Here is a 71,716-nt window from a genome sequence, read left to right on the forward strand (position 1 = left end):
GGGAAGGAAAAGGGCAAAAGGAGCACAGTGTGGATTTTTTGGGAAGGAAAAGTAGAAAATGAGCACAGTGTGGATTCCATGCCTTGGGGAGCTGGGAGCAGACCCCCAATGGCTCTGAGCTGGGGTGCACCTCGATCTGCAGGCTCTCCCCTCCTGTTCCAGCCCTGCTTTGGCCCAGGTTGGATGGAGCACCTCAATCTGCAGGCTCTCCCCTCCTGTTCAGCCCTGCTTTGGCCCAGGTTGGATGGAGCACCTCGATCTGCAGGCTCTCCCCTCCTGTTCCAGCCCTGCTTTGGCCCAGGCTGGATGGAGCACCTCAATCTGCAGGCTCTCCCCTCCTGTTCCAGCCCTGCTTTGGCCCAGGTTGGATGGAGCAGCTCAGCCTCCCCGCCCCACGAGCAGCAGCATCCCCGAGGTGCTGGCGGGTGGGTGGCTCACCAGCAGCTCCGCTCCACTTATCAAGGCTTGAAAAGCCCTTCCATGGCTGATCCCAGTCCCTCCTCCTGCGATTCCCCTCCCAGGGTGGTCTGGGGGCAGGTTGGAGCAGGGATGCTCGCCGGCTGCTGCCGGGGCTGGCTGCTGAAAGGGGATTTGCATTCCAGGGGATTCCAGGGGCTGTGTCCAGCCACTCTCTTCCCTCGGGGCTCTCAAATATGTTTTAAGGCCCGTTCCCAGGGAGCCCTGGCAGCTGTTTGATGTGGTGGCAGCGCTTTTAGAGAATGGCTGGGCCGGTGACAGAAGTGAAACTCGAATATTCTCCAGTAGGCTCTGCGGTTCCTTCATTAAAAACAGACAGATAAACAAACAAATTACAGCCCATTATGAGCATGTCCTTCAGTTCCTCTTCAAACAGCTTTTTGCTGTTTTAAAAAGCCTTAAATAAGGACACAGCCTCCCCAGTCTTGGCCATAAACCGTTGGCTTTCAGCTTTCCCTGTGCCTCTGGATCCGTTGTCTTTGCTGTCTTCGAAGTGTCTGATGTGAGCTTTTAATTCGTTTGGCTTTTCCTGGTGAGAGGCTTCAGAACAAGATTCCTCATGTGCAGTCTTTGATGTTACACCACAAAGAATCTCCCCCTTTTTCCAAATGCTCTGCTGAACCCCCAGTAAAAACAAAACAACAAGAAAAGAGAAGAGTTTCACGTAGCCAGGCTGGGAGGAAGTGGGGTGACCCATGGAAATGGTTTTTGTGTCCCTCACAAAGGCTCCAGGGCTATGGTGATGGGCTCAGCCAAAAGATCTGGGCTCATTTGGGCAGGGCTGGGCTGAGCTGTCTCTGCAGGCCTGGAAACATCACGTGAAGCACGCTGGGAAAATCCAGCCAGAATTTTCCTCCTCCAGAAGTGGGTAGAGACCTGTTTTACCTCCTCTGACACTTGGTGGCTTCTGCTTTATCGGTGCTGAGCTCCCTGGGACTCTCCTGCCCTCTCACACCTTTGCATTTGGGCACCTGGGGTTGTTTCTGCTCCTGAAGCTGAGGGAGAAGCACTGGGAGAAGCATCACAGGCAGGGACACAGCTCTGCCTTGGGCTGCCTGAGGGGATCTGGGGCTGTTTTGTTTGGGCCCCTGCCGAGCACTAAACCCTGAGCAGGTGCCTTGGGTGCAGCCTGTGAGCCCTCGGCTTGGTTAAGGGGCTTTGTTCCAAGTGTGCTCTGCAGAGGAGAAACCCAAGCACTGACCCTTTTCAGGAGCATCTGATGCATGCACCGTGATTGGGAAGAGTAGGGGAAGTTAAAAATAACCTGTGGAGGAGGCATTCTAATGAGCAATTATCATTCCTCTCCATTGACTTTTTGCAGCAAGACTCTCCATGTGTTTAGTCTTCTCCAAAGAACATGCCAGATGTTAGACTGAGTGACTTGTTAAGTCCCTGAATTCTATTCTCACTGGTGTTCTGAAGCATTGTCAGGTTCTTTTTCTTTTTTTCCCTTTTCTTTTTTTTTTTTTTTTTTTTGGTAACTATTAAAATAATTGGGCCCTGAACATTCTGACCTGATAACGCAAAAGAATCTTGGCTGGCTTTCCTAAGGGTCAGGATTTGTGAATAGAAAACTTGGGGAGGGTTTGCCAGAACAAAGAAATGTTTCTGCATGCAAAGATCTTCAATAAGTTAATCTGAGGTGGAATCATCTGGCTTCAGAAATCATGCCTCCTGGCAAAATCTGACTTTTGCATTTCAACATCCTGAACTTTAGTCTCCAAGGAAGCTTTTGTGCTTGTGGGGCTCTGCTTTTCTCCCTCTTTAGAAATGACTGACGACGGGGCCGATTCCAAAATTTTCATATGGGGGGGGAAAACGATGAGGAGAAGCAAAAGCCCCTTTACAAAGCCACCAGAACCCTTTGCCATTCCCGTTCCCTCGCAGGAATCTTAATTGGATTAAAATCCAAATCTGTATATTGTGATTTTGCATGCCATGGATCCCACCCTCTTGTTTTTAGGCGCATTGGCCGAACTCAATGAAGTGCACGGTCAATGTTTGAGCTCTGCCTTTGGTGTCCCTCGGTTGGAGCTCATTAAGCATTCGGGGAATAATAATTCTGGGACTTGAACTTTGATCTGAGGAATCTGGGAAAGAAAGGGCCGGAAATTGCAGCAGCCTGATTAGCTACCCCAAGTTGATCAACTTTTCTGCCAGATGCAGGCAGAGCTCCCAGAGGCTCCCAGACAATGGTGGGGGTGAGGCAGAGCTGCCGCGGCCGTGTTGTGTCTGCGCTCCCATCACATCCCATTACTGTCTCCCATGCAGATGGCACTTTGAACCACCCCACAGCCAGCCACAGCCTTTGTCCAAAATATCTACTTGGCAAAAAAATAATTATAATAATTTGTTTAATTTTTTAGTTTTTTTTTAACCTTAAGTGTTTGCGGATTTTCACACATTTGGTTTCGTTAGGGCTGGAAGCATCAAATTATCTTGAGAAAACATTTCCATCAGAGCTTTGCCTGAGCTTTTCTTGAGCCTGGCTCTGAATTTGTGGCAGTTTCAGTGGGACACTATGAATTAAAGTGTCCCACTGAAATTGCCACAATTAAATTCTGCAAAGGTGGAATCAGCATCGTTGCCAATCATTTCTAAAGAGGGAGAAAAGCAGAGCCCCACAAGCTCAAAAGCTTCCTTGGAGACTAAAGTTCAGGATGCTGAAATGCAAAAGGAGGCAAAACTGGGCTAGGCTGTGGAGATTCACATGGGCAGTACTTTATTCCCCAGGAGGAAATTTAGATTGGGATGTAAAACCGAAAATGCTCAGATATAGAACAAGGCAGGGGCTGTCATGTATTTCCATTTCCCCCAAAAGTATCAGGAGAATCTCAGCTGGAATTCAAGCACATGTTGTGACAACCCAGACTCGATGAGGAACCAGATTTAGAGCTCTGCTGTGTCTGACTGGGGATTTTGTGACCTTGGCGACTGAGAAGTCCCAGCTGTAGCTGAGACAGGAGTGGAGCTGCTTCTCCCAGAGCAGAGCTGCAGACTTGGAAATCTCCCTTCTTGGAAAGGAGACACCCCTGCCACCACCAGAACACCTCGATAAAACTGAAATACTGACCCCTCCCAGGCTGGAAAACCTTCCTGATTGTTTGCTTGTTGTTGCTTTTCCTCAAAACTTTTCAGTTTCTGTCAAGAGACGCATCAAATGTCTACCTCAATATCCAAGGGAAATAAATATCCACAAGCTCAGTGCCATGTTTCTGGAGGCTTGGCCAGCTGGCAAAGCAGGAATGGGATGTGGAGCTTTTCCAGAAGGGCTTCTGATGAAGACAATTTTTTTTTTTTTCTTATTCCTGCTAGAAATCAAATACTAAATATTGTAGTTGAAAACCCAAATGGTTTAGGTTCCAGCAATAAGACATCCTGGTGCCTTGTGCCTGCAGTGCTGTGTGATCCCTCCTTGGTCCCTCTCCTGTCCCTGGCTCGGGGGTGATGCAGTTCTCCTTCACATGGAAATGTGCTCAGGATGTTTTCCAGGAGGAAAATCACTGTCAGAGCGAATAATATTGTTTGAAAGAAAGTTTCCTTCTCAAATGAAAAAACGTAATATGGTTTTGGCAGGCTCCCATCTGCCTCCCATTGCAGACACTCCATGTTATGGTTGTGTGTAGCATCAGGAACTGCCTTTAATGTGATTTTGGAAATTCTGTGTTGAGTGGCTGGGTCTCAGTTTTCATGGTGGAGAGGTGTCTCCTTGTCAGAGCGCCAAACATTCTGTCAGATTCCGTCTTTTCTGTCCCTATATAAAGCTGAGCTTTGGTTCCAGGCTCGGTGACGGAGGAAGCTGACACTATTCCAATATGTTGTTCATATCCTGAAGTCTTTTAATTTCCCCTGGCTGCTGTTGCAACAGCACCATTTCACTGAATAAATTAATCACAACCCAAGATTTGTTGAACACGAAGCCTCAAAAGCCAGGTTCCACTTGTGACTTGGACAAAGCTGTTCCACTGGGTTGCTGGGGCATTATTTTTTTCCCCCTCCGTGGGTGAAATGGTTACAAGAACCTCTGCTATTGTTGCTAGAAAAAAAAGTGGCTTCCTGTGATAGAAAGTAATTTTTTCAAATAGGAAACATATGGCTGGTCCCTAACAACAAAGTAATATTCAGGTGCTGGTGGCATATGCCTCCAGTCCTGCTGCAGGAAGCTATCTGGGAAATCTGGTGGCAGAGCCTTATCCACACTGATTTTCAGGAAGTGGGGTGTGGGGATGGAATCTGAACCTGCTATCAGAAATAAATGCATTTGCATTTCTAATTTTGTGGGGATTTCTTTGCTGCAGCTGCTTTAGGAGTCTCTGCAGTGCGCCCCTTGTTAGCTGTGATACACAAACCCTGGCTGAGGTCTGTGGCGCTCTTTAGTACCCATCTGAGGAATAAAAAACCCAATAATTCCATAGTGAGAGCCCTCTCAGGGCTTGGTGTCTCACATGAGGAGTGGCAGGAGTCAGGAGGTTTAGGTTGGATATCGGGGAAAATAATTTATTGTGAAGGTGGTGAGGCCCTGGCACTGGCTGCCCAGAGAAATTGGGCTGCCCCATCCCTGGAAGTGTTCCCTGCCTCTTCCATGGATTTTTGGGAGCCCCAAGAGCTGCTGGGGTCATTATTATATATATATATATATGTATATATATAACATATAACATATAATATATAATATATAACATATAACATATAATATATAATATATTATATATTATATATTATATATTATATATTATATATTTTATATATTATATATTATATAATATATGTTATATATTATATTATATGTTATATATTATATGTTATATGTTAAATGTTATATGTTATATATTATATATTATATATTATATAATCCTGAGTTACTTTGCTTTTGTTGTGGCTCTCAACCTTAATACAGCCAGGGCTTGGACTGAACCACAGCTGGGGATATTTTTACCTTCCAGTGCTGGAATTTTTGCCTCTAATAATTAATAATAATTTAAAAAATATTTTTTTGCCTCTAAATATTATAATTAATAATATTTCCCTTTGTTTCCTTTGCTAGCTAAACTTCTTTTTCTCCTGAGTTCTGGCTGAAAATTTGAATTTTTACTTAAAAATTAAAGTGTTGTTCATCATAGCTCAGATATTCAAGTCACTTCTCAGCTTGAGCTTGGGTTGGGCAGCCCAAAGTGAGGTTGGCCAGCAGGAGCTGATGGGGCTTTGCCATCCCAGATGGGCCAGACCAGGCAGGGCTGTGTGGGATCAGCCCCTCTGGGGTGGGAATCACGCACCTTGGGTGCCAAACTCCCCGTGGTTTCCTGTCCCTGCACAGAATCCTGTGTCTGGGGTTTTCCAGAGTGCTGCACGCCCCCCTCTGCACCGTGCTTGCCTTCGTTACTGCTCAGTCACCCAATTAATGCTCTCACACCTGCAGCTTCTTCATCTACAATGCTTTAACCCTTTGGAGAAATGTCAGGGTGGGGAGTGAAAAAATCTCTGGATTTGGGGGGACTTCTGTGCCACCTTTGAGTTTGTTTTATCCCCATATTTCAGGAGCTGACAGCAGGAGTGATTTTCGTTTGGCAGCGAGCTCTGAGGAGGCAAACTCGGCACTAACTCGCAGCATTAGGAAATAAATGGACAAGCCAGGATGCCAAGGTTTCCTGGTGGAGATCCTGAACCCTGGAGGAATCTTCTCCAGAGCTGCAGCAAGGCTGCAAAGAGTCACAAGAGCTGGGCAGGATTGATGGAGTGCCTGCAACTCTGAGTCCCTGCAATAAAAGTGACAAATGGGGGAGAAGAGTGGGGCTGCTGGAAACTGAGCATGACTGAAGGAAAAAAAAAAAAATGCACAGGGTAATTTATTGGCAATGAAGAACCATCAGCAGGAGAGAGGGAACTTAATTCAGCCTGGTTAATTAGGTATGGGACTGAAACCTTGGTCTTGCACAGCTCCAGCCACGGAGTCGCTGGGGCTCTCGGAGGACTCTGACGGCAAAACCTTGGAATGAATTTTAATTGTTGCTTCCAGTCTCTGCCAGAACAATAACCAGGAAAACCCCTCCAGACAGGCCTGGGGTGGGAGTGCCACCATTGTCAGCAGCTGCCAGAGGCTTCACCTGGGGGTTCTGAGTGTCCAGAGCTGTTTTAGCACCGGGGTTTTAAAGATTTTTGTGCTGTTAAAAGGGCAGTGTGGGGTGGCACAGCCTTTGGTCATCTCCAACCTCAGCTCTTCTGTGCCCACCCAGACCCTCAGCAGCCCCCCAAAATTTTGGAGGTAGTTTTAACACCCACCCTGCTGCTAACAAAGAAATCTGGGGTTGTTGCCCAGGTAATTTTCCTTTCTCCCAAACCTTAGGAAGCCCTAAATCCATATGGGTACAGTGGGATGGAGAGGGAGAAAAAGCAGCACCATCCAGAAAAAAAAAATAAAATAAATAAAGATTCTGGGGGATAAAGCACAAAGAAGATGTTTTTATGGGGCTGGGTGAGGCTGCTGTGCTCAGAAGGGAGCCCAGCAGGCTGATAAAAGGAGAATTTCATGTGATGTCATTCCCAACACTCCACTGAGGCTGCAGGCAAAGCCAGTGTGGTCAGCTTGAGCACAGAGGAGGAGGAGGAGGAGGAGGAGGAGGAGGAGGGCACCCCAGAACGGGAATGTTTGCACAAATAAAAGAACAACAACAACAAAACCCCGCTCGGGCTCGGCGCGGCCCGGGGACAGCCGGGAGCTCGTCCTACAGCAATGATTTGTTGGACAAGTCCAGCCGGGGCCGGGAGCAGGGGGAGGAGGCTGCGAGGAGCCCTGGAATGGCTTCGGCAGTGACTGATGGGCTCCGCTGAAAATTTCATCCCACTTCCACCTTCTGGGAAGGGGGGGCTGAGCCGAGCCGAGCCGAGCCGAGCAGGGGAAGGGGGAGAAGTGAGAAAAGGCAAATGGAGAAAGGCTGGGCTGTCTGCTCTCCAGCGTCGGGATATTTTATTTTTCACTGCTAAATGCAAAATTGATTTTTTTCTATTTTCTTTTTTTTTTTTTTGGTACATTAAAAAGAAAAAAAAAAAAAAAAAAGGCAAGCAAGCAGCCTCTACCTCTCTCTTCTAATTCCCAGACAAAGGAATCTGAAGCAGACACCCCAGACAATGGATGGTCCTGTCTCCCTTAAGCATTTGCCTTTCTCAGCAGTTAAGGTTTAAAAAAAAAAAAAAAAAAAAAAAAGAAAAAGAAAAACCAACCAGAAACCCCCTAATTGAAGGAATGAATTAAAAAGATGACCCCGGAAAACGTGGCAGCCTTTTTATTTGATGAGGAATCAAGTTCACAGCGTGTCAGCAGAGGTGCTGCGGTCCGGGCTTTTATTTGTTTCCTGGCAATAAGAACATTCCTTTTCAGCCTGATACCATCCTCTCATCTTCTCCCTCCCTCTTTCTATCCCTCTCTTCCTCGTCTCGCATCCTTTTTCCTTCCTCCCTTTTTTCTCCATCACCCCCTGGCCCTTTTTTCTCCTCGCTTGCCAGTTCAGGCATTCTCACATACATTACCCCTTCCTTTCATCTCGGGAATGACCTGAAATGACCTTTTGCCTGGCACTAGACGTGACTTAACTGATAATAGCACAGACTTGGGGGCCTCAAGCGGTGGCTTGTCTCGGCACGTAGAGGGAGGGGAGAGAAAGAAAGAAGAGGAAGAAGAAGAAAAAAAAAAAAAAGAAAAAAAAATTAAAAATTTTTTCTTAATTTTTTTTTTTTTTTTTTTTTTTTTTTTTTTTTACGAAGGGAAAACACGGCTTTCTCCTTGCAGCAGCATTTCCTGCGAGGTGGCAGCAATTAATGACACTTTCGTGCTGCTTGCTGCCCGTGAGATAAAAAAAAAAAATCCTTCAAAAAATCTTCCCTGGGAGTGTCGAGCCCGAAGCTGTCGAGGAGCAAAAGGAGAGGGGAGAGAAATCTGTCTGCAAGCGGTTAAAAACTCCAGAGCAGCATTTTGATGCCACTGGCTACTGGCGCTCTGCATTGCGTCTTCCCCTTCTTTGTGCTCCAAATACTTGTTGGAACAGCACAAATGTCCTTCTGTCTCCAATAATCGCCACTTTTAGGTGACTAATCTGGGCAAAAGGTTATTATTTGGCTTCTTAATGTCCCTTGAAGCAGAGATAAGATTGCAGCCGGCCCCGCTGGGGCTGGGGTTTTTTAATTTTCACTATTTATTTGGATACTCGGTGAGGCTGGGTGAGTTTCCACAGCAACCACCGGGAGTCTTGAACATGAAAGGGCTCTTATTGTGCCATGTGGTGCCTCAGAGATACAGAGAAAGGAGGAGGCGGGGAGGAGAATTCCTCTTCGGAGAAACAATAGCCAGACATTATGTGAACTTTTGGGGCTTTATTATAAAGTTTGGAGCAAGGGTTGGCGGGGGGTTGGGGAAGGAGCTACAGTCTGCAGTGGGGAAAAAAAAAATTAATAAAAAATGTGCTGACTTACACAGACGTTTGGGGAGAGAGGTGTACGTGTGTTTATAGGAATATTAATTAATTAAGTAGGAAATGAGAGCTTAAGATTTAATATTTGTATTTAGGTCTTTTTTTCTGGCAGATCGTTCAGCCCAGGCAGGTCAGAGCTCAGGGGCAGAACCCAAAGTGAGGGGTTTTTTTTTTTTAATTTTATTATATTTTTTTGAACTTTGTTCTGCCCTTTCTGTCGAGAGAAGGGGAAAGGGGTGGGCACTGGGATGTGGAGGAAGGTACCAGAGTGCAGCCTGGCTCTCATTGTCCCACGGAGCCACCGCAGCTGCAGACAATGGGCAAACCTGGACATAATGGGGTTACCAAAGGGTGCAGAGCCTGAATGGCTGCGTGTGGGAGCAGCTTTGGCGCAGGGCAGCTCATTAATTCCCATTTTCTGTCACCTTGGCTGGCTCCAGTGCCACCCCCGTGTCCCTGTGCTGTGTCCCCCCGTCCCAGAGGGGTTTGTTCGCTGCTGTGCTGAGCTTTGGGCTTGGCTTTGCCCTCCCTGTGAGGCCAGCTCAGGCTGTGCTCCGTGGCACACTCGGATCCCCACCCACCTGTGAAAAACCGGGTGCAAAAATATCCCAAAACATCCCCAAACATCCAGGCATTCATCTAAAGTCCAGGGTTTTGTGGGGGGGTCACCATCCTGGTTTCTCCTCCCCAGCTGCTTTGGCTCTGCTGAACTCATGAGTTCTGGCACTTGTTGTAACTCGGGGAGACCCATTTTCCTTCCCAAACACCCATTTCCAAGTCGATTTGGGATTTTCTCTCCCAACTGCAGAGTCTGGGGTGAAGGCAGAGAGGTGGGAACGTGTGAGGGGGAGCAGGGCTGGACCTGCTGCAGAGGAGAGCTCTGCTGGTTCAGCTCCAGGGCTCGGCCTGAGGTGGCAGGGAGGTGTTATCCAAAATATTCTCATTTTCCAGGATGTGTTGGTGCTGGAAAATGCCCCAGACCCCCTAGACAGTCCCCAAAACTCCCTAAACAGCCCCCAATTTCCCCTGTGAAACTCGTGCTTGGATTTCCTTTATTTGGGGTGATCCTGCAGCTTGTCCTGCAATTCCCACCCTTCAGTCATCACAACTGAGCAAAGTTCTTGGAGTTCCCCTAAAATTACAGGGAAATGCCAACTTTTGATGAAGGAAAAGGGGTTTCACTGGGGTTTAGCAGTGCTCCAGCAGCTTTGAAACAACCCTGAGTCATTTCTCCAGTGCTTCCCATTCCTCTCTGCCCTGTGAGGTTCAAATCTTGGTGTGGCAATTGTCACTAAATTAACATCAGGCATAAAGAAATAAAAATGTGGCTGAGTTAATATGATAATATTATTAATTGATATTATTATGGTATGGGAGTAACCATCTCTGGGTGGAGGCTCTGGAGTGTTTAATGTCATCAGCTGCTTCCAGGTTTGTGGAACATTGAATATTTGCTGGCCTGGAATATAATATAATATAATATAATATAATATAATATAATATAATATAATATAATATAATATAATATAATATAATATAATATAATATAATATAATATAATATAATATAATATAATATAATATAATATAATATAATATAATATAATATAATATAATATAATAATATAATACAAATAACCTTATATTATACCATTATATTACATTATATTATATGTTATTATATAATATATAATATACAATATATAATATATAATATACAATATATAATATATAATGTATAATATATTATATCTACTATATATTATATATTATATATTTACTATATATTATATATTATATATTAATTATATTAATTTATTGTACTAAAATTCCTTTTCCCCCACCTTCGTGTGCAGTTTAGGAACTTGAAATTTTGGATGATCTTATGTAACTACTCCAGGATTCCTTTCCCTCTCCAGCACAAATTCAAACCCTTTCCTTAAACCTCCCAGTCTGGTTTTAATTCTGGGTTTGCAGAGTGTCTCTCACAGCAGGACTGCAGGCACCATGTAAGAGGAATAATAACAGCATTTAGGGGATGGCAGAAATGGTTTTGAGCAATAAATTGGCCTTTTTTAGTTAAAAGATGTGGATGTGGCACCTTGAGAACAGTTTGGTGATGGGTTAAGGGTTGGACTGGGTGATCCTGAAAATGGATCATTTTCAATCTAAATGATTTTATGATTTATTATAGAAACATTCCTGTATAAATATCCCAGTCACATGTGAACTCCTCATACCTGTGGCTTTATCAATGGAGAAATCAAGAAAGAAATGAAAGGACAGGAAGGGACAGGAGCAAAATCCCAGCAAACTGACACAAAACCTGCAGCCACTTCTGTCCTGACATGGAACCACTCCATGCTCTGAGATGTGGGAGCTCCTTCCACATCAGCCACCAGTTGTTTCCTCTTTAATCAGCTGCTGAGCTCCTCCAAGTTAAAAACACCAACAAGACAGGGTTTAGATAAGCTTGGGTTATTAGGAAATCTCCTCAGAAACTGTGGAGTAAATCAAGCATGTGCAAGTGGCTATTAAAAGCATTTCTATTGCTCAGCCATTTGAAAATGGAGAAAGATGAGAAGGAAATGATGTCCAGGGCGAGCTGGAGGGGGTTTGTGCATCTCAGGGGACACGAGCTGGAGACTGGAGCGTTGCTGGAGAGTTCTGCCCCATGAGGAGCTGGGACTGTGGGAGAGCTGGCCCTGCCTCCCTCACCTCCACAGGTTTTGGGAGAGAAAGGAGAGGAAAAGCTTTGAGTGCTCTGCCTCTCCCCTTCCTGCCTGTGCTGCTGCATGGGTGGGACGTGGAGCCTGGGGTGAGCCTGTCCGGGCTGCTGCTGGAGGCTGGGATTCCTGAGGGGTTTCCATCATTTCCCCTCCATAACCCTGAGCACAGAGTGCAAACCCCCTTTGTGAGTGGGATTTGGGGTGCTACAAGGTCAGAGGTTGGGATTCCTCAGGAATGTTCCAGTGGAGCAGGGGATTTGGGGTGTTACAAAGTGAGAGGTGGGGATTCCTGATGGGTGTTCCCATCATTTCCATGAATTCCCATCCATAACCCCAAGCCCAGAACTGCAAACCCCCTTTTGTGAGTGGGAACTGAGGGATTTGGGCTGTGAGAGGTGGGGATTCCTGATGGATGTTCCCATCATTTCCATGAATTCCCATCCATAACCCTGAGCCCAGAACTGCAAACTCCCCTTTGTGAGTGGGAGCAGGGGATTTGGGGTGTTACAAGGTGAGATGTTGGGATTCCTGATGGATGTTCCCATCATTCCCATCCATAACCCTGAGCACAGAATGCAAACCCCCTTTTGTGAGTGGGACCAGGGGATTTGGGGTGTTACAAGGTGAGATGTTGGGATTCCTAAGGGATGTTCCCATCATTTCCATGAATTCCCATCCATAACCCTGAGCCCAGAACTGCAAACTCCCCTTTGTGAGTGGGAGCAGGAGGATTTGGGGTGTTACAAGGTGAGATGTTGGGATTCCTAAGGGATGTTCCCATCATTTCCATGAATTCCCATCCACAACCCCGAGCCCAGAACTGCAAACTCCCCTTTGTGAGTGGGAGCAGGGGGATTTGGGGCAAAGTGAGAGGCTGGGATTCCTGAGCTGTGTTTATTGCTGTTTCCAAACCTGTAAGTGATGAATACCCGTCTGTGAAGATGCTGCATTCAAAATATGTGTTCACTTTTTATCATGAATTTCTGCTGAAATTCATAACAGAAATCTGTTTTAAATCCCACTTTGCAATGTCTTTTGGCTTTCTTTGGAGCATTTTCTCTGTCTGAGATACCCAAAGTGCTTTGGTGGCTCAGCAGAGAGGTAAATGCAGCATCTCCCTGTGCCCCTGCTCCAAGCACTTTCTCTTGCATTGCCCCATGGCTGTTTGATGCAAAGTAAAAAGTTTAATTATTGAAATAAACCTGGTGTTTATTGTTGTTTCCAAACCTGTAAGTGATGAATACCCGTCTGTGAAGATGCTGCATTCAAAATATGTGTTCACTTTTTATCATGAATTTCTGCTGAAATTCATAACAGAAATCTGTTTTAAATCCCACTTTGCAATGTGTTTTGGCTTTCTTTGGAGCATTTTCTCTGTCTGAGACACCTGGTGGCTCAGCAGAGAGGTAAATGCAGCATTTCCCTGTGCATGGAGCAGGAATGGAGCATCCACTGCTCCTGTTTGGTCCAAACTGCAGCTGAAATTGCTGGGCTTTTTCTCCCGCTGCATAGGTTATATTCATTAATGATTTTAATTTAATTGCATTAATTTCTTTCATGCTAGCAGGAGGATAAACCCCCAGCAGAAGTGTGTGAAGCAATCTGGAGTGGATTTTTTGTTATTTGTTTCTCTAAACCTCGTTTGTATGCAATTGTTTGTTTAAACGTCAAAAAAAACCAAAAGCTACAAACACTTTACCACGAGGTGTAACCCTCAATACCAGGAGTTTTAGTCTTTTACAATTAGGGGTTTATGGCAGGAACACATCTGAGAGTGGTTTCCAAGTAAACACCAGACAAGGTCCTGCCTGATGGAGATGTTGTGGGTATTTATTGCATTTACCTCTGCAACAAATGAAAAGCTTTCACTCCTCTGGCAGGCACCAGGGCAGGTCTGTGGTGATCTGGAGCTGTGGGGATTCACCCAGACACCTTAAAAAAAACTTTAAAATCACTAGAAGAGCTCATAAAAAAAAAAAAATTAAAAGTTTAAAAATTATAATAAAAATTAATACTATAATAATAGGATGAATATATAATTATGTTTAATATTATTATAGTATTATATATACAAATAGAATAGAAAATTAATAATTAAAAATTAAAAAATATTGTGCGTGGTGCACAGTAAAGGGGGTGACGCAGCCACAGGGACAGCAGCATTTGCAGGACAAGGGACGTTTAAATTCATGGGACATAAGACAAATATCCCCTGACACCCACTCTGACCCTGCAAACTGCTTAAATGGGATAAGCCAAGTTACCAACAGGCAAAGAAAGGATAAGGGAGATATTGAGAAGAAAGGAGAGTCCTTGGAATAAATCAGTGACCAGGCAGTGGCTTGAAAAGGCAGGGGGTGTGTATTTGATGAAATTACAAACAAATCTTGATTTCCTTCCCCCTTTTTTTTTTTTCCCCTTTCTTCTCTTCCCTTCTCCTTTAAAGTATCATGTCTGATTGAAGCTGAGCCGTTTTCAGGTTAGGAATGCAGCACAAGTGATGCAGCTCAGCTCCTTCAGAAGAATTGCACTTCAGCATCTCTCCAGGAGTGTTTATCACACGTACCTGTGCACACAAAACATTCAGCCTTGAGACAGCTCTCTCCTGAGAGAGGAGAAAAATTAAATTCCCTGAGCTCAATGCCGCTGCTTGTGCAGTTTGTCTTTTTCTCCTCCTTCCATCAACTTTATTTTTCCCTGGGATATAAAACCAGAGGTTGTCACAGGTAAATGCCTGCTGCCATTTATTACCCTGCAACAAGACACTGGAAAAAAAAAAAAAAATCATCATTAATTTAATTTGTTAGACTGAGTTGAGCCCCCTGGAATTCTGTGGCTGCATTTTTGCTGCGTTATTTGCTGCCTCAGCTTTATCACAGCCACCTTTGATCACTTTTAATCAGGGGTGTGAAAGTGCCTGGCCCAAAGCTGTGTGGAACATCAGGGGGACGCTGGGACAGCCTTGGGAGCTGCTGTGCTTCCTCCTCCATCCTTGCACCATCTTCAAAGTTCAGCTGTGCTGTAATTTAGCATTGAGCATGTCTGGGTTACCTGCTGCACCCTGGAAAACGTGCCAGCTGCTCTTATTAATGTTCCATCGAATTAATGCAGTAGATTATTCCGAATTTAATAGGTCCCAAAGTTGGGAAACACCAATAGTTTGGCACATTTTTGTGCACATCACACACTTCCACCCCATTTTTTGTACATTTTTGTGCACATCACACACTTCCACTCCATTTTTGTGCACATCACACACTTCCACTCCATTTTCTGTACATTTTTGTGCACATCACACATTTCCACTCCATTTTTGTGCACATCACACACTTCCACCCCATTTTTGTACATTTTTGTGCACATCACACACTTCCACTCCATTTTTTGTACATTTTTGTGCACATCACACATTTCCACTCCATTTTTGTGCACATCACACACTTCCACTCCATTTTTGTACATTTTTGTGCACATCACACACTCCCACTCCTTTTCTTCCCTCTCCTTCTGCCTGCTGGGGGTTGGAGCTCTTTAGCAGGATTTGCAATCTTAATTTCCTTAATTGAATCCCCAACAGAAACAGCCCCAAAGTCCCTTTGAGTCCGACTTTGCCTCTGGTACCAGCTCTGGAGGTCCCTCCTTGGCATCCTTGGCTCTCTCCTCTGGTCCATCTGATCTGGAAGCTTCTCTCTTGGGGACACACCATGATCTAAACTCTGCCTGAGTTCTCTGGTTTTTCACGTTCTCTGACACGATCTAAACTCTGCCTGAGTTCTTTGTCCTGTCCACAGCAGTGAAGCCTCCTGGGTCACTTTTGCTCTCAGTGCAAGGTTGGAATGAGCTTTGCTGGAGCAGCTCCACCCATCCCAAGAGGCTCCAGAAGCCACCCCAGTTACATCCCAGCCCCAAACACCCAGAGCCTGTCCCAGGGCTGTTCAGTGTCCATGGAAAAGCCAGGATGTTTCTCCAGACACTCACACGCTTTTTGCAGCTCCAGCAGGAGCCCAGCTCCCGCTGAAAACCAAGAGTTGAGGTTTCTGAGTCACTGAAAGCCTTTTAGAAAAGCTCTTCAGCGGCCAGAAGCGAACATGACAGTTCAGAGGAGCACGAAGCCAGCCCCACCCTCCAGAGCCTTGCTTTAATTTGTCCTTTCCCACCAAGAGCTGCGGGATGGATGCTGAGAGCGGTGGGGACGCAGTCAGAACTCCTCGGGAAACGCAGTTTTTTCCCTCTGTAGTGCTTCCAGCGGCCACAAGGCAGCACGGGCAGGTAGGGCCGAGCTGGCACACGCGGCAGTGCCCGCTGTTTGCACATGCTGGAAAAATCGGGATGCGGCTCCAATGCCCCCGGGCAAGGGAGATGCTGGAAATAGCATGGCCACGGTTCAAGCTCTCGCAGCGCGACGGGAACCGATCCAGGCTCCGCTGGTGTCAGGAAGGAGAGCAGGAACGCGTTTTGTGCCTCCTGAGGGGGAAAAGAGGGAGGCAAAGCTGTCCCAGCTGGAGCTGCTGGCTCCGGGAGAGGCGGAGGTTTGGCACCGGTTAAAAGTGGCAGAGCTGAAGGAACAATGGATGCTCCTCCTGGATGGTGCCCGGGCCCTGCTGGGCTCTGTCCTCACCCTGGTGTGGGATTTGCAAGGGAAGAGATGAGAATCATGGCTCCATGCTTCAGAAGGCCGATATATTATATTATATTATATTATATTATATTATATTATATTATATTATATTATATTATATTATATTATATTATATTATATTATATTATATTATATTATATTATATTATATTAATTATATTATATTATATTATATTATACCATATTATTTACATTGTAATACATTGTATCACATCGCATTATATAATATCATATTATATTATTATAGTTACATTGTATCGCATTGTATCACATTGTATATTATATTATATTATATTACATTACATTACATTTCATTACATTACATTATATTATATTATATTATATTATATTATATTATATTATATTATATTATATTATATTACATTACATTGTATTGTATTTTATCATATAATATTATATCATATAATATCATATATGCTACACTAAAACTATACTAAAGAATAGAGAGAAAGGACAGATCAGAAAGCTAGAAAGGAATAGAATGATAAAAAAACCCCATGACTGCTCAGAGCCCCAACACAGCTGGACCAGGACTGGTCATCAAGTCAAAACAGTCCACATGAGATTTAATATATATATACATATATACACATATATATATATACACAGATATATATATATATATATATAAATATATATATATGTTTATTTAAAAAAATATATAATATATAGAAATTAATTATATAATAAACTATACTAAAGAGTAGAGAGAAAGGATGCATCAGAAAGCTAGAAAGGAATAGAATGATAATAAAACCCCGTGACTGCTCAGAGCCTCAACACAGCCGGACCAGGATTGGTCATCAAGTAAAAACAACCACATGAGACCAATCAAAGATGCACCTGTTGCTGAACCTTCTCCAGAACACATTGCACAGCCATCAGACTGTTATTGTTTGCATTTCTTGTCTGAGGCTTCTCAGCTTCTCAGGAGAAAAAAATCCTGGCAAAGGGATTTTCATAAAACATGGCATTATAAAACATATATTATAATATAATATAATATAATATAATATAATATAATATAATATAATATAATATAATATCACATTATATCACATTATATCACATTATATCACATTATATCACATCACATTATATCACATTATATTATATAATTATATTATATTACATTACATTACATTACATTACATTATATATTATATTATATTACATTGCATTACATTACATTGCATTATATTACATTATATCACATGATAATATATCACATTATATTATACCATTTTATCACATTATATCATATCATACCATATCTGCTATACTAAACTATACTAAAGAACAGAGAGGATACATGAGAGAGCCAGAAAGGGACAGAATGATGGTGATGAAAACCTGTGATGGGAGGGGGAATTCAGTACCCAGAGGGTGGCTGGCCCTGGCACAGGGTGCCCGGAGAGCTGGAGCTGCCCCTGCATCCTGGAAGGGCCCAAGGCCAGGCTGGATGGACACGTGGAAGGCCCTGGGACCGTGGGATGTCCCTGCCATGGGATGAGCTTTAGGGTCCCTCCCAACCCAAACCATTTTAGGACTCTGAACAGCTGAGGGGACACGAGGATGTCCAAAATCAGCACTCTGTGCTGCCAGTTCAGAGCTCAGGGTAAATCCTTTCAGCCCCTGCCCCCTGTTCTCCATGAACATCGATAAACACCTGATTTTAGTCCTTGACATCCCAAAAAACCCTCCTGAGATGGTCCAGGAGGAGATAAAATCCCAGTTTATCTGCCTGTTAGGAAAGTCCCCTGTTAGGGACTTCATGCATCTGAGGGGAACCAGGGACTTTCCTGAGCACAGGAAAGCTTTGGGATGTGAAGTGGAAACAGCAAAGAGAAAAAAGCTTTTTGGTCACAGCATTTGGGCTTAATTAGCCTGCCCTGGCTGCTTCTCCAAACCAGCCAAAAACTTTCTCTGGGGGTTTCCAAAACCTCTGCAAGCTCTGTGTGCACTGGAAATTCAGCACAGCTTGGTTTTGTCATGTAGGATTTGGACTTTTTCTCCTATGATCCTGAAGGAAACAAGGGAAACCAGAGCTGTGTGGGCAAGGAAACAATTTTTTAAAGAAATGACATCACTTGGCTGCCCTTAGGAGCAAAGTGGTTCTGAACTGGATTTGTGTGAATATATTCCCACTGTGCACCGTCACAATCTGCAGCCTAAATTGGGTCTGTGTTCTCAAGGTCTGGGCCATTTGGACTCCAGAAATGTAATTTCTGTCGTGGCTTGTCCTGCTCCCATCAGGACCTGTAGCCCTGGCTTTGCTCAGGCACTGAGGTCATGATGAGTTTTAACCTATTTTGAATGTGGAGGCCTCACAGTGTAATGTCCCATGCGGTTGTGACTGGGATTAGTGCTCCTTACCCTGACAATATTATGGCCTGTGTTATTTCATTTTAATTCTTGCACTTGGCTCTTTCCTGGAGGCTGTGACAGGGCCAGCAGAGACTCCAGGACAAAAATCTCTACTCCTCTTGAGGAGGAGGATTGAGACATGAGAGCAAAGTGGAAAAAACCCTGGAAATACAATGAAAAGCTTTAAAAACAACCCATGCAATTTTGCAAAATTGCTTCTCTTCAGCAATTCCCTGTGAATTTGGGGAAGGGGGGTTTGCTGCTGTGCAGGGCTCAGGCACAGCAATGGTGTAAATTGCAAATTGAAGTGCCAAAACCAGTCTGGCCTGTGCAGGTCACTGGAGTAGACACAGCTCTTGCCTGCAAGCATTTGTAATCTAAAACCCCAGCTCTATTCCCACTGGAGGTAATGACAAAACTCCATGTGATTGCAAACGGAACAGGATTAGACCCTAACTAAATAAAAGGAGCTTTTTTTTTTTTTTTCAGTCACCAGATACTCCTTCCCTACGTCAAATTCAAACAGCTTTTGTTCAGGAGTCCAAGAACCCAGTTCAGTCTGGAAAAAAATAAAAAACCGAAACAGCACAAATTCTTTCCTCACTTTCCAGCAGGTTTGGAAAGACAAGATTTGAAAGAGAATTCCCATCTGTTATTGGAGCATTTAATCATTCTCTAAAAGGCAGCACAGTGTTATTTTCTCTGGGGAGCGAGCAGCATTAGCTGAGGCATAAAGCAAACTCCGCCAAGTGTAGAAAAAACTCACCCTGATGTCCTGTTTGACAAACTGACCTGCGGGTCACAACCTGAGTTTATTGATCCGTGGGGCCTTGTCTGGGTGCCGGGCATGTTTTCTGGACTTTGGTTTCAGCTGCATTCCTCACTTCTCAAAGAGGGGGTGTGGATTTCTGCTAGGAGTAACCACTGGGAAGGAAGTAATGTTCATTAAGTGTGCAGGCAGTGCAGGACCAAGCATGCTCAGTGCAAAAAGCTTCGCTGCCCTGCCTGTCAAGCCCGGGGTTTGAACTCGGTCCAGAACGCCGGATTTACTTTTCAGGAAGAAACCCTACCTGCCTGGGCTGCTGGCTTTTTTTTTTTTTCCCTTCCCTCCTCCTCAGAGGAGTGCAAACAATGCTCTTTTGATGCTTTCCTGCGAGTGGGAATCTCGCCCTGGAGAAGGAGACAAAACTTTGCTACCTGTGAAACGAAGACTGCTTAGGTCAGTACGAGGGGGCGCAGAGGAACTTTGCCAGCAGCTTTTGTGACTTTTGAACTCCCCTGTTTCTGCTCTCCTCTATCCCTTCCCATCTCCAGCAGTGCTGAACTTTTTTGGGGCAAAAAAAAAAAAAGAAAAAAAGAAAAAAAGTTCAGCAGTTTTCTGCTTGTTCATTCTCTCTGCTGAAGGTAAACTTGGTTTAAGTGAAAACATCCCGAATTTGCTGGGAGCTGAGCTAAACTTTTGCAAAATCGAACTTGCTGATAGAACAGAGATTTTGTTTTCTTAACTTTTTCTTCTCTTTCTTCTTTTTCCTCTAAATGCAACCCTGGGCTTCCAGCGTGTGCTTTAAAAGCTGTTCCCCCCTTTCTCTCCCCGCCCTCTGCCTTAGAGCTGAAAATGAGACTTGTTCTTGAATAATAAACTCTGTGTTATCAAGCAAATCTTGTGGCTTGTTCATGTGATTGCTCCCAGTCCCAGCACCGATGGCTTTTGCCTTTTAATACATTTTCCAGTTCTTTCTGGAAAAGGAATTGCAAAACTTTTAGCAGAGAGGTGAGAGAAAGCAATTTTAGTTGATAACTGAATTTTACTCGGTGGCTGAATTTTTAAGTTTTTCAATTTTTAAGTGCTCTCTACTTTTTGCTTTTAAAAGCATATTTAGAACTCCTGTCTCTCAGGGACTCAAAATATTCCCGACCTTAGAGCTGGGAAAAGAGAATTTTTCTTCTTTTTGTGAGACTTTGTGCTGCCTAATGGAGATTTTTCTGAACATAGGCCAAATGGCCAAGAAACAAAATGACCACTGAATAAGAAGTGAAATGGACTTAAATAATTAGAAACTGCCTGTAGTTAATGATTGTTTGAAGTGGGTCAGAAACATTTGGCAGCTCCTGGTGTTAAATTTTGTTCTGGGATGTACTTGGGAATAGTTTTGTGGTTTATCAAAAGTTGGGATTGAAGTTTGTGTGTTTGAGGAGTGGGTACAGACTTGCATATTTGTTTCAGAAACTGAAGAAATTACTTAGACACATGCAAACATGAGATCCTCGTGTTTAAAAGCTGTATATTTATTATTTGGTTGTTCTAAGCTGGGAGTTATTCCATGCAGGGGATCTCAGTAGGAAAAAAAAGGGTAGCAGGTATCATGAATAAGTCCTAGCTGGAGCATTACGAGTAGAAAATAGCTTTGCAAACTCCAAGGATTTTGCAAAAACACCTCTGTGCAGAGGGGGAGAGGAGGATTGGGTTTTGCTGGCTCTCCTGGGGGATTCCCACTGGGATTACCTGCCTGGAGCCCGGGCAGGCACAGGGGGGGCAGCCAGGCCAGGCAGAAGGAATCTGCAAAAACCCAAAGCTGGAGCTCTCTGATCTTTCCCCACGCGCAGCCCCTGAGATCCGAGGAAGTTTTTGGTGAGGGGAGGCTGGGGAAATGCGGCTGCCTTTAGATTTGGGGGCCTGCTGGGGATGGGGGTGCTGCGGATGGACGCGGTGCGGCCACGGGGCTCTCTCCCCCCGGCCATCGCAGCCTCCATTTCCTGGGAAATGGGGAGGGTCCTTTGTCAGGCACTTTGCATATTTATGGGGGAGAAAAAAAAAATGCCTTGTGCCTTGAGAGGTGAATGAAGCCAGGCTGCAAAGCTGCACATCCTCGTCCGAGTTCTGAACACAGAGTTTTGGTGCCTGAGATTGATCCCAGATCCATTGTCCTCATCCAGGCACCAACAACGTGGCCTCCCCATTGTTCCTTTGCAGGTACCCAAATTGCACAAACCCAGCTTTGTACAAACCCACTTCATGTGTAAAATTAAAATTTAGGACAGGGAATACTTTGTGTTTATTTAATTTCCCTCCTTAGGTTTGAAATTTTGCAATTTATAGGTTTGCAAAAGTTGCAAGTGCAAAACAACTCTTGGCCCAAGGAGCCAAGATATTTCACCTGTGACATGGAGTACTCAGGTCCCCATTGTTCCTTTGCAGGTACCCAAATTGCACAGATTCAGCTTTGTACAAACCCACTTCATGTGCAAAATTAAAATTTAGGACAGGAAATATTTTGTGTTCATTTAATTTCCCTCATTAGGGTTGAAATTTTGCAATTTGTAGGTTTGCAAAAGTTGGAAGTAGAAAAAAGTTCTTGGTCCACAGAGGCCAGACTTTCACCTGTGGGATACTCAGGTCCCCATGGTTCCTTTGCAGGTACCCAAATTGCACAACTCCAGATTTGTACAAACCCACTTCATGTGTAAAATTATAATTCAGGACAGGAAATGTTTTGTGATTATTTAATTTCCCTCCCCAGGGTTAAAATTCTGGAATTGGTGCAAAAGTTGGAAGTGAAAACAACTTTTGGTCCACAGACACCAGACTTTCAGCTGTGATGTGGAATATTCAGGTCCCCATTGTTCCTTTGCAGGTACCCAAATTGCACTAATCCAGCTTTGTACAAACCCATTTCATGTGGAAATTATAATTCAGGACAGGAAATATTTCGTGATTATTTAATTTCCCTCCCCAGGGTTGAGATTTTGCAATTTATAGGTTTGCAAAAGTTGCACGTGCAAAACAACTCTTGGCCCACGGAGCCAAGACTTTCACCTGTGATGTGAAGTGCTCAGATCCATTAAATGAGGATCAGGCAGGTTTTGGCCGAGAATCCATTCAGTCTCCTGTCCTCCTTTGTCTTCATCCTTAAACAGAGATCTATTTCTTCCTCCTCCTCCCCAGGTACTCCCAAGGCAAGTCTGCTCCTGTTTGTGGGTTGCATTTAAATCCTTCTTTATTTCTAAACCAAGGGAGGGGAATTCCACAGTTCCTGGAAGGGCTCAGGTCTTTCTAAGGTTTCATTTACCATTTCTAAGCTTTCATTTACTTCCAGAGTGGAGCAAACCATTGCAGATGTGCTTAACCTCATTTTCTGTCCTCATTTTTGTGCTGAATTCTGGGGTTTTTAACTATTTAAATAGGGGGAAAAAGAACCTTAACGTGTCCCTCCAAAGTTCATGGATGATTTTGCTCTTTGGAATGGAGATGTCTCCATCTGAATCCAGCCACAATCAAGAGGCAGAGGTGAAATTTGGAGGAGATTAATGTGCTGGATCCCATCTGCTTTAGTGTGGGGCTGCTCTTGGAATTCTGGAGCCCTTCAGGCACCTCCCAGTGTTCACCCATCATTTTTTTTTAATTATTTTTATTGAAGATGGGGATTTCTCAGAGCATTTTGAGGATCAGGATATCAAAATCCATCTGAAACACCCCTGGGAAAGAGGGGCAGCTGGGATGAGGGACACAGCCCCACCTGGGGGTGTCTCTGATGGGTCATTCCTGCATCCTAAATGGGATTTAGGAACAATCCCATTCCTAAATGTGGTCTGTGCAGGCAGAGGACCCTGTGGTTGTTGGGATGTTCTCCCAAGAGCAGGACTCTCCATTTGGAAGAGCTCAGGGAGGTGGAAAAGCAGGGATGATTTATTTTTGAGGAAGCTGCACTAGATGGGGACGTGGAATCTGTTTGGAGGAGGCATTAAAAACTGAATTTTTTCATGTCTGGTGCAGAAGTGTAAGGGGAAAACTGCAAATGGTGCCTCAGGCAGCGTTTGAGGTGTCTCAGGCTGCAATTGCATTGCCATCACCCTCTTGTCCTTGGGAAGAACCCAGGAGCAGCAGGGCAGGGCAGGAGGCTCCTGTGCCTGCTGTTTGCCCAGGATCAGGGCCCCGAAACAGCCCTGGGAACGTCCAGAATGTTCCTCTTTCCCCACCTTCCCTGTCCCCAGGACGAGCACGTGGAAATTGCTGCAGGGAATGAGCCATGGAGGAGCTGGAAAAGTTCAAAATAAAATCTCTGTACAAGTTCAAAATAAAACCTTTTCCCTCAAGCTGCTGAATTTACCCCAATTTCTCCTAAAAGGTGTTTGAGACATGGGGCGGTGACTGTGAGCAAAAAAACCAATTCCTGGTGTTAATGGTGAATTCCTCCCTTTATTTTTGCAGGTAGCAGTGGAAATGAAAGCAATTCTATTTGGCCACACAGGCTCCACAAAGGTAAGCACAAACAGAATTTCTTTTGCCACTTCTTTTGGTGGAAGTGTGAGTCTAACACAAGATCAGAGCACAAGACACGTGTTGATGTTGTGTGGGGTTTTTTTTTAAAAAAAAGCAAAAAAACAAGGAGGTCAGGGGAAAGTGATTTATTTGACATTTTCCTGCTGGCTTTGCAGAAAATCAGGGTTCATTTGGATTTAGATCCAGCTGCATTTGGGCCAAAGTTGTCTCTGGAGAAGTCTAGGAGGGACAGGAGAGGAGGAAAGCTTTTAGCTCTGTCTGTGGAGAAACCTCCTGGGCAGCAATTTCAGCAACTCCTGCGGGACTCAGAAGTTTAACTCCTATTTTTAGAAGCATTGTGGGAGCTGAAATCAGCCTTTAAAGCTTTTAGGAACCTGGAAAGGCAGGTGGGAACCCCGTGGGATGTGGGAAGTGTCTGAACAGGTTGTGAGCCTCACTCGGAGAGTTAATATTTAACTCACCAGAGGGACATTAGCAAAACCCACTTGACTCCTGCATCAATCTTCCCATATCCAAATCCTTATAAATCTTCTCTCTCCTGATTTCAGAGGAGCTGGCATGCAGAGATTCTGAAGCCTGAGTTTGAGCCTCTCAAAGATTTGGGGTGTTTTATCCACTGCTTTCAAATCACAAATTAAAATAATGAGTGCAACACATATTTCAGTGTCTGTTGGTGCTTTGTGGAGTTCACCAAAGTTCAGGGGAGGTTTTTTTTTTTATTGTTTGAGGAGGGTTGGGGAGTGCTGCAAAATTTAAGCTGAAGTTCAGTGCAGATTCTGCTCTCTGCAAAAAAAAAAAAAAAAAAAGTTTTTAGAGTTACAACCTGGGCCAGAGTTCAGCATCTGAATCCCCTTTCCCCAGGCAGAGGTGCAAAGCAATGGAACTTTGTGCATCGAGATGCAAATTCTCCATAGAAATGGGGCTTTTCTGAGCTGCTCTCGGGGTTCAGGTGGCTGAAAAAACGAGCTTTGTGTTCCCCAGGCAGCAGGGACCAGGGTTTCTGCAAAGTGCCTTTGTCTGGGGATGTGTAAAGCCCTCAATGTGTCATTCTTTCTGCTTCAGCTGTTAGAGACTCCCATCTTCTCTATTGATTTTACCCAGAGTTCTGCCTGCCCTTGAAGGTGTGACCTGTACCTCGGGCTAATTTATTTCTGTCATGGCTGCAGCGTGGTTTAGAGGGCAGCAGGGGTAGGAGGGAGAACAATGAATTCAGCATGGAATATAAATCCCAAGGCTGCAGCCCTCAGACATTCCAGCACACAGCCCATTCTCCTGCCTGGCATTCTGCACGGTCTTGGATTAAAAAGGGGGAAAAGAAAAAAAAAAAAAAAAAAGGAAAAAAAAAACCCCCACAAAAATAAAAGGCAGGCATTTGTATAACTAATCAGGTGAGCCATTGTGGGTAATCCCTTTGGTCACACACGCTGGCATGGATATTAAAATTTGCTGGGCTTCTAAACCACTTACAATGACATCTTAGTTTGTGAACCTGAATGGAAAAGCCTCACCTTGATGGCCTGGGAGTGTTTCTGGAGCTGAGCACTGGAAATTTGTGTGTGGATGGGCAAAAGTTTTGGTTTTGTGCTGGAAACTCATTTTGGTGGGCAGGCTGATGGATTATTTTTTTTTAATTTAATTTTATTTTGTGTTGTATCACAATTACTCTCCTGCTCAGCTTCTATAGATTTACAAATAAGTTTAAATGAGGTTTAAACACTGCAAGTCCTGAGCTGAAGCTGCTGGCCCCTGTCACAGTGGAGTTTTCTCTCCTGCCCTGCAGCCTCCTGCCCCACGCAGCTCATCAATAACTGGATTTAGGGAATCCTAAATCCTAAATCCACTTCCCTGGGAAAAACTTGTTGCTCCTGAGTTGCCCTGGAGGAAAGCTGAGCATCCTGTGCTGGAGGAGCGCTCTGGAAACCTTGGCCTGTGTCCTTGGGGTGCAGGCAGCGCTGGGGTGGGTGGCTGCAGGGATTTCCAGGCTCCCTCCTCCCACCCGGGTGAGGTTTTGGGTGAAGTTTTGGAGTTTTGGTCATCCTGTGGTGGGGGTGACGGTTTGGGGGTGATTTCCTGCAGTTCAGGGTCCTGCAGCACGGGAAGGGCTCTATGAACCAGGAGTTTGCATCATTCCAATTTAGTGCCTTCCCTGGGAACGGGGGCTCATCCTCAGAAGGGCTGGGCTGGGAGCAGCTGCCCTGGGGTTTCTGCTGTGGCTCCGGGCACTGGGGCCAGCGGGGAAGGTCAGGGTTCAGAGCACTGCAGGGCACTCTGGAGCTGGGTTTATTTCATTTCCAGGCGATTTTCTGGGAGCTGCTCCCACAGAAAGCACTGGGATAGCTGAATTCAGTGAAAATTCAACCACCCTGGCCCGTGGAGCCACATTTGTGGAGCCTGTGTGCCAAACCGAATTTAAAGTTTGCTGTTAAATCTGGTTATTTCCTGTGGGATTTGGGTTCCACTGCGTCCCTGTGCCACAGCCATAAGTGTTTGGTTTTCTTAGCCCAAAGATTTTGTGCAGAAATATTTTGGTAGCACCTGTAGAGGGGAGAAAGCAAAACAGGAGGTGCCAAATCAAGAGCAGAAACGTGAATAAAAAGAAGATTTAGGATTTATGGATTAAATATATAGTGTATATATTATAAGTATATATAATATAATATAATAAAAATAAAATATATAATAAACATATATAATAAATATATATAATATATAATATAATAAAATATAATATTTTATTATATAATAAAACATAATATAATAAAAATATAATATAATGATTAAATTATATAATAAATATGATAATATTTATTATATTATTATATTTATATAATAATATAATATATTATAAATATAAATATAATATGATAAATAAATAAAAAATATAATAAAATATATAAAAATAAATATAATAATATAATATAATTAAAAAATTAAATTATATCTTTTTGCACCTCCACTCTCCTCATGTGAAAATAGATATGATCTCTGCCAATATATTGATTATTCCCAGGGAACAAAGCAGCCAGGGCTGGGCATTCCAGCTGCAGCCTCGTGCTATTCTTGGCACCTTTTTGTTTATGGGTCTCACCCTTTTTCCTTGCAATGAAGTCAGCCAAGATCCAGCCCTTGCAGAGCATTGCCACTCCTAAAACACAGGGAGGGAGGGAGGAATGAGAGCAGCTCCAGCACAGAAAATACCCTGGGTGCTCCTCTGCATGATTCTTTTGGACTTCAAAAGAAAAGCTGAAAGAAAGAGGGAGAAATATGAATCCTGAAGTGACCCATGGCACCAGCCCAGGGCTTGGGGTTCAGCCCCTCTCTGCAACATTCACACTCCAGTTCTGGCCAGAACCCACCCCAGGGGTGGTTTTGGGAGCATTTCACTGCAGAAAAGTTGTCCCAAATGTCATTTTTGTGATTTTTCCTCAAGGAAATTTTTTAGTTGAAGTGGAAAACAAAGGGCAGCTCACAGGCTGGAGGGAACCTGAAGTTCTCAGTGTTTCTCTGCCTCTACCAAAATGCTTTTGTGCTTCTGAATGATGTTTGATTATGAATTGATGTTTTCAGCTTGGTGATTTTGTGATTCCCTCCCTGAAATCCAGGTTTTGGCAGAGGTTTCAGCTCTTGCTGCAGAGGCTGGGGTGGGACAGGGTGAAAATTTCTGCTCTGGCCTTTTTGGTTCCTATTGAGGCTCAGTTTCATCCCCACATTATCCTGGCCTGTTTCATTGGTATTTTCTCCCTGCATGCACTGGGCAACTTTGGAAATTAAAGAAAGGGAAAACAGAATAAATAAAATGCTCAACACCCTCAATGGAGCTGCTGTGCAGTGGGAATTCTCCTCCTTTAGACCCTCAGAGCTGTCAGCACTGAATCTAGTTCATGTGTCCTTCCTGTTCTGGAGGTTTTGGGGTTTTTTCCTCTTTTTTCTGGGTGTCCTGGAAAGGTGTTGGGGTGCTCAGGTTAACCCCAGAGGCAGCTGTGAGGGGAGAAATGAGTCCCAGGGCTGATAGCACGAACAGAGAGCACCAGAACACCAAAACCCCCTGGATAAGATGCCCAAGGTGTAGAGGGGGATTTTTAGGACTGAAAAGCATCCCATTAATGCAGCTGAAAATTATTAATTAACATCTTATCAACTAAAAACATCACTCTCTTTTTTTTTTTTTTAATTTTGGTAGCAAAACAAAGGAAAAAAATACCCAAAGCTGGGTCTGGGAGGGATGGTTGCAAAATAATTTAAGAGCTGAGGTGGCCTCTCATGTGCTGCCCAGATGTGCAGTCCCAAATGTCTGTTCTGGGAGGCTGATTATGCAATACATGCATTTAGAGCTGGCAGCAAAGGGAGAATTGATTTCTTTCTGGAGTGGTGTGGCTGTTGCTGTGCTGGAGATAATTAAACATTAGAGCAGGAGCAAAACTGAGCTGGGAAAGGAGCATTATTGCACCTCTAGGTGGGATTGTCTGCACCGGGGTGGGCAGAAGTTAATTTTTATTAAAGTGGGGATGCACAGATAAAGTGCATTGAAGGGCACTGAGCCCCTTTGTGGTCACTCTTGGTCTTGGTGGAAGATATTTTGTGTAAATTTGATTTGGCTCCAAACTAAATGCAGTGAAACCAAATTCAAGCCACTCTGGTTGTGAAGTCTAAACAGAAGTTTTAACAGTTCTCAACTAACTCACCTCAAAAATGAATTAATTCAACTTGATTATCTTGAGTGCTCTGCTGCAGATGCTCAAAGTCCACTTTTGGTTTTATCATTCTCTCCTTGCAGTACTTGGGGTTTTTTTGCCTTGCAGACTCCAAGATAATGTGCTAATTTCAGCTTTCACAAGGAAAAAAAAAGGTGTTGCAGAGAACATCTTTGAGAATATGAACCCCAAAGGTGTCAATATCTGAATTCAGATAATTTTAGTCTAATTTTAATCTCACTTTTGAAAGTTCAGATTTGTAAATGCTGGGGTTTATTCTGCGCCCTGGAGGGAGTGATGGAATTTTAGCTGGTGTCATAACTGGGACTCTGATTTCTGTCAAGTGGTTTAGCTCTGATTATCCCCTGTAAGGAGGGAAAACAGCTTGGCTGAGGGATATCCATGGTTGGGATGAAATAAATTCCATGGAATGAGAGGAGGGCTTGGGAGGGACCTCAAACCTTATCCAGTCCCATGGGCAGGGACCCCTCCCACTGACCCAGGGTGCTCCAGCCTGGCCTTGGGCACTCCAGGGATCCAGGGGCAGCCACAGCTGCTCTGGGAATCCCATTTCATCATATTTCATCAATATTTCATCCCAAAATCCCATCTAAAACATGGAATGCTTTGGGTTTGAGGGACCTCAAAGCCCAACCAGTCCCACCATGGCTCCCACACTTCCCAATATCCCAGGGTGCTCCAGCCTGGCCTTGGGCACCACCAGGGATCCAGGGGCAGCCACGGCTGCTCTGGGAATCCCATCCCAGCCCCTCTCTCAATATTTCCTCCCAAAATCCCATTTAAACCAGCACATGGAATCCTGGAATGCTTTGGGTTTGAGGGACCTCAAAGCCCAACCACACCTCCCACTGTCCCAGGGTGTTCCAGCCTGGCCTTGGGCACTCCAGGGATCCAGGGGCAGCCACAGCTGCTCTGGGAATTCCATCCCAGGGCCTCCTCACTCTCCCAGCCAGGAATTCCTTCCCAAATTCCCACCTAACCCTAACCCTAACCCTAATCCTAACCCTAACCCTCTCCCAGTATTTCTCCCCAAAATCCCATCTAAACCAGCGCATGGAATCCTGGAATGGTTTGAGGGACCTCAAAGCCCAACCAGTCCCACCATGGCTCCCACTCCTCCCAATGTCCCAGGGTGTTCCAGCCTGGCCTTGGGCTCTTCCAGGGATCCAGGGGCAGCCACAGCTGCTCTGGGAGTTCCATGCCAGGGCCTCCCCACTCTCCCAGCCAGGAGTTCCTTCCCAAACTCCCACCTAAATCAGAATTCCATGCCAGGGCCTCCCCACTCTCCCAGCCAGGAATTCCTTCCCAAATTCCCATCTAATCATAACCCTAACCCTCTCCCAATATTTCTCCCCAAAATCCCATCTAAACCAGCACATGGAATCCTGGAATGGTTTGAGGGACCTCAAGGCCCAACCAATATCCCAGGGTGTTCCAGCCTGGCCTTGGGCACTGCCAGGGGTCCAGGGGCAGCCACAGCTGCTCTGGGAATCCCATCCCAGGCCCCCCTCACCCTCCCAGCCAGGAATTCCTTCCCAAACTCCCACCTAACCCTTCTCTCTGTCAGTTTGAAGGCCTCCCCGGTGTCCTGTCCCTCCATGCCTTGTCCCCAGTCCCTGTGCAGCTCCCAGGCTCCCTGCAGGGTGACCAGAGCTCCTCAGCTGAAATTAAACCCCAGAAATGCGCAAACCCCTGTGGTGGACCCCTCAAATTCTGCTGTGCCTCTGTTTAGGAGCGGAGGCACTTCCCAAACCTGTGATGGTTTGAGAAATGTGAATTTTATAGAGATTTGGGACCAAGAAAAGCAGGAGCCTGCTGGGTTTTATTTCCCCTTTTGAGGGGCGAGTAATATAAGAGCTCTGTGTGTGTCTCAGTTTCCTCACCTGTCAGTGGGGGAATTACTTCACAGGGGCCTGGAAATATCATTATAATGATCATTGGGATGTGCTCGCCTATGCTGGGAAGGAGAGTGGGAGCGTTCACATGTACCAGAGAAAAGGGAAAAAGTAGGTTAGGCCTGTCTGAGCTTGTCATGCTTCTCCTGTGTCAGCAAACTCGGGGAGACAGGAGAAAGGAGAGGAAGAGAGATCAAAAGAATACATTAAATTAAAAGGTAAACAGGGGAAGTTAAACTTGAAGCAGCCAGGAGGGAGCTGCACGGGGCTTGGCTGCGTTCATTCAGGATTTTCTATCCTGGGCCAAGATCTTGGTCATCAACAAAAATCCCAAGGAAATCCCTGTGTGGGCAAGATCTGGGGGTGGTCTGTGTGAGAGGGGGGAGGCCTGTGGAGGAAATTTGGAGGAGATTTGGAGGGGTTTTCCCCTGGTGATGGAGAAAGCAGGGCCCTGGTGGAGCTGAGATGCTCAGGGTGGCGCTCTGGGTGTGATGGCAGCCAAGGAAAGATTGAGTTATTGCTCACTGGCAGGGCTGAGAGGCAATAACTCTGGAAATGTGGTTTTTGTGTCCTCCCAACTCTCGGCAAACTGGGTTTTAGGGGCTTCCTAAAGCACCTGGAGCAGCTAAGCTGAACTTTAATGTTGAATTTGAGCTGGTCTAAGTGTCCAAGGCCGTGTTGGACAGGGCTTGGCCAACCTGGCCTGGTGGAAGATGTCCCTGCCCAAGGCTTGAGATGAGCTTTAAGGTCCTTTCCAACCCAAACCATCCCAAGATCCTGTGAGCAGACAGAGCTCTGAGCTGTGCTTATGTTCTGTTCCCTTTAATCTGTTCTGTCTGTGGGTGAAATAGGCCAAGGAAGCTTTAAATGCAGATCTGTACAGTGAATTTTCCATATAAAGTAGGTGGAGGAGAACAAAAAGCACATGGGGGAAAATTCCTGACAGTCAATATACGGAGGGTTGGTTGTATTTTTACAGAATGATAGGTCAAACACCAGGCTGCCAAAAGCAATCATACCACTTGTAATCTTCTTTAACTGTATCCAGTCAGAAAAAAAGATGAAAATTTGTTTTTCTGCCTTTGAAGAATGGCAATATCTTTTCCGATTCCCACCCTGACCTGTTTTACTCTGAGAGATTCTGGATCCACTCACTCAGCTAAATCATCATAGGCAGAGTGTGATGGAAACAGAAAACTTGTCCTAAAACTCTGCCTTTTGCACCTCCAGCAGCTGGGGAGGGTTTTTTTTAAAGAAAAAAGCTTGATTTGCATGCTGAGGCTTATCTGTGGCAAAGCTGGGCACTTGGAGGCCAGCTTTGTGTGGAATAATCTTATTTTTGCACATGGTGAGGTTGTTTGGCTGCGTGTCACGTCCAGCCTTCCTTTTGGGGAACCACCACTCACCACGAGTTTCCTCCAAGGGGCTGCAGAGGAGTTTTTAAACGGATTCAAGATAAATAGGAGTGGTGGGATGGGGCAGAAACCTCTTGGGAAACCAAGAAAAAAAGAAGATTCCCCAGGCAGCTGAACTGTGCTGAGGTACAGAGCCCAAAATCAGGTGAAACAGCCACGGAGAATGTGGAGAGCAGGATTTGAGGCACTCACACCTGAAAAACATTTTGGTTTGTGTGTGCAAAATCCCTGAGGCAGGAACATCTCTCTGGTGTGCCACTGGCAAGGGAATGGGGCATGGAAAGGTAGGGAGCTGTCTGCATTTGTGTTTTGATTAAAATCAAATGTGGAGTAGCAAAACTGTCCTGGTATTTTAGGAGATTTGTGCTGTGGTGGGGCTGAGGGTCTGGGAAAGTCTGTGGGGATGTTGTGATGAAGTAATGGCAGCTTCTTCATCGTTCAGATCTTGCAAAAAGAGGTTATTTTATTAAAAAATCCAGCTTTTTGGGAGGTGTGGAGCAGTCATCCATGTGCCTGAGGATTTTGTGTGGGATTTTTGTGTGTTAGGCTCACATTATCTGCCAGGGCAGGTGGGGTCAGGACAAGGGGGAACGGCTTCAGTGTCCAATGCTGGGCCCTGCCGGGGATCCAGGGGCAGCCACAGCTGCTCTGGGAATTCCATCCCAGCCCCTCCTCACCCTCCCAGCCAGGAACTCCTTCCCAAACTCCCACCTAACCCTAACCCTAACCCTAACCCTAATCCTAACCCTAACCCTAACCCTCTCCCAAGATTTCATCCCAAAATCCCATCTAAACCAGCGCATGGAATCCTGGAATGGTTTGAGGGACCTCAAAGCCCAACCAGTCCCACCATGGCTCCCACACTTCCCAATGTCCCAGGGTGTTCCAGCCTGGCCTTGGGCTCTTCCAGGGATCCAGGGGCAGCCACAGCTGCTCTGGGAATTCCATCCCAGGGTCTCTTCACCCTCCAGGAATTCCTTCCCAAAAGGAATTGGCAGAGAATAGGCTGAGATTGGATATTCAGGAAGGAATCCTGGGTGGTGAGGCCATGGCACAGGATGCCCAGAGGAGTTTTGGGCACCCAAAATATCCCAGGCCAGGCTGGACAGGGCTTGGAGCACTTTGGGATAGTGGAAGGTGTCCCTGGAAGATTCCATGACCTGATGAAGGCGACCATCCTCGCCAGCAGCAGTGAGGCAGAAGCTGCAGACTGAATTTGTGGTTAAATATTTCCCCCAGGGCTGTCAGCAAGCACTGGAGCAAGATTTAACCCAAATGAAAATCCTGTGGTGCTGCTGTAGTGGAGTTTTGGATGGAAAACCCACTTGCATATTTTTAATTGCTGCCCTCGTGGAGGATAAATTGCAATATTCTGGTGCATTTGCAGAATAGAGTAACCCAGAACCAACTCAGGGTTCCTCAGCAGGACAAGCAAATTTTGGGTGATGTTTGTAACTCTTGCTTTGAGATTTAATGCAAATCTGAGCCATAGCAGAGAAGAATATTTAGCTTTTAATTCAGAACGGCGCGTGGCAAATGAGTGGTATCTACCACAGCAAAAACTGTGGGGTTTTGAGGCACTGTCCAAACCTCTTCACCTTTTGATGCCATTCCTCAGAGCCAGCTCAGCTGGCTGATTTAGTGATGCCATAAAACAGGAGCCATCTCTGGTATTTACAGACTTGTTCTCGTGGTTCCCTGATGGTGCTTAAATCTCCTTACCCCTCGTGCCACCCTCTGAGAGTGTCAGACCATCACAGCCTGCTTCTTGTTGCTCTTTAAATCCAATTTTTTTTTTTCTTTTTTGCTTTTTTTGCAAACCCAACAGCAGCCACTTCCCCTTTTCCCAGTAGTCCCCAAGCAGGGAGGAAGGCTGGCCACTGGCCAATTCATTTAAACCTCTGGAATAATAGTTTGCTCTCTAATGAATAGTCTGGCTTTAAATCTCTCCACTCAAGGGTGGTGGCACTCCTGAAGTTGACAGGTACTTATGAGACACTGAGGAAAGGTCATTTGTTGGGTGTTACTTTCATTGATCTGTCCAGAAAACCTCCTGGTCATTCCTCTGTGCTCCTTGAAGGCAATAAAAAGAGGCAAAAAGCAAGGCAGAAAATCCATTCATTTTTCTCATATTTGCTTCAGAAGCCACAAACAACCCATTTCAAGTCAGCAGTTTCCTATTTAAGTGTCACAGAATTCAGCCTCACCGTTGGCATCACCTTATTCTGATCGGGGAAACTGAGGCACAGAACAGGGGGATTATTCTTCCCTGGCCACCAGGTGTTAATCCTGGGCTGGAATCTGGGAGCTCCTTGCTCTGGCTGGCAGAGAGCTGGAGGAACACCACTGCTGGGAGATTTATTGCTCATTTCATCCTTCTTCCCCCGCACCCATAAATCAAATGCTACCATTTTCTTCCTGAAGTTGGAGCTTAATGAACCTAAAAGCAATCTGAGGAAGTAGCACCAAAACCTGGCTGTGCTGAAGCCCTGGTCCATTTACAAATGAGAACCCAGAGCATTGGTGAAGTTTTTTTTACTGTAACTTGAGTTTACTTTCCATAGGAGTTGCCAGACCCATATTTCAAGGCCTGGCTTCTTGATGCCCAGGAGAATAAAGTGACTTTGACATCTCCTAAACCAGGCTGGGAGGGAATGACTCCTACCTGGATTAATGATTGTGATGCCTTGAGTTTTAGTTTTTATATTTTTTCAGGTTCTGTGCTGCTTTAGTGTGTGGGTCTGGGTTCACATCAGGGGATGCTGAGCTCTGGGCACAGAGCAGGGAGACAAAACAATTCCTGCTCCAGCTGGGCACCAAGGACAAATGATCCAAATCTCAGCCCAGGAGCACAAACCCCGTGGGCTGGAGAGAGAAAAACAAGGATGGGACTGCATGGGCTGGAGCTGGAATGGGACAATGAACTGCAAGATGCAAATGGAGCAGAACTGATCCCAGGGAGAGACCCCGGGAGCGCTCGTGCATTTTGGGACCATTTTGGGTTCATCTTTGGGTTCATTTTGGGACCATTTTGGGTTCATCTTGGATTCATTTTGGGACCATTTGGGTTCATCTTGGGTTCATTTTGGGACCATCTTGGGTTCATCTTGGGTTCATTTTGGGACCATTTTGGTTCATCTTGGGACCATTTTGTGACCATTTTGGGTTCATCTTGGGTGCATTTTGGGGCCATTTTGGTTCATCTTGCGTGCAGCCCTGGCTGAGCTCTTGTGCTGCCCAAGGTGCATCCATGGAGGCCCTTTAATAAATCCCTGCTTTATTCTTTAACTCTGTCCAGCCTCTGTTCTAGGGCAGCCTTCACAAGGCATCAATTGGACTCCACAGGCTTTTCCAACCTTAATGATTCTCTTAATGATTATCTGCTTGCAGTGGACAAGAATGGGTTTAAATCTCACCCTTTTTGCCCTAATTCTGATTTTTTCTGTATAAAATTTTAGTGTTTGGAGGAGATAAACATGATCAGTGTTTGTGCAGGGCTCTCAGCATCCATTTCTTGTGGATGTGGAGCTCCAGCTCACAAATCACTGGAATTCTTCTTGAAAAGCTGAATTTGTGTGAGAAGAGGGTGGTGAGCTGTTAAAAATTAGGCCTTTCAGAATGAAAAATTAATAAAAAATCCTTTATCAAGACAAGTCCCCACAGCAGAGAGATCTGTGGATCTTGGGAGAGGACCTTGGCACAGAAGATCTGGAAATTGGGGTAGGAAAAGGGGAAAAAAGGGTTTTTGGCATTGTAGGGTGAAAGCTGAAGTCAGAGAGAGGAGGAAGGTGTGTGAGGAGCTGCAGGTGAATCTGGGAAGGCTGAATGCCAAGGATAAGGCAGGAGAAAGCTCCTGGAGCTGTGGCAGAGCAGAGCCTGGCAGGAACAGGACATTTCCCACTGCAGGGCAGCCCAAGGTGGGACCTCCAGCCCAGGGCGCTTGTTCTGTGCCTGAATTCCTGCCCCCAGGACATGGTGAAGGGAGGAATGAAGTCAAGCATGGGCCACCACCATCCCTTGGCTGATATTTAATATTTTAAACCTTTAAAAGTGAAGGGAAGTGTGCAGGAGCAGCTCTTAAAGAGGAAGGAGCAGTCCCCAGTGATGCACTCTGTGCATCCTCCATGACTTCTGTTCAGTGATCCCAGCAAAAATGAGCTGAGGCTGAAAAAAAAAAAAATCTGGATTGATGCTTTCCAGTTGATTCTCCAGCCCTAATTGCTCCTTCTCTCCACTTTTTGCTTGGTTTTGTGGCAGTCAAGGACAGCAGAGCGTGATCAGAAGCAAAATAATGCCTGGTTTGGGTTTTGCTGGGTTTGCTTCCTAGAGGACCAAACCTTCTGTGTTATCCCTGTCTGACAGAGGGGAGTGGAGGACTGGGGAAAGGAGGTCACCCAACAAAATGAAGGTGTAGCCAAAAAATGACAGCAAAATCTGCTCCTGATGGAGGGGAATTGGTCAGACTGGAGCGTTGTGTTTTCTCCAGGGTACAGGATGGAAAATCTGCTTCAGAAATGGGCCACTCTGTGCATCAGACAAGGTTATTTGGTAAAGAAACAAAGTGTTGCTCCAAACGTGACTGGATTCACTGGAATTCCTTCCATGGGAGCAAATCTTTGTTTAACAGGGCTGGAAAGAGGCAGGAGAACACCCCAGGAGCTGTTTCCCACCTCAGGCTCTGCAATAAATACTCCTCACTTGGACCATGGTCAGCTGTTGGATTCCCTTGTGGAAAATGGTCCCTGTTGGTGGCGAAGAGGTGCAAGACTCCCATTTTTTTGGAAAACACCCCAGGAGCTGTTTCCCACCTCAAGCTCTGCAATAATTATTCCTCACTCAGAGCATGGTGAGCAGTTGGATTCCCTTGTGGAAAATGGTCCCTGTTGGTGATGAAGAGGTGCAAGACTCCCATTTTTTAACTCTCTGATCTCTACACGTCCCTGAATTCTTTCACGAGTCAATTCACTTCTGTTTGGAGAAAGAAAAAGCAAGGAAAAAATGGAGGCAAATTGCAGCAACAAAAGTGAAAGAGAGAGGAAGCAGAAGGTATTTACTTCTCACCTGCTACAAATTACCCTGCAGCAGAAAGCAGGGAGGAGGAGGAGGAGGAGTGGGATGGTGCAGAACAAAAGGCTTTTCTGCCTCAAAATGCACCAAGGTGGGAGCTCTGCGTTTCTCAGGAGTTTGGTTTCAGCAGCCAGACACATCCTTGGGAAGGGCTGGCCCAGGGCTCTGGGGGCTCTTTTTGCTCCCTAATGACACTCAGGCTTTGTCCCCTGGCCGGGCAGAGTTTGGCTTGCAGGCTAAAGTTACAGTTGGAGCAGAACTCGTTCCATATTGGCCTGTTTGATCCTGGGAGAAGGGGAAAAATCTGCTCAATGCGGTTCTCATTAGCCAAAAAAGCTGTAACATGCTGGAGTCATTAGTAGTTTGTTGATTGAGTTAACCGTGCAAGGCGGGCTGCAATTGATCATCTGCATTCTCATTAAATATGCTGCAGTCTCAGGGAGGTTGTTATGGAACTGCTTGGAAGGCAGGCAGGAAGAATCTTGGTTTCAGCCCAGAGCACCAGTTTTAAAATCTCTTTTGACTTCAGGCTTGAAGTGCATAATTAATGTCAGAGATGGGACTGAGGTGTGACATAAAAATAATCTTTCACTGGAGTGTAACTGGGCAGGGTCGTGTTTCAGCTTGAAACGGGGAGGGAGATGGAGGCTGAAACTTGAATCCAAATTTAAACTTTCTTAGTGCTGCAAAGGGAAGTGGTGAGGGGTCTGTGGCTGCAGGATTTCCACTTGGCCCTGTCTAGTAGGTATTTGAAGGAAGGAAGCGTTGCTGTGCTTCATTTAAAGATAATGAGGTCTAATAAACCCTAACCAAAAGTCAAATTCACTTCATCTTTGCCTTGCTCATAAGCGAGTCAATAAGTGAAAAAGATCTGTATAGAGAGAGGTGATAGAATTTCACTTTCAAGAAATGGGTGAACAAGAGTTGCTGAAGAGTGTTACCTTGAAAATATCTCATGATCACTTTAAACCTTGTCTATGTCTTTCAGCTTTTGAAATGCTGAAGATCACATCTTGAGGGAATTTGTTGGAGCCTTTGAAGTATTTTTATGTTAGGCCCCTATGGCAGAAGATTGTACAGATCAAGAAAGTACCGAGTAGATTTATTCACAGAAAATGCATTTAAATTACCCAGCTATAGGGGCTCGCATTCTTCATTTATAGCCTGGTGTCTGGGCTCTGAAATCCTCCCAAGAACTGAGGTCATAGGATTGGAAAATGAGCTTCTGTACACCATCCTTGTGGCCTTTGGATGTAATGGAGTCTGCACTGCGTGGTAAATTGGACGGAATTCAGAGAAGAGCAACAAAAACAATTAAGGGAGGAGAGGAACTGACTTACATGGAAAGATTAAAGCGTTACAAATTTGTGGCTTGGTGAAGCAGAGACTACTGCGAGTGGTTGGAAGTTTCTGGAGACAGGAATGCAGCTTCAAAAATCCCTGCTCTTGTCTGAACATGGTTTTGTTTGTGTGTTTGTTTTAAAGGAAAATCTTTTCTGAGCAATATCCTCATCTGGTGTAACTTACCCCAGTGCCAGTGAAAACAATGGAGCTGGGAGATCTGGGCCAAATTATGCTGTCTAAAAATGTGGCCCTTGCACTCTTTTAAAGCTGGCACAGCAGGGGTGGAAGTGGTAGTTTAGGGAGGCAAATGGTGTTTTAACTCCTGCAAGGTAACTCCTGGTTAAATGGGGGTTAAATGTGGAAGATTTTTGGGTATCTTCCTTCCATAGCACCTCTGCAAAATGCTGCCTAGAGCCACCAAGCTTAAAACATTTAGTTCCTCAGCTGAAATTTGGCAAATAATGGGGCAGAGAGGGCATTTCTGTTACCATGCTCTTGCAGAAACACAGGCAGCTTTTGAAATAGCAGAGAAAAGTCTGAAACAGCCCCAGAAACTGTGGGGTGAAGTTCTGAGGGGCTGCAGGTGTAACCCAGCCCTGAATGGAGCAGTCCATGAGTAACCAGGCCCTGACTGGAGCAGTCCATGAGTAACCAGGCCCTGATTGGAGCAGTCCATGAGTAGCCAGGCCCTGATTGGAGCAGTCCATGAGTAACGAGGCCCTGAGTGGAGCAGTCCATGAGTAGCCAGGCCCTGAGTGGTCCATGTGTACCCAGGCCCTGAGTGGAGCAGTCCATGAGTAGCCAGGCCCTGAGTGGAGCAGTCCATGAGTAGCCAGGCCCTGATTGGAGCAGTCCATGAGTAGCCAGGCCCTGAGTGGAGCAGTCCATGAGTAACCAGGCCCTGAGTGGTCCATGAGTAACCAGGCCCTGAGTGGAGCAGTCCATGAGTAGCCAGGCCCTGAGTGGAGCAGTCCATGAGTAACCAGGCCCTGAGTGGAGCAGTCCATGAGTAGCCAGGCCCTGAGTGGAGCAGTCCATGAGTAGCCAGGCCCTGAGTGGAGCTGGCTGGGGCAGGCACAGCCTGGCAGCTCAGGCTGGCAGCCCCAGGAGCCTGGAGTCCTGTCCCTGCTCAGGGGATTTGGGGTGGAGGCTGCCCTGCACACACAAGGCACAGATTGTTCACAGGGATTGAGTTACAGTGAGGCTGAGCAATTAAAAACGGGGGCTGGCCCTGAGGAAAATGAAGTGTGAAGCCCCTTGGACTGAGAAACAGCCTCAGAAGGGAAGTGGTGGAGGCTCTGGTGCTTGGGAAGTGGGACTTGTCCTGAGGATGGAGTGTTAATGGAGGCATGGTGGCCAAATTTGAAGCCAGAGGTTAATCCCTGGCTGCCTCCCCTGTTCCCTGTTCCAGCTGGGCAGGGAGAGATCCCATCCCAGGGCTGGAGCCTGCTCAGCTTGGCTGCACAGGGAGCTGAGAGGCTGCCACCTTTCCCAGAAGTAATTGCTTTTATGGGGTGGCTGAAGCTGCCAGGGAGCAGCAGGAGGAGGTGGAAAGGTGGCAGCTTCTGCGTGGAAGTTACTACAAATATCAGTTTCCTTTGTAAGCCATGGTCTTCACTGAGGGGTGAAAGGGGCCAAACCTCTGTGATAAGGGCTAATTTTGAGAACTAAAACTGCAAAACCCTAAAGAACCCGTGGAGATTGTGTTGCTGTTATCTCCATCGTGATTCCTTTGAGTCAGGAGTGGGGAGCAGTGACTGCCCCATCCCATTCCTGCCCATCCCAGTGGGGAGCAGTGACTGCCCCGTATCTCCCATCCATTCCTGCCCATCCCAGCTCACTGGGTGAGCAGTGAGTGCCCCATTCCTGCCCATCCCATTCCTGCCCATCCCAGTGCTGCCCAGTTCACTGGGGAGCAGGGAGGAACAGTGACTGCCCCATCCATTCCTGCCCATCCCATTCCTGCCCATCCCAGCTCACTGGGTGAGCAGTGACTGCCCCATCCATTCCTGCCCATCCCATTCCTGCCCATCCCAGCTCACTGGGTGAGCAGTGAGTGCCCCATCCGTTCCTGCCCAGCTCAGTGGGGAGCAGGGGGGAGCAGCAAACACCCCCCTCCAGAGCAGAGTGTCTGGAGAAGAGGGATTTTGAGTGTGAGAAGGAGGCAGCCAGACAGGAATACCGAATGTGGGCTGAGGATGCCAGGGGAATTGTTTCCATAGAAACCCAGCCATGGAGGCTCACACTGCTCCCCCATCTCACACTCACAGATTCATGTGATTGCCTTCATGGTCACCAGAAAGCGTGGAGGGGAGTGGGTGATGAGGAGAATTGGAGTTTGCTGCAGGTGTGGGAGCTGGGTTCCCTGGCTGAGGGACCTCGGGGATGCTCCAGCGCTGGGATGTGCTGCAGTAAATCAGGATGAGCTCCTGGGCACTGAATGGAGCCCCACTGGTGTCAGACAAAGGGGATCAGGCCTCGTTCCTTTTAGTTAAGGAAAAAAAAAGGGGGTTTTCATTTGTTTCTTGCTGCATTGTTCTGCTACCTTTGTTGGCCGGGCCTTTTTGCAGACATCATCTCTGCCTGTAAATGCTCAGCATTCAGCAGTGCCTCAGGAAATGTTGCTCTGAAATATCCTCCATGGAAGCACAGGCCTCTCCTTGCCAGAATTTATGAGGGGCCCTGGGAGCCTGTTTCCTTCATTTGTTCCTGGAAAGATTTCTTCTTGGAAAATCCAAGATGTTCAGGGATGATTTCTGTTCCTCCAGCCCCTTCAAAGAAAGCAGCACTTATAACAGCTCCCAAAAACCTCCAACTGCAGCCCCACTGGAGTCAAATAGGAGTCAATAGGAGTCAAATTTTGTGTGGGAGAAGAGGCTAAAGGAGGTCAGAGAAGCCCAAATGAAATGTGGAGGTGCCAAGGTTTAGTGTAGATGTGGGGTTTGGCTTCCTCTGACCGTCTCCTGGAGTTTAATTTGGGCTCAGCTGATTGGATCTGTCCGATCTTTTTAAAGCAGCCAAGCTCCACAATCCACAAACTTCATCTTTTATCCTCATTGTAGAAGAGACTCTGGGTGTGGAGGGGAGAAGGGAGCATGAAGTGGAGATTTGGACAATTTTGGACATGATTTGCCCACTGTCCTGTTCTCCAAGGAATGGCTTCACAACCAGAAATTCATGGGATGTTATTTTTCTGGCTGCACATGGTGGGGAAAGGAAAGTAAAGGCTGAAATCCTGGGGGAAATGGCTCCCATTTCTCCTCCTGGTTTCCCCAGCCTCTCAAAAAGTTTCTGGAGACCCTGAAATCCTTAAGAGTAACCCAGCTCTGGGATGGTCCTTGCTAAGCACAGATAAAGCTCCTGCAGCTCTGAGAGGAAAACATCTGAGCTTTGGGAAGGGCCAGCTTTGGGAATGACACAGCTGCAAATGCGCGGGGCAATCCAAGAGCTGCAGGGCTCCACCCAGGAGAGAGGAGAGCCCCAGAGACAGCCCCAAACCTGGATTTACACAAAGGGATGCCAAGAGAGGAGCATTTTTCCTCTCAGATTTGCCAGAGTTCAGTGTTATCCCCCACCCATGGTTCACTTGTTTTGTGTTGGAAACGCTCTCAGCACTCACAGCTGAGATTGTTCTGCCAGGGCTCCTCATTTGGCTTTTTTTTGTGGGGAATTGGGCAATATTTGATATTTTCCTTACTCCCCCAGTTAGAGGGGAGCGTGTCTATAGCATTGAGGCACCTTCATTTCAGCTGAAACCTCTCTGTGATGCTAAAACTGAAATTTTGGCTGCAAGAGAATTTTCCTCATGGAAGCCAGCACGGGGCTGTGTTTTGGATTTCTGCTGACAACAGTGCTGATTACACAGGGATGTTTTAGTTCCAGCTGAGCAGAGCTTGCACAGAGCCCTTTTTTGCACCTCACCCCACCAACAAGGCTGCCCAGGGAGCTGGGAGGGGACACAGCCAGGACAAGTGACCCCGAGTGACCACAGGGATCTCCCAGACCATGCTCAACATTAAAAAAAAAAACCTGAGCAGCCACTCTGGATTTCCCTAAATAAAGAGAGAAAAGGTGCAGCCTGTCCCCAAACCCCAACTCTGAGCCAACATCTGCTCTGTCACTGTTGGAACAGAAAATTCTTCATTTACTGATGGTTTTTTTCCCATTAATTAGTGAGGAGAGCGACTTTGGGCAGAGTTTTTGCTGAACTGCCTCTGCATACAAAATGGAATTGGTTCCATTTCCCACCTCCAAAACTGTTTTTTTGTGATTGTGTTGGGTGATCTTTGTGGAATTATTCCTTGACTTTTATCTGAAATCCATTGGTAATGGTTATTTAAGCTTTTTTTTTTTTTTTTTCCTGTGCTCTCTGGTTGTTTTAATTTCAGAGAGTCCATCGAGGAGTTTAAGTATGTATTAGTTATCATATTGATGGATCAGCCAAGCAAGGAGCATTTGGAAATGCACATATTCCTGTTCCATTGACCTGGGAGGTTTGAAGGATGAGGCTCTGCATGCCATTAGCACTTGGAGCATCCATAAACATTCCTTGGCAGGTTTCCATTTGGGTTTGGGATATTTGGAGTTGAGCGCATGGAGATTTTTGTTTCCATTAATCCATCCCAGGGTATTAATTGGTTTGTTTGCCATTTATTTCACATTTTTCACTCAAAGGGGTGTTGGGTTTGTGCTTAGCAGACTCAAGGCTCTGCTTCCTGCTAAATCAACCCCACTGATGGTAAATAAATCCCACTGGGGGCACGAACAGCATCAATTCTTTGCTTGTGAGTCTGCTTGGGGTTGATACGAGGAAAAAGAAGAAACTGTGGCTAAAATTTGCTTCCCATGATCAGGTGATGATCATTGACTGGTGATTTTCCCACTGCTGATTGTGATTTTCCCACTGCTGATTGTGATTTTCCCACTGCCTCACCCCAACTTCTTTCAGATGTAACTCTGCTAAAATAAGCACAGAATGGTTAAAACTTGGTGACTCGATACATGATCCAAGATCTCTCCAATTTAATTCAGGTGATCCAGATGTGGAATCAATATTTCCACCCTCTCTGGGAGTGTTTGGAGGCTAAATTCACTCGAGGGTGGAAATCCCTTTGTGATCTTTGGGTAAAAAAACATAAAATGCAGGAACACAGGCTGGGGGAGTGTAAAGAATATTCTTCTCTTTAAAATTCCATAGACCCCCAAGGTTTCTGCTACAGTGCCTCTCCAGAGTCCTGGTGACTGCACCAGGAGTTAGATCTGGTCCTTAGGCAGAGAATTAATCTGGATTATTCTTACAAAACCCATCTCAAGTGAAACTTTTGCCAATATTTTTCCCAGAAGATTCTTCTCTTTCAGTCCAGAATTTTATCAGCGATTCTTATGCTAACAGGGGTCAGGAGATGAGATGTTTCTCACGTTACACTTGAAGCTTCTCATGAATAATGGCCTGTATCACCTCTATTGTCTGTCCAAAACATAAGCAACCAGACATAAGGCCAGAGGAGAAATTTAAAGAGTGCTGAATAAGCCAGCAGGACGGACCAAGAGCTGAGATAGTCGGGGAGTGAAACAAATACAAGGTGGAGCAGATGGTTATTTGGGGAAATATCCGAGCAGATTAACTACCAGGGCTGCAGAATGAGCCAGGCTCCAGCTCTAAAGGCCCCTGAAATCTTCAGAGTGAGATGAACAGAAGCACAGACCAACACCACTGTAGCCAAAAGAAATTAGAGGTCATTATTCCCCAGTGAATTTTCTTAAGTGTTAAGTAGAGCACATCAGGCTTTTCACAGGAATCTGAGGGGGGTTGCCATGCCTAAGACCATCACTTGCTCCTGTGCAAGGCCAATCTGTCCACTTGAAAATAATTTTTATTGTCCTCCTCTCCTTTCCCTAATTATTTTCTTCGCCTTTTTTTGTTCTCACACATATCTGTGTGTGCATTGTGTAAAAAATATATAAAAATAAGAAAGAAAGCAAGCTGCAGTTTGAGCAGGATGAGAATCCCCAAAATACATGGCACTGGAAATTCCCATCGTGTGGAAATTTCAGTTCCCCCCAGGCCCTTCAATCTTTTTCTTCAGCGAGACTGCAGCTGCCATCTGATTTGTATTTATATATGCTCTTTATAGATATTAATGCAATAACAGATTAAACCTAAAGTAACTGTTACTACACAGAGACATCTCAGGGGTCTGATCTCGCAAACATTAATGCCTCTGAATAACTTTAATCTTGTGCATTGTGTATTTGAATTTAATGGGGACTCTTGCATGCCAAAGTTTCTCACATTTGCGAATGTTTGCTGCAACTTCAGACTTCCCCCATATGTTGATGTCAATTTGTTTGTGCAACCTCAATACGGTTTAGAAACCTCAGCCTCTGATCACGGTTTGTGGATGGCTGTTTTTGCAGTTCTGCTGCATTCACTGGGCCAGATTTCCAATGGGAAAAATGGGAAAAATGGGATAAATGGGCTAAACCCTCACTGCTGACCCCACCACCTTAGACCAGGCTGAATTTCCCTCTCAAGGGTTTCTCCAGGCTTTAGTTTTTTTAGCAAACCCATAGATAATGAGAGTTACGATGTGGTAATGCTGCTTCTTCCCAAGCCTCTTTCTGAAGGTGAATTCCTGAAAGAAACTGGATTGCAAAACTTGAAAATATCCCAGCGGTGCTGGATAAATACCTGGAGTGTGCAGGACCCCAGGGAGGTGAATCCAACCTGCCCAGGGCAGGGCTTCTCCAGGCTTTATTTTTTCTTAGCAAGCCCATAGGTAATGAGAGTTATTACCTATGGGTAATATAATTACCTGGTGGTAATGCTGCTTCTTCCCAAACCTCTTTCTGAAGGAATTCCTGAAAGAAAATGGATTGAAAAATTTGGGAAATATCCCAGTGATGGTGGATAAATACCTGGAATGTCCAGGACACAAGGGAGGTAGAGTTATGATGTGGTAATGCTGCTTCTTCCCAAACCTCTTTCTGAAGGTGAATTCCTGAAAGAAACTGGATTGAAAAACTTGAAAATATCCCAGTGGTGCTGGATAAATACCTGGAGTGTGCAGGACCCCAGGGAGGTGAATCCACCCTGCCCAGGGCATTTGGCCTCTGCTCCCTGGGGAATGAACACAAGAGTCCAGACCCTCTGTTGGATCATCTCTTCTGTGTTTTTAGATGGCAAGAACTGCTTAGAGGGGATTATTTTCATTATCTTTTTACTAAATGTAAGGTTTTGATTAAAAAAAACCAAAACAACTTAAATAGAGTTGATCTGGGAATATTTTGATGGGCAATCAAAAATCTTGACCTCTCCTAGATGGATGTTAAAGCTCCTGCACATCCTCCAGTGAGGCCAAACAGTTGAAATTCCTCATTTTGTGCCTCTGGAGCTCTGAATCCCACTCAGAGCACGCTCAGCCTGTTGTAATCCACTGCTGAAAAAAGCAGTGCTCACTTTGGAGTTCAATAATAATGGTAATTTTACAGCCTAATGTCAGGGTAATAAACTCTTCCACCAGGCAGCTGCTGTGACCACCAGGAAAGTTTTATTTCTCCAGGTTCAACAGTTTCCCTGTGACTAATGGAGCCTTGGAGGAGAGGTGACTTCCCTCCAAAAGCAGCACTGATATGCCTGTGTTTGCAGTTAAGGCTCACTAACCACTGGCATCAATCTGATAAGCATCTATAGGGCCCAATTATGCCATTTCTCAGCTTTGGAGTGAATAAAATTTATTTTCTAGCCCACAGGAATGTGAATAGATTGGTTTTGTTCCTGTATCCTGGCGTTATTTAAGATTAAGCTCCTCTTTCTGTGGGTTATCACCATATCTGCCAAGAGCAAATCTATTTTTGTGTTATGTTTAAAAGTGTAGGAGAGGGAGAAGAACAATGAGAGGGTGAGAACCAAGGTAACAAACAGAAGGAAATCATTGGATGCTTGAATTAATGAGATATTTGCTTAACTAGCACAAATAACATTGCCCACAACCACTCTCACAACCCAAGGAATTCCCAAAACTGATCAGGCAGAATGCCACAAAGTTGTGTGGGACAGTTTAATGACCAAGGCTTTGGAAATTTATTATTTTCAAATGTCAGAGGAAATTCAAAAGTTTCATCAGGTTTTGGCTGCCCCAGCCCTGTAGGAAATCCTCATGCTCCTCATCCGAGGGCTGCACACTTGGAGAGGTGTGGATGTAAATATCTAAAAATCAGGAATGCTTGTAAATATTAGGAATGTAGATGTAAATATCTAAAAATCAGGAATGCTTGTAAATATTAGGAATGTAGATGTAAATATCTAAAAATCAGGAATCTGCTTAACCTGTGAAGAGAAAGGGACAAGTCCAGAGATGGGATGATCTGAACCACTTAAAAATGAGTTTCTTAGCAGTGTCTCTTGTGTGGGGAGACTCCCTCAATAATTTTGATCAAAAATCATGGGTACAGTGTCAGCTCCAAACGTGTAATGCCCAGAATTTAAAAGTTTAGTAGTTGGAAGATGCAGATAAAGACCCAGAGGCTGACTGAGGATTTTTGTGTGTTTTTAAGTAGAACCCATCATTCTGAAAATCTTTCTGGCACTTTAGGCACAACTTTTGAAAGAAAAAAAAAAAAGATAAATAGTATTTTTAAAACCAAGCTGGCACCACTGAAATATTTTTGTTGATTAAATGACTGAGGGCACGCTGCTGATGAAGGAAAGGAGCTAATTGCTGCTGGCTGGCTGAGGATGGGCCCTGAGGCTGTGTGGGGTCCTGGTTCTTGCTCTCAGGAGCAGCAGCCTCCACATTTCACTGGGAATCCTGCTATGGTTCAGTTTTCCCCTCTTCCAGAAGGAGAAATAAATCCCCTGGGTTATCCCCCACCAGCCTCCACATTTCACTGGGAATCCTGCTATGGTTCAGTTTTCCCCCCCTCCAGAAGGAGAAATAAATCCCCTGGGTTATCCCCCACCCCGAGGCCTGTGGCTTGGGGTGAAGCATTTGTCTGCAAAAACTGTGGGGCCCTGCCAGCAGATCCAGGTATCTCATGCTCCTCATCCGAGGGCTGCACACTTGGAGAGGTGTGGATGTAAATATCTAAAAATCAGGAATGCCTGTAAATATTAGGAATGTAGATGTAAATATCTAAAAACCAGGAATCTGCTTAACCTGTGAAGAGAAAGGGACAAGTCCAGAAATGGGATGATCTGAACCACTTAAAAATGAGTTTCTTAGCAGTGTTTCTTGTGTGGGGAGACTCCCTCAATAATCAGGGATGAGCAGGGATCCCAGCAGGGACATGGAGAGGGCAATGAATAAACTCCTTTTTGTGCCTCTGCCTCCCCTCAGGTGTGTCCTGATCCTGCTCCAGATGGGCCTGGGGGGCTGAGCTTTCCTGGGGCACCCTGGGATGGGCTGGTCCAGCCTGGGAGCTGCATTTTGGTATCAGCTGAGAGCAGAGGTGGCCCCCAGAGGTCGGAGTCCCTTTGGGCCCATTGGGAAAATCAAACCTGGGAGCTGCCAATATTTGGGGATGAGATTCCATTGTTTTACCAGCGGTGAGGGCAGGCTGTGGAGGGAGCCCAGAGGCAAAACTTCAGGGATTTTTTAATTTCATGGCATGGTGAGGAATAGGAAGCTGGGATGACCCCTACCCCACCCTGGGCTTTGACTCCTCATCCCATTGTCATTCCCTGTCTCACTGAGGTGCCTAAAAATTACAGAATTGTCCTAATATCTGTCCCTCCCTTTATTTAACAACTTAAACCATGTCCAACCGTGCACATCCTCCCAATACTTTAGCACCTGGATGATACTGAAGGTCCCTTCCAACCCAACCCAACTTCAATTCTGTGATCTCACCCACCTTCAGCTTTTCCTCTCATTTTCTACCTTTCAATAATCTCATGCTGCCAGATATTTATTTGTAATAAATGTATTAAAATACTTTTATTTAGCTAGAAATGGACAATTTTAGCACTCTGGATGTGGAGAAAGCTGAGGTTGGGCTCCCAGATGAGGCACCAGGGATATTTTACAGGTGCTGCCTGAGGAGCAGAGCCCTTGTTGCATTGATTGCTTTAATGCTGACCTGCAGTTGTTGGATCAATCACGGGCAGGAGCACCAGGAGCATGGGGAAAGTGTCTTTGCAATGAGAAGAAACCAAAGAAATAATGACATTGCAATGCTGGGGCTGCACCTTGGCAGCTGAATTCCCAGAAATGCACGGAACAAAGAGCTGGGCCCAAAACTTGAGCTTGGCCATGGCTTTGGGCAGGGAGAGATTTCACTCTCTGGGGTTTTTTTGCTTTGGGCAGTTTAGGTGGGGATTTTTTACTTTGGGCAGTCCAGGGAGAGATTTTACTCTCTTGGGATTTTTTACTTTGGGCAGTTTCAGGTGGAGATTTGTTGCTTTGGGCAGTTTTAGGTGGGGATTTTTTTTTTTTTTTGCTTTGGGATGTCCAGGTGGGGATTTTTTGCCTGTCCAGAAAGAAGGAGATACCTGGATCTACTGGCAGGGCCCCACAGTTTTTGCAGACAAATGCTTCACCCCAAGCCCAGGTGCTGCCTTTGCCCCAGCCCTGAACAAGGCAAACAGAAATTAATTAATCAAATTAATTTGCACTGATCACTCCCCAAGCTCCTTTGAGGGAGAGGAGGAGAAGGAGCCTGAGAAAACCTCCCAAAACCTTGTCCAAACCTATTTTAAAAGCAAAACCCCCAGAAAACAGCATTGTGCAAGTGTGTCTGCAGCTACAGCAGAGGGAGGCAGATGCAAGCAGGGCTGCCCAGGCCTTGTGGAGTTTTGTGAGCTCCTGGAAGGCAGCCAGGGCTGGAGTCGTGGCTGGAGGCAGCAGCGCCCTTTAGTCCCAACAGGACATTGGGGCTCTATTGAGCCTGAGCACAAACTGAGCCCTGAAGTGTGATGGCTGCCAGTGGAAAGGTAAATTGAGGAGTCTCTTCTGCATGTAGTGGAATGATGAAATAAAGAATTTTTAAATTTGATGACAACAAGAGGTTGTTTTTTTGGAATTATTGACAGAGAGGGAAGTGTAGGTTGTGGAGGCTTTATGTTTTCTATGATCTTGTTGGATATTCTTTAGGTCGTGGAGTGATTTCTAGGAATTAGAAGCCTTTTTATGAATGGCAAAACACCTTCTAATCATGATAACATAAATGATAACATCTATATTATCTCACCCTTCTCATAAAACTAAAAATAAAATAAAAATTTTTAAAGCAACTCTCAGTGACCCCATGCCTAGATCAGAAAAAAAAAATAAAATATTATCCAGCAGCAGTGGGCAGGGGTTTGCTCAGAGTTGGAGATCTCCAGGAAGGAATGAGCTGTGGGGCCCCTGTGGGATGGCAGGAACAGCCCCAAAAGCCCTGGGGTTGCAGGCACTCCCTGTGTGGGGCTGCTGAACACACTGAAACCTCTTGGGGCCGTTTTTCTGTAGGCCAGGAGTGCTGGTGTGGCTGTTCCTTGGAGGTCACTGAGGTGTGAGGGCTCCCCAAGCTCCAAAATCCGCTCCTCCAAAACTCTGTGGGATCCTGACACCCCTACACTTGTGTCGTTGTGTCCCCTGCAGACAGAGATGTGCTGATAGATCTGCAATATAAATATTTTGCATTTGCCTTCCTATTCAAATTCCCTTCCAGCCTCTCCCCTCCCCATCCCAGATTTCATTTTTTCACGTTTCTTTAGCCTGCATTCCGCTCTCCTGTTTTATTGCAGAGGGAATGCCTCTGCTTCAACATGATTTATTTATTTATTGTTCTTTGTCTGGGCACCTCAGCCTGTGCTGGAGTTGCAGTTATTTTGCAAGTCAGCTCATGGGCACTGTCCCATTCTGCTGGTGCTGCCCTGGAGTTCTCAGTTCCCATCCTGTGTCTGCTCCCTGTGTGTGGCACGGGTGGGCACACTCAGCTGCAGCATTCACAAAGCTGCCTTCTTGTCTTCTGTCCTTTTTTTTTTTTTATTTCATTTTTGTAAAAATTTATTTTCAAAAGGCTGCTGAAATTCAAAATTGCTGAAATCTGATCATAAAAGATGTCAAGAGGCAAAGCCAGGAATGATCCTTTAAGGGCACTCTTTGATATTTGGGGAAGTGAACCTTGAAAACCTCCCTTGTTTCCTGTTGTTCCATTCCTTGTTTTCTCTCATAAAGTTCTTTTTTTTTTTTTTTTCCTTTTCTAAAGACTTCCAAAGTACACAACCTCCCTGAAAGTCTATTGCTCCCAAAAGAAGGTCTTTTTGTAGGTTTTGACCCAGGTCCATCTCCCATCCCAGCTGCAGCTCCTTTTCCTTTGAGGTGAAGCCAAAGCTGCTGAAATTCATGTCAGGGCTGGAGGTTGAAGAATTATCCAGCCCAGAGGAAGGGCTGGGGCTGGTGGGGACATTTCACCTCCAGTTTCCTGTTCAGGATGATACAAGGGGATCCTTCTGGAGCCAAGATTTGTCTCTCACCACTGGAGATCCACTCTGGTCTCACTCCTTCCTTCCACAGTGGTGAAACCCTTGGTTCCAGTTCAGTTTGCAGATATTTGAGGCACAAACCCTACCTTTAAAGAGGAAAAATAATTGCAAATTAGCTCCTTTTAACCGTTCCTGTGTTCTGGTGAGCTGCACTTTTCCCTTCCCTGTAGCTCCCTGCTTCTCCAAACAACCCCCCCAGCGCTGCAGGAACGGAATTGAAATGTGCTTGGCAGCTCCCTTCTGCAAAGCCTCCATCATTTTTTGTCATCGATCCAAAATATCTTCTGCCACTTCACCGACGTGAGGTCACCCTGGTTTCATCCCAGGGCTGCTGTAGAGGGTTTTTTTTTGGTGTTTGTGTGTGTCCTGCCTGCCCTCACCCCCTCCCCAGCTCGTGTTGTTGGGGGCTCAGCCGCTGCGTGAGGCGGCTCCGGCCTCGGCGCGTGCTGTGCTCTGGGAATTTGGTGGCTGATTTCTGAATTGCTGCCTTTGCCCTGCAAAACGAGGCTGCACGTCCTGCCCTGGGACACCCTCGACCAGGCTGCAAGGAAAACAGGCTCCTCTTTAGAGTGTCTGCCTAGAAAATGCCCTGTTAGCAGCAGAAAATACCTGTCTGTGAGAGAGACTGCGCTGCTTTTTAACAACAACAAAAAAAACCTGTTGTTTTTTTGAGAAACAAACCAGAAACAAACAAACCTGTTGTTTTTTTTTGAGAAACAAACCTGAGATTCCTGCTCTGAGCAGGGCTTGGGGCGACACCCAGCCTTGTCCAGCGTGGCTTCAACATCCCCCAAAATCTCTCCAGGAGGATGAAATTTTCTTTTCTCTTCCCTTTCTGGTCACGTTTTACCAGTGGAGTTACTCAGCGAATTAATAGGTATAGAAATGCAAAGCTCTTTTCTTATTACACGCCATCGATCTGATTGCAGTGTCATTAATTGAAAGACTCTGGAAATGTGATGGATGGTTCAGTTCAGGATTCCACATTCGTTTTGGCATAGCCCTGCAGGAGAAAAGCTGCATGAAGCTGATTGAAGGGCTCTTTTTGTCTGACATGAATTATTCTTTCATTGTCAAACCTTGTAACAGCATTCAGACATAGGGAGATTTACAATGTGAAATCCTAAATGGGGTCTATTCTTAAAATAAAATTAGAAAAAAAAAAAAAAAAGAGAGAGAGAGCTTTATCTTGCAACGTTGAAAATAGCTATGGTTAAAAAAAAATAAAAGACAACCCCACAACTATTCCTCCAAATTAAATATCTTCTGCAAAACCCAAGGGGCTGATGTTTCTCACTTAATTTTAAATTATTCTGATGGTGAGGCCTTAAATGAATAAAACAATTGCTTTAATCACATAACGGTTGTCAACATTTTTATTACATTCAAATATATTTGTTTGTCTGAGAGGGTTTGTTTGTTCTCCCCACTGCTGTCATTCCCCCAGCTGAACGATTTGCCTGATTAGCTGGGAATCCTGCTCGTCCTGGAAAATTGCACGAGGCTTTCCTTTCCCTTTGGGGAAAATCTAGGTGGACCCTGCCGAAATGTTTATTTAAGGAAATCATTCTGTATTTTAGAAAACATTTAAAAGAAAAAAAAAAACAAAACCCAAAACACCAGCTCTGTGTGCAAAGATTTCAGCTTTTCCCAGCTGCTGGATGCAGGCAGATCTGATCGAATGAGCTTTGGTGGGATTTGGGTTTATTTAATTTTTAATTATTTGCTGTTGGTCCCGTGCAGTTCCCTGGTTAAATTCTGCGGGTTCTTTTGTCTGTATCAAAATTCCTGCCAGGCTCTGAGGGTTGGGAGATGCAACCACTCCAAAAGCAGCAGAGAGGAGCAGCCCCGCTCCTCTTGACACCCCCAGATCGCCGTGCAAAGTTGATGAAGAGTTTGGAATGCCAAGCAGCCACCCAACTTGTGGGCTCATTTAAGAATAAAACACTGAAATAACATTATCCGAGATGGGAATCAATGTCATGCCTGTTACAAATGCTGGAGCTGGGAGAATAGCGAGATTACACAGAGCAGGCAGATTAGATGAAGAAGAGTATTCGATTACATTCCATCTGATTAGTGCTGTCTATTCATCTGCGTGGGGCTTTTTTTATTCTTCAAGAAAGCTGCCTTATTTTATGGGAATGGGCTGTGTTGAGAGAGCGAAAAGCTGGAAGAACTGGATGTAAAATCGTGGTGGGAATAGGCAGCTCTTGGTTTAACCATCTTCCTCCCTCAGCTCCTTTCCCATCCCCGGATCTGTGTGCCTAAATGTTTTAGCAGGCAGATCACCACAGAAATGACCATTTTTTACTGTTATTTAACCACTTCTCACCCCCAGAAAGGCATTAAGTGATCACTCTCTGCCTGACCCCTTCAACAAATGCCCTTTCCCACCTGAGCTGGACATTTGCAGGCAGCCAGCCCGGCCCGGTGACCGAGATGAGTAATTCCCATTAAAGTGGGGACAGAGCCTTTTTTCCCGAGCCTGAGGAATAAACGGCACTGATGGGAAATGTTGTCCTCATCCCCCGCCCCCTCCCCCTGCCTATCTGCATGGAATACCCTCCCCAACGTGGAGTTTTTGAGGTCTCATTGTTCGGCGAGAGGGTTGAGATTATTTTTGTAGGTTTTATTTTTTTTTAATTTTTTTTTTTTTTGGGAGTGTTTTCCCTGGTCCTGCCGGGGATGCAGAGCCCGGCCACTGCAGGTGCTGCTCCTCACGCTGGGAACCTCCAGCTCTTCTTCAATTCCCAAGTTTGGGAATGGAGCTGGGTCAGAGCACAACACCCACCCAGCAGCGGGGTTTTTCCAGCCCCTTCTTGCTTTATTTTCAGGCTCAGCTCTGGGGTGCTCCCTGCCAGGGCTTCTCAGGCTGTTCCTCCAGCTCTCCTTTAATTTTGAGCACCTTCAGTGCCGTTAGCAGCTCCAACCTTCCAGCCACTGGCTGTTCCTAAAAGGTGAGGGAGCAGGGGAGGGGTTGCTTTCATTAGTTATTTGAAATTGAGGATGATTTAATTTCATATTTTTTTTTTTTTCTTGATGCTGTCTCAAGCTAAATAAACTCAGTTCCTCCGAGCCCAAAAAGCAGCGAGGATCTTTTGCCTTTGGTGTCACTAATTATCCTCCCATGGAAGCTGAGATCAGGAGAAAGGGGCATAACGAGAGAGTTTGTGCAGCCTTGCAGGACTCTGAGCACATTCAACAGAAAGGGGGGGTAAAAAAAAAAATGTTTATTCTCAGCCCCAAACTCTGTGAAACCGCTTCGTTTTCGGAGTTCCCCGCGCTCCGAAATGTGGGCTGGATAATTTCTGCAAATTCAATTAGAGTTTGGAGCCCGTGGCCGCTCTGATCAGATCTGTGTAAATAACATTGTCCCCAGCCTGTGTTGTCACCTCTGAAATGCTCTCTGGATCGCAGCCTAGCTCTGTCTTTTCTTGTGGTGGAGTCAGGGTGGTGCTGGATTTCGGAGATTTTGCATTTTATTGCTCTTGATTTTTTTTTTTAAATTTAATTTTTTTAGGTTTTTTTTTTTGTTTCATTTCTTTTTTTTTTTAGTTCCGTTTTGACTCTGACAGTTTTTAAAGGTGAGGCTCATTTTTTGTGAGGTTAAGAAGAAGGAGAGAGTAAAAGGTACCGTATCTTTCTTCTTAATTGTTTGGCTTAAGTCTGAAACATCTGAAAAAACACCCTTAAAATGATCTTAGAAGTAACAGTCGCTTAATTAATAAAAAAAATAGTAACAGATTTAGCTTACCCTCTTTATGGACTTAACTTCTGGAAATTAGGCATCCACTCTGTCTCCTCTGCAATAATCAGTTTCTTATCTAACAGATATGAAACGACCAGATACATCTTACATCCTTTAACTCAGCAACAATTATTCCAACAAAAAGAAAAACTAAAATAAAAATTGAAGCACTGCTACAGCTCAGAGCATCTTTTCCTTTAAACCCTTTAAAGTCGCCCGTTTATTCCCATCCCAGCTCAGCTTAATTCCCTTTTATTGTGTCGTTGGGCTGAAAATATACAGTGCCATGCCTAATTGTGCTGCAATTCCACATTAATAACCTGGAACTTTGCATCCCAACCAGCGAGGAGCACGGAAAAAAGGCAGAAACAGATGCAATTATTTGTTGCTGGCTAAGTTACTGTACGTGACCCAGGTGCTGGAGGACTATTTGCATGTGTTTCTCACCTTTGTTCACCCAGACACATGGGGATCTCGAGCTATTGCTGACTAATTGATAGTTGTAGTAACTGCTATAGGCTCCTTAGATTAGAAATGCATGCAGACGTGTGTCTTGATTCAAACATTAAGGAACACACACACTCTCACTTACTTACACGGGCAGAAAGTCTTCATACTATTAGAGGTGTGTGATGGAGATAGCAGGACATAAAACAGAAGAGAGAGAGCCACAGGGAGAGAGAGAGAGACAGAGACAGAGAGATGGCATGCAGCATATATACCCCTACAAATAGTTCTAAAATGCGTTTGCAAATGCAGAAGTCTTCAGAACCATCCAACAGTTCAGCACAACCCTTTTTATCTCTTCTCTGCGGGACGTCTCCATCCAGATTACTCGAAAAAAGCGGAAAAGGTGAGAGCTCTGCCATCTTAGCTCTGAATTCATCTGATTTCCTTTTTTTTTTTTTTTTTTCTCTCTCTCTCTCTCTCTCTCTATATCTCCCCCCCCCCTTCTCTCCCTTGTATTCCTTATGCCATTGTCCATTCTTATGATGGCAGCCGCCCTTGCTCTTGAATGCAAGTGTCACAGCGGGAGCAAAAAGGGTTCAGGGCTGCATTGTCAAAGCCATGGTTGCCTATTGTTTCTTAGCCTTTCACTGCTCTGCTTTTCCGAGCCTCTTTCCCTATCAGTGGCCCCTGTCAAGGGGAGGAGTAGGGAGAAAATTGCAAGAGTTAGTCGTCCTTTTTATTGCACACTGTTATGATAAACAGCCCCAGCAATACATCCCACAAAATTAGGAATTGTAACGACGGGACGGGGGGAAAAAAGAAATTTCTTTGTAGGTTTGCGTTTGGCGCTGCCCTTATGTCAAAAGCTTGGTTTTCTTAGGAAAGACTTTTGTATTGGTGGTTTTATTTTTTTTTTTAATTTTTTTTTTTTGCCCAGCAAAAAATAGAGGCAGCTGCAAAGTGAACAGTGAGCTATTTAGCCACAAGGTAAAAATTTCCTGTTGCTATTTGGATACTGATGCTTTTCAATTTTAAAGGTGTGTGTGGGGGGGAGGAAGCATGACTGAAAGCATTTCTCTAGCTGTCCATCCATCCATCCATCCATCCATCCATCCATCCATCCATCCATCCATCCATCCATCTCTATTTTATGTTTTAAAGCAATCGAAAACGGGTTTTAAAAAGGCCAGGGAGGCTGTTTTCAAGTTGGTTTTATTTGGGGGAACAAAAAAATAATTAAAAAAAAAATAATCTCTCAGTGCAGAATGAGGTTTGTGTTTCAGCTGATTGAATCTTGTGCTGGGAGATGAAGGGGGATGAGTGTCCTGCTCATGCCAGAAAGTGCTGCTTTGTCAGGGCATTCAAAGTAAAATTGTCACAATTTCTTCCTTTGGTGGAGGGGAGAAAAAAATTAATACAGACAGGAGTTTACTTGACATTTCAGCGTGTGTTTGATTGTCTTGTGTGCACAGGCCAGCTCTGCCCGTGTGCAAAACTTCAGGGAGGTTACAAAGTCGTGGCCTCAAAAGTTTTTTTGTTTTACTGCGTTTGAGATGAAATTGCTGAGAGGAGAAAATTATTTCTAAAAGGGGGCTGCCCAGAAGAGTGCAAACATATTTATGTGTTCAAGCTGTAAATATTTTACTCATTTCACTTTAATTTTTATTTTTACTTGCGTTAAAAAAAAAAACAACAAACTAACAAAATGAAAGAGAAGCAAATGCAATCTGATTTGTGCTTTTAACTGTTTCTGTAAATTTGATCATCATCCTTCCAATCCTTAAATTTTTCCTCACTGCCCTCAGTGTACAGGATATTTAACAGTCTGGGGGTTTAATTTTTGCCAGCCTATTATTATGTTCTTTTGGCTGAGCTGTTACATGATCAGAAATTATTGAAAGCAAACACTGCAGACCGTTCGTGTGTGTGCTGCTTGAGGCTGAATATCTGAGCCATTGCAAACGTCTCGTGCTAATTTATCATGTCCAATAATACCAGGCACAGATGTAAATATGGTTTAAGTCTTAGAGAAGCTTGCAGAGAAATTCTCCTCAAGCTGCTTGGGCTTGGTTTTGGTTCTGCTGCAGAATATCGAGTTGGCCGAGCCTCCCAAATGTGAGGGTTTGGTGGGAATTTAGAAAAAGGGCCAAGATATTTCACCTGGGTTCCCTCTTAACTCTCGGGATGCCGAAATAGAAGTGATTTGAGGACCAAATTCTCCCAGACCACTCGCTTTGCCTTTTCTCCCCCGTGATGGTGCTTTTTACACTCATTTATTGTCCTGCACCGCCAAGTTCTAGGTCAAGTATGCGCCTGTTTGGAAAATCTTTACGTTTGAAACTTTTTTTTTTTTTCTTTTCCTGAAGAAATGATGAAAGAACTCTGGCCTTGTTTTAAATCAAGCTCTGAATGCAGCTGAGGCCACCCTGGGAGCACAATGTTTAATTTCCATTCGACATCTGCCTTATATTTCCCATTGCAGCCCGGGCTCTGCGTGGAAGGAGCACTTATCGTTGATAAAAAGTTTGGCATCTCTTTTGTCAGAGGTTGTAATTTCTGTTCTCTCAATCTGGACTGTCATTTTGTAAAATCTTTTGTCGCCGGAGCTGAATGGAAAACCTGGAATGTGCAAGAGATTAAAGAAATGGGGGAAGAGGATTCAAATGTGCACGGCAATTCTGGCCGCTCCCCTCTCTGAGACAGATGGTGCCTAATCCTGATTTTTCCTTATTCCAGTGTCAATTCCGAGCTGTCCCTCTGAATCCACAACTGAATACTGATGAATCAGGATTGGGCCTGGCTCATTTCTTCGCTTTTTGAGGCCGTGGGTTGATCTGGCAGAGATTTCTGCAGGCACAGCTCTGCCCTGGCACTCCTGCTGAGAGGTGCCCACTGAGTGACTCCAGCACTGCCCCGAGTCCCACTCCTCCCTCCTCCTCCTCCTCCTCCTCCTCCTCCTCCTTCCTGACCTTCCAAACCTGGGAATAAATGTCTGATATGAGGGGTTTTCTTTAGGTAGGTCTGGGTCGGGAAATCTCAGAGTTGAGGGGGAATTTGGTGTGTCCGGGCACTCCAGAGGGGCTGAGGTGTCAGGTTTGCCAGGGGGGAAAAAGAAGTTTTTTTGCAGAGCAAAGGCAGAAACATTTGGCCCCACAGATGAATTTTGCTGTGAAAAGGGTGATTCAGGGGGAGAGGTGTTCCAGTCTCATCTGTTTCAGGTGGAGAAGGGAAAACTTCACTCTGCGTTTAATTGTTTGAATTTATTTTGTCTCCTTATTAATCCAAACAACTTGTGCTCACTTTGCTTTTAATATGAGAATATGAAAATGCTTTTTTTGCCCCAGATTCTGTTCTGTATTCTGAAGTGCTCTGTGTGCTGTCAGCTCAAGTTCCAGGCACTTCTTTCGCTCTTTCTTGGGAGATTTCAGTGAGCAGCACTTACACTTCTGTTCTACAAAGAAAGAAATATATCTCTTCTTTTTATTTATTTTTTTCCCTCTCATAGGAGTAACTTCAGTGGGAATTGCTCATGAAAAAGAGTGAGGATCACCTGGATTCTTCTGGAGCTGGGAGTCAGGGCCAGAAATCTGCAGGAAAGACCTGCCCAAGGAGCAAGAGGAGGATTTCACCTCTCCAGAGCTCCATCCCACCTGGAGCTCCAGGCAAGTACCATTCCCCTGCTTGGAGCTTCACTGCTGGGTCCTTGCGAGTTCTCCTGCGCAGAAATTGTCTCAGTGAAGTTGGGTTGCATTAAGATTTGATGAGAATTCGGTGCATTGATCAGGGATCTTGTCCCCTGCCATGGCCAGGGTGCCACTGCACACTTGTGGAGGGTTTATAGAGTCCAAAATGCAGCAAGAGCCAGCCCAGAGAGCTGTGTCAGGAAAAGCTGAACTTGGGTTAGGAGCCTTTGGCCAATCCCAAATCCATCTTTTGTTACTACTTTAAATCACTGACCAGGATCACTTTTCAGGATTTTGGGGGCAGAACTGAGCCACTGCCATGGATTTTGTGCCCAGGAGGGCTCTGCATGCCATGGGCAGCACCTTCCCAGGGGATTCCCACTGCTTTCCTTCTTCCTGCTCATGGAATTTATCCCTTGATGTGAGCAGAGCTTGGCAGGCAGAAAAGAGATTCTTTAAAAGTGGAAGAGACTGGAATAAGGCATGAAAGAACTTCTTATCTTCCACTGGGAAAAATCTGCTTGGAGAGACTCGTTCAGGCAGGGGAAGCTGTGGGAGAAGAGGAGTGAAACACCAGCCAGGAAATTATCTCCTGGTGGGTGAGATGATGCTGCTTTCCAGGAAATCAGGGCAGATTCGTGGCTAACTCTGTGTGCTGGGAAGCTTCAGGGTGCAGGGGGTGTGCAGGGCCAGCCCCTGGTCTGGTGGAAGCTGTCACAGCATCAGCTGGATGCAGGTGGAAGTTCCTGAGTGGGAGTGTCAGGGCTCTGTCCTGCTTAGGCTGCACTGCCCTGAGTTCAGACCCTTTTGTGCTGGCAGATTTCGCTCCTTATTCAAAACACGTGCCAGGGTTTAACCAAACCAGGACTCTGAGAGTGAGCACGGCAGAAAACTTTCATGTGACAATGTTGGCAAGAAAGAGAAGTAAGGATTTTTTAATGGGTCAATTGCTGTGTTTGCTGTTGTGGCAGAAGTGCCTCATGTGCTCAAACCTGCCTTAATTCACATTTCAGAACATTATTTCTCTTTCCCACAAGGTGATTTGGGCGGGAAGGTGATTTGTGGTACAAATTCAGTTGTATTTATACACCTGCAATCTGCTCCATTGCTTTCATCAGGCTGTGCATGGAATTCCCACTTTTATTGACAGGAACGCATTTTCCTGGGCCGGGGTGGAAATTGTGGAAATTCAGGGTGGAAATTCCTGAAAATTGTGGGCATTGTTTTCTTTCTTTACATTTGCTTTGACTACAAAGGACTCAACCTGGCTGTGAGCTACAGGTTTAAAATGGAATTTCACAGATTGTGTTTCCACCTGTTCTTCGGGTTTTCCAACATTTTTCCGTCCATGGTTTGAGAAGGGACACTTGGTGTGGTGTCACCTTTGAGGGCCTGATTGCTTTTTTCAGTGGCTGCAGGACTTAGAGGCATTTAGAGAGTTTGAGATGGGATTTTGGGAAGGAATTCCTGGCTGGGAGGGTGCCCAGAGGAGCTGTGGCTGCCCTGGATCCCTGGAAGTGCCCCAGACAGGGTTGGATGGGGCTTGGAGCACCTTGGGACGGTGGAAGGTCCCTGCCCATGGGATGGGCTTTAGGGTCCCTCCCAACCCAAACCATTCCATGATTTCTGCAAACTGAAGAGTCCTGCCCAGGCCTTTATCAAAGCCAAAATGAGCTCTGCACTCTGCGTCGTTTTTTCCACCCTTCACAACTTTTCATTTTCTTGTCCGGCTTCCTCCTGTTTTATGCGACAGAACCAGGCAGGAATGAGAGGAAGAAGTCACAAAAAATGTTCTGGGTAGGATTAACTGAGGTGATCCCATCAGAGGTGGAACCCAAGCCCTCAGGAATGTTCCAGTGTTGGCTTTAAGAGCAATAAATCAGCTTCAAGCCATGTTCTCCTTCCTCCAGAATTGTTTCTGGCTCTCTCTGCCCCCGTTTTGCTGTTGATAACCTGATTTCCATCTCTGGTTCATACTCCTGCCTGTGCAGAGAAAATCCTGCCAGTTTTCTGCCAAGTCATCACCTTTCCAACATGCAAACCCCTCCTAAAACCTCCCTCCTTCAGTACTGACCACATGAACTGATTGGTTCTTCTGAAATTGCCGTGTTTTTGTCAGGGCTGTGCAGGGATGAGCCAGCTCTGGAGGAGCTGGGTGATATTTTCACTGTAACCATGGTTCTCTCTCCTCATTTCTGGTTTGGTTGTGAGATAAGCTTGAGTTAAGGCATCATGTCAAGGGATTTTAGTTATTCTGGGGATGCCTTTTTGAATCCTGCATAAATAATGGGCGATTGAACAAAAAAAAAAAAAAAAATTAAATTGATTCAGGAGTGCAATCTGCAGCTCAGAATGAAAACCACCCAGTTGGTTTGAAAATTCAGGAATGGGGAGGGAAAATCAAATGGTGGTGGTGATTACCCAGAGCAGCTGGTGTAATCCTGGAATTAGATGGTTTTTAAGGCTCTTTCCCACTTTTTAGTGTGTTCATGAACACCAGTGGAGGATTTTCTCTTGCTGGAAGCCACAGGGTGGATGCGGAATGGGATAAAACCCAAAATATTGTGGTTGGATCCCAGGAAGCTGCACCAGAGACCTCCTGAGGTCCCTTCCCACCTGATTTGGCTCAGAACCTTGGGTGGAGTCACAGAAATGATTAATAAAAAATAAATTAATCACTTTTTTTTTTCTCTTTGGACAATGTTCCTGTATTTAAAGGCCCTGAAATCTGCAAATGTCACACTGCTGCTGTCTGCTTGTTTGATAAAAATGCATTTTTCCATTTGCATGTGGAAATTCATCTTTTAGAAGAATTTTTTTTTTCTTTTTTAGTTACTGCTTGTGGACCCTCTTTGAATTATCGGGCAACATTCAATAACAATAATAATAGTAATAGTAAAAATAATAATGGTATGAATGTAAGAATATCAGGTAGCAGAAATGTTCTAGCAAACCCTAAATGCCTCAGAGAATCTCTGGTACAAACCCTACAGGGTAAGTTGGAGGTTTGGGGCTCCTCCAGGAAGAAATTTGCCCAAACCTTCTCTTACTTTAGGAATTTTAGTAATTCCTACTAAAATCCTAAAATCCCAACCTCTGGAGCAGCAGAAAGTCCCTTCAGTCCATATTTTTTCTTCTTTTTTTGGCTGGTGGGATTATTGCTCTCTTCCCACACACAAGGATGGGGAAGAAGGGATCCCAAAATCAGATTACATCTGTCAGGTTGTATTTATTTTGATTTATGACTTGTAGAAACCAGGCAACTCAATCCTGGCTCTTCAGCCTCTGCTGCTTGGTGCAAAGTGCTCAGATTTGGCTTTCTGGGAGAATTCCACTGTCACAATTCCACAATTCCACAGTGTCACCCCTCTGAGGCTTTAGGAGCTCCAGGAAACAGCTCCAGGACATTTCTCCATTGTAAGAATATATTAGAATATATTTCTATTCTAAATGTAAATAGAATATTTCCTTCTTGTTGTATTCTAAGATTCCCTTAGACTACATTTATAACCTTTTTATTATTTTTAAAATTTTTATTTTGCACCTGTAGAAGCTGTGAGCAAGGAGAAAAGGTTGGTGTTTAGCAGTGGATTCAGACCCAGATAAAATCTGAGCCCTTAATTTAAAGCAAAAGCTGATGAGGAGTTTTTCACTAAGACATTTCTCTATTGAAAACTGTAATAGCTCAGTGACTTAAACCCTGGGAGATGGTTTGTTGTTTTTTTTTAATATCTCCTTGCAAAGAAATGGAGAAAGAGTTTAGTTTTGCTGAAGTTTTCAAAATTGCTGGCTGAAGCACAAATCCTTTTGTGTCATCCCACGTGATTTGAGATGATCCCAGAGCTTTGTAAACTTTCCAGGGGTGACTCAGCTTTTGGAGGTGCAAGGGTGTAAAGGGGAAAATGGGATGGGGAGACACAGGAGGGAAGGAGGTAAAAAATCAGGTTTGTAGTTGAGTTCAGTCATTAAAATAATGGTAAATAAAAGTAGTGAGAGTTTAGTGTTCAAAGCCAGCGTTGGATGGGTGGTATTTAATTCATTAAATAACATTTATCAAATTGAAGCTTTTGTAAATTATATTTGGGGATCTTCTGGGCCACCAGGTTTGGGGACAGTGCTGGGAGCAGCTCAGACCAGGGCTGGGTGACAAACCCTCCTTGTCCTGAGGCTGAAACCCAACTTGTTGTGGCTGCAGATGACAGGCTGAGCTTCCCAGAGTCCCTGCTGTCCTTTCAGTGCGTGCTTCATCAAGCAGGCCGTGATTAATTGCAGCAGAGCTGCTTCTAATTGGAAACAGAATCTCAGGCTGAGCTTCTCCTCCATGTACAGATCACATGTGGGCTGGGTGTGCTGATTTGTAAAAAATATGTATTCACTGTACATTTAATTGTAGAAATTTATCTATCAAATACAGTTATTTATCTGTTTAATCAGTATATAGCTGTCCATATAAATAGATATTTGCTTTCTGATTCATAATCTCACCAATAGCTCTGCCACATGTGCCAGTGCTGCTGTGCCAGGTCCAGCTGAAGTTCCAGAAGTTCTGTGTGAGTTCAGCTGCTTGTGGGATCCAAAAAAATGTATTCATAATATTATATATTTAATATATATGTACATAATATTATATATTTTCATTGTAGAAATATATCTATCCAATACATCTATTTGTCTATTTAATCAAGACATATCTATCCATGTAAATAGATATTTGCTCTCTGGTTTAGCCATCATCTCACCAACAGCTCTGCCACACGTGTCTGTGCTGCTGTGGTAGCAGTCACAACAGCTCTGAGTTCAGCTGCTTGTAGGATCCAAAAAATATGTATTCACTGTACATAATATTATATATTTTAATTGATAATATTATATATTTTCATTGTACGAATATATCTATCAAATACATCTATTTATCTATTTAATCAAGACATATCTATCCATATAAAGAGACATTTGCTCTCTGGTTTAGCCATGATCTCACCAACAGCTCTGCCACACGTGCCTGTGCTGCTGTGCCAGGTCCAGCTGAAGCCGCAGCAGCTCTGTGTGAGCTCAGCTGCCTGTGGGAATGTGCCTGATTTCTGTCCCCTTGTCCTGGCCGTGCTGCTGAGCTCTGTCCTGCCCCTTCCTGCCCAAAACCAGGAATCTGTGCCCTGTTTCTCCTCCAGCCTCCCCAGGGGCCACATCTGCTGCCCTCTGAGCTGGGTCTGACCCTGAACCCAGCTCCACTGGCTGGGGGGCTCCGGGGTGGGAGAACAAACTGGAAATGGCTTGGCTGGGATGCTCAGAGCAGGGCTGATGTGGGTGCAGAGGTTAATTAGGCCAGGTTAATCAGCTCCTCCATGGGGCAGTGCTGGGCACAACTCGAGTGCTGTGTCCAGTCTGGACCTGGAGGGGCTGGAGCGTGTCCAGGGCAGGGAATGGAGCTGGGAAGGGTCTGGAACCCCAGGAGGGGCTGAGGGAGCTGGGCAGGGGCTGAGCCTGGAGCAAAGGAGGCTCAGGGGGCCCTTGTGGCTCTGCACAGCTCCTGGACAGCCCCAGGTGGGGCTGTGCTCCAGGGAGCAGGGCCAGGAGGAGAGGGAATGGCTCAGGCTGGAATCAGCAGGAATCTCCCCATGGAAAGGTTGTTGAATACTGGCAGGGGCTGCCCAGGGAGGTCTGGAGTCCCCAGCCCTGAGGTGTCCCAGGAAGGCCTGGATGTGGCACTCAGCTCTGGCTGGACTTGATGATCCTGGAGGCTTTTTCCAACCTTAATGATTCCATGCATCGCTGGAGTGCCCAGATCCAGAGGAACTGGCTCTGTCTTGGCTTTTGGACTTGGAACCTGCAGCTCAGGCTGGAATTGTTGGTTTAACTCGGGACCAGTCCTGGGACAGCTGGACAAAGCAGCTCTGGCAAACCAACAACCTAAAATGCCCTGGGCTGCGCACTGGGACATTAAAACCTTATGAGCCACTAAAATGATTTCATTTCTGTGACATTCCAGGCTGATTTTAAGAGGAGGTGACTTCAGACACCTTCATGAACTAATCCACCCTGGAGATGGGCATTGATGACGATGCTCACTTGGTTTTTTACAAGAGGAATAGAAACAAAAACCCAAATTCTCATCTCTCGCTGCTTTGTCCCCCATTGTGACATCTGTTCAGCTCAGTGGGATGAACCACAGGCTCTAGAACAGGAATATTACAGTTTTGGCAAAGGAATATATGATTTTATGGAAAATTATGGAGCTGCTGCAAGTCGCGAATGTGTTCTTGGTGATTTCTGCATGGATTTCAGCGAGGTCCAAATCTTGGGAAGTGATTCTGGCTTTAGTAAAACACTGACAGACACTGGCAGCACGTGCAAACCAGACACACAGAGGAGGAAATTTGTGTCAGGATCTCTGTCAGGTACAATTTGAGCTGGGATGTTTAAATAGAATTAAATAGTTTGTGGGGAAAATTCACTGCAGGAATGCTGGACTGGAAGCTGATTTCACAGCCAACAAACTGCTGGGAGCCTTTCAGGGAGCGCCAATGGATTTTGGGGTCAAACTCTTCCCAAGATGTGGATTATCCTCCCTTCACTTATTGACAGTGAGATTTTCACCCCTCTAAACAAGAAGCTGCTGCCAGAGCTCAGCCCCTAAGTGGTACAGAGTGGCAATAGCAGGATTTTAAAAGCGACCAAAGTCTGGGTAATTCCTCTCAGCAAAGTGATCTCGTGTTCTGCTGCTCCCAGCCTGGGCTGTGCCAGGAAAGGCCCTCTCAGGTCAACAGCTTCCATTTCCTATTGAGTTTTCCTGGAGAGCTCAGTCCCACTCAGGAGCACTCACAGGAGGAGCTCCAGGCACCCCTCAGCCATCCCCTGACAGACGGGGGTGATGCACTAATCTCAAATGATGAAGGATTTTGTTACCATTTTAATGAATTTACTGAGCTCAGGGATGGGGCTGGCTTGAGCAGAAGCCCCTGAGTACCACAAACATCTTCTTTCCCCTCCTCAATTCCTTCTCATGCTCTTCTGGTTCCCCTTGACTCTGGATCTTCCTCAGAATATTCCTCAGGTATTCCTCAGAATTAAGGATTGGCCTTGTTGATTGATTTATGGATTAGTACAGCCTGGTTTTAAAGCTGGAGAAGGAACCAAAAAAGCAGAATTTGTTCTTCATCAACTTGAATATCTCTTCCTTTGCTCAGATAAGCAGCTCAGCTATCACCAGAACTGCAGATATGGATGCAACATAATAGTTAGGATATAATTTATATTCTTATTAAAAACAAATTGACAAAAAGCCCTAACTAATTGATAATTTAGCTGTTTTGCAGTTATTTTATGGATTAAAATGGGGTAGAAATGTGCTTGTTTTCCCTTGGCTGTGGTCTCAGCACTGATCCAGGAGCTCTGCACTTGCTCCAAGGGTTGGAACTGGAGCAGCTGGGATCTGGGTGTGGTGGCACTGCAGTGTTCCTGCTGTGTGGCCACAGATCAATTCCTGAAAACAGCAATTTAAAAAAAAAAGAGATTTAGGAACCTGTCCTTAAAAACAACACAATGCTTCAGCTCAAGAGATGGCATTAATTGGAGGGAGTTAATACCCATGGGTTTCAAAGTTTTTTACTGTTTGTTGATGCTGAGATTAGTAAATCACCCCCTGGTTTGGGTAAATCACCCCCTGGTTTAGTAAATCTGCCCTTGGTTGGGTAAATCTGCCCCTGGTTGGGTAAATCTGCCCCTGGTTGGGTAAATCTGCCCTTGGTTGGGTAAATCACCCCCTGGTTTAGTAAATCTGCCCCTGGTTGGGTAAATCACCCCCTGGTTGGGTAAATCACCCCCTGGTTGGGTAAATCTGCCCCTGGTTGTGTAAATCACCCCCTGGTTGGGTAAATCACCCCCTGGTTGGGTAAATCACCCCCTGGTTGGGTAAATCTGCCCCTGGTTGGGTAAATCTGCCCCTGGTTGTGTAAATCACCCCCTGGTTGGGTAAATCACCCCCTGGTTGGGTAAATCTGCCCCTGGTTGGGTAAATCTGCCCCTGGTTTAGTAAATCACCCCCTGGTTGTGCTTGGTGCCTTCTGCATGTGTAGGAATGGAAGTAGAAAGCCTTGGATGGTTGTGGGTGGGTCACAGGGGCTGTGTGATCGCTTTGCAGGTCACCTCCGTTCCCTGTGGAATGTTTTGTCCAGGCCCAGTTGAAATGCTGGAGCCTTCCCTGCCCCTGGGGGTCTGTCCAGTCCTTCTGTCCTGCTTTGATTTGGCTGGGAGCTCCTCCTGATGGGCTCTTCTCCATCCACCATGTCCTGGACTGGCTTAAGCTGGAATTTATCCCAGCCTCAGGTGCCCAAAGGGCTCCAAACTCTCGAGGTCAGTGGCTCAAAGGGGCGCAAGAAGCTCCTGCTGGACCCAGGGGTGACAGCAGAGCATTTGTGAGGCCACCTTGGCTTTTGTCCAGCAGCAAAAGTATCAGTGGGGATTTTAAGGACCAAACATCACCAAAATTCCCCTGCAGAAAGAGCCCAGGGAAGGAAAGGCCCCTCCGTCCCTGGCCCCACTCACCTCCCACTTTGCTGCTCAGGGCTCTGCTACCTCCAGCTGCAGGAGGAGGAAAGAGCTGAGAAAACAAGCCCTGAAATGACATTTCCCCTGCTCCAAAGGCAGGCAGGGGCGTCATCCACCCTGCAGGCCTCCAGCTTGCCTCTCTTTGCCCATTTCAAGTGCCTTTATTGGCAGCTGGCTGTTACTCTGGGCTAGGTGCTGCCTTTTCCCATTTCCCAGGTAAGGTAAATTCTGGATAAAAGGGGGACCTGTGTGAAGGAGCAGCTCCTGGGTGGTGACACATGGGTGGCCCTGCCTGCTGCCCCCTGAAGGGCTCTGTGCTTTGGGGACAGGGAGGGGGCGACCTGGGCCCACAATATTATGTCACAAACCAGAAAACAGCCGACCCTAGAGCAGCTGTAATGGCATAATAGGATAAGTGCAAGGCAGAAGCAGCAGGGTATAATAGGCACTCAGCTGCCTCTGTATTTACCTGGATGGAAGGAAGCTGGGAAACTGGGCCAGCATGGGGACAGTGGCAGTGTAAATGCACCAGGAGGTGGCTGTGGGTGAAGAGAAAAGGCAGCAATCCCAGGTGTTATATAATAAATAGTAATAATAATATTTGTGCTCGGCCTGAAAGGCTTCGCCCAGCTCTGAGTGCTGCTGGGGTCTCTCTGGTGTTGGGTTTCCTAATTCCTTCTCTCCTCCTGGCTCTCTAAAAGCCTCTGCCTGGTGGTTTTTTGTGCTTTATTATGTCTGGAGGGGAGAGCAGCTTTCATCTGCCTTTCTCTAGGCAAAAAAAGCCCTGGATTTCAGCAGCTGGGAGGGCAGGGAAATGTGGTGAATGGCCGAGGCTGTTTGTGGTGTTTCCATCCCTGGGAATGTCCAGGAGCAAGGTGGGACAGTGGCAGAGGTCCCTGAGGTGAGATTTAAGGTCCCTTCCAACCCAAACCAGTCTGGGATGAAGAAACAGGAAACCAAAAGGGGAAATCCCAACACTGAGATTCCATCCACCTTCCTCATCCACCTCCCTCATCCACCTCCCTCATCCAGCCCTCCCACAGGAAGGATTTTGCTGCAGGTCCCAGAGTGAGAGCAGCTTTCATCTGCCTTTCTCTAGGCAAAAAAAAAGCTCTGGATTTCAGCAGCTGGGAGGGCAGGAAAATGTGGTGAATGGCCTGGGAGGGCAGGGAAATGTGGTGAATGGCCGAGGCTGTTGGCCTTGAGAATGTCCAGGAGCAAGGTGGGACAGTGGCAGAGGTCCCTGAGGTGAGATTTAAGGTCCCTTCCAACCCAAACCAGTCTGGGATGAAGAAACAGGAAACCAAAAGGGGAAATCCCAACATCGAGATCCATCCACCTTCCTCATCCACCTCCCTCATCCAGCCCTCCCACAGGAAGGATTTTGCTGCAGGTCCCAGAACTCTGGGCTTGGTGATGCTTTGGTGGAATCTTTCAGGCCAAGACACGACTTTCTGGCACTCAGAACCATTTCTAAGCTGGGTTTTCTCTGCTGCTCTTGGATGTAGACTCAGCTTTGCTCGTGGCTCTGTGGCTTATCTGCCTCCCTGATTTCACCTTTCACTCCTTTGCTGACTTGGGTGCAGATCCTCCTGTTTAAGTGATGAGTCATTTTGACTTTGGATGGAAATTTGCTTTTTTTTTTTTCCACAGGGGCACTTAGGAACAGGTAAAATGAACCATTTAGATGATTTAGAGAGAGAGATGCCAGGGGAAGTGGAAATGTGTGCTCTGCTATTTCGTTCCTCTTTGCTTCAGATTGCTTTTATTCATTTAATTCCTGAGATGGGGATTGCTGAGTAGTGCCTCCCTCAGCATTGCCTCCCTTTCCGGGATTCCTTGGGCTGAATTGGTTGGAATTCATTGATGGATTTGGAATTGTTGTTTTCCCTGCAGTGCTGTGCCATCCAACAGCAAAATCCACATTATAATTCCAGGAATTGCCAGGGTGGGCTGAACTGTTTAACAGAAAGATGCACACAGGAGTCTTTAGGAATGAAACATGTGGAGTTAAAAAGTAGAAAATGAAACTTTAAAACATAGATTTTGTGAATTTTCTCAAGTGGAGCCAGTGGTTTTTAGGAGGAAAATCTAGTTTAAAAAATCCTAAAGTATGAAATATAATGAGTGTTTCCAAGGGGGAGGGGATCCTTCCAAAGCTTTAGTGGGAAAAAGAATTGTTTTGGTTTTTTATTTTTTTCCCATGATGTGCTGAAGTACAGGTGGTCACACAAATTACAAAGAGCTGGGGGACATAATCTGACTTTGAATCTGAAATAAGGAGGGAGATTTGTTATTATATTATATTATATTATATTATATTATATTATATTATATTATTATATATTATATTATATTATATATATATTCTATATAACATATATATAATATAATGTAATGTAATATAATATAACATTATATTATATTATATTATATTATATTATATTATATTATATTATATTATATTATATTATATTATATTATATTATATTATATTATATTATATTATATTATATTATATTATATTATATTATATTATATTATTATCCCAAATATCATCCCAAAAGATAATGCCATCACCTGCCAATTTGGAATGAGAGGTTAAAATAACTGAAGCATTTTGAGTAAAGATGATTTGTAAAACCATCCCCAGGCTGAGTCTGTCCTGCAGAAAAAACAGGACCTGTTGAAATATCACTTATTGGGAGTTTGCTCCTTTTCAGCTGTAGTTAATTCTGAGTAAATGGTGTATTAATAATTGGGTTAAACCAATTCTCCCCATGGAAATGTAGGTTCTTGCCTGGCCTATTTACTGCAGCATCAGGGGCTGTCCTATTTTCCAGGAGTGTTCCTCTCACAGGAGGCATAAATCCTGTCTCACAAAAGGGAAACTGAGGCACAGATGGGGAGAAGTGGCCTGAGAAAGGATCAAGAAGGCTTGAAGGAGGAGCATTCCAAATTTTAGGCTCAAATTCCTCGTGGCACAGCCATTTGTTCTTCCAGCATCTGGCTTGCCCCTGGTCATTGATGGATAGTTTGGGTGGGGATGAGCACACACAGAAAAATGCACATTTAGGAGCTGGAACAGGCTCTGACAGCTGAGGGGGCGTTTAGGGAAGTGGGGTTTGTCATTAAACACCCTCTCTATGTGGGCACAGCTCCCCAAACCCGGGTTCTCCTTGCTCTCCTCCCATTTTGGGGAACCCAAACCCAGCAGGATCTCATTCTTCAGCATGGAGCATCCCCACAAACCCCACAAACCCCACAAACCCCACAAACCCCACAAACCCCACAAACCCCAAACCCCCCTGGCTGCCCAGTGTCACACCAGGGCTTTCCATCAGGATCTCATTCTCCGGCATGGAGCATCCCCACAAACCCCACAAACCCTTCCCCACTTTGGAAAGTGTGGTTTGTTATTAAACACCCTACGTGGGCACCCCTTCCCAAACCCGAGCTCTCCTTGCTCTCCTCTCATTTTGGGGCACCCAAATGCATCAGGATCTCCTTCTCACACCTCCCCAGACCCGAGCTCTCCTTGCTCTCCTCCCATTTTAGGGCACCCAAACCCATCAGGATCTCATTCTCACAGCTCCCCAAACCCGAGCTCTCCTTGCTCTCCTCCCATTTTAGGGCACCCAAACCCATCAGGATCTCACTCTCCAGCATGGAGGATCCCCACAAACCTTTACCCCCTTTGGGAAGTGTGGTTTGTTATTAAACACCCTCTCTGAGTGGGCACAGCTCCCCAAACCCGAGCTCTCCTTGCTCTCTCCCATTTTGGGCGCCCAAACCCATCAGGATCTCATTCTCACAGCTCCCCAAACCCGAGCTCTCCTTGCTTTCTCCCATTTTGAGGCATCCAAACCCACCAGGATCTCATTCTCACCCCTCCCCAAACCCGAGCTCTCCTTGCTCTCTCCCATTTTGAGGCATCCAAACCCATCAGGATCTCATTCTCACCCCTCCCCAAACCCGAGCTCTCCTTGCTCTCTCCCATTTTGAGGCACCCAAACCCATCAGGATCTCATTCTCACAGCTCCCCAAACCCGAGCTCTCCTTGCTCTCTCCCCATTTTGAGGCATCCAAACCCATCAGGATCTCATTCTCACCCCTTCCCAAACCCGAGCTCTCCTTGCTTTCTCCCATTTTGAGGCATCCAAACCCACCAGGATCTCATTCTCACCCCTCCCCAAACCCGAGCTCTCCTTGCTCTCTCCCATTTTGAGGCATCCAAACCCATCAGGATCTCATTCTCACCCCTCCCCAAACCCGAGCTCTCCTTGCTCTCTCCCATTTTGGGGCACCCAAACCCAGACTCATTCTCATTGTGGAGCATCCCCACCAACCCCACCAACCCCACAACCCCAAACCCCCGCGGCTGCCCAGTGTCACACCGGGGTTTTCCATCATCCCCA

The 71,716-nt window shown here is 45.4% G+C and overlaps 1 long non-coding RNA gene across 1 annotated transcript; it reads left to right on the forward strand.

Moving 5' to 3' along the window:
• Window positions 1-19,839: 19,839 nt before the first annotated feature.
• LOC118695784 (uncharacterized) lies at window positions 19,840-58,726 on the forward strand. Its single transcript, XR_004981585.2, has 3 exons — window positions 19,840-19,909; window positions 23,897-23,947; window positions 58,577-58,726. It is a non-coding gene; the product is annotated as an uncharacterized LOC118695784 (long non-coding RNA).
• Window positions 58,727-71,716: the final 12,990 nt, after the last annotated feature.

This window comes from Molothrus ater, chromosome 22 (genome assembly GCF_012460135.2).
Source record: "Molothrus ater isolate BHLD 08-10-18 breed brown headed cowbird chromosome 22, BPBGC_Mater_1.1, whole genome shotgun sequence".
Taxonomy (NCBI): Eukaryota; Metazoa; Chordata; class Aves; order Passeriformes; family Icteridae; genus Molothrus; species Molothrus ater.